Source organism: Panthera pardus, unplaced genomic scaffold, assembly GCF_024362965.1.
Source record: "Panthera pardus isolate Hobbes unplaced genomic scaffold, ASM2436296v1 HiC_scaffold_24, whole genome shotgun sequence".
Taxonomy (NCBI): Eukaryota; Metazoa; Chordata; class Mammalia; order Carnivora; family Felidae; genus Panthera; species Panthera pardus.
Window position 1 is genome coordinate 140,575,512 of NW_026526810.1, and position 72,089 is coordinate 140,647,600.

Sequence of the window (72,089 nt, forward strand, 5' to 3'; positions counted from 1 at the left end):
CCCGCCCCTTTCTCATGTGGGAGGGGTTCCAGGTCCAGGATTGGGGTCCCCTGGCGGAGCTTGCACTCCCGCCTCTCGGGACTTGCGGGTCCCTTCAGCCTCCGCGCGGGGCGGGGTGTCCCTCCCGAGTCTGCGACGGCCCCGGATCTGCAGATCACTCCGGGCAGGACAGACGTGCTCACAGGGTCGGTTCCTCTTCATCCAGGAGCACAGAGTAGCTTTCCGCCCCCGTGCGTCTTCCTCCGTTTCTGTCCCCAGTGCCCTGTCCTGGGACAGCAGGCCTGCCACCTCCTTGCTTAGATTTCCTCTGGGGCACGTGGTTCCTTCTGCTGTGGTTGTAAATGGCACCCTCTCTTACTTTCTCTTTCCGACGGGTCCTCAGGAGCGTGCAGACGTGCACGTGGTGTTTGTGTGCTGATCTCCTATCCTGCGAGTGTCCTTGTTTTTTCCTCCGTTTCCCTTGGAAATAACGCCACCAGTTATGTTACCAGGAAACGTGGGTTTATTCAGGAGTAGCGGAGAATTGCCATCCGGGCCCAGAAAGCTGTGGCAAAACCACGGCCGGGTGGGGAGCACACGGAGAGGAACGCTGTTTCGCGGAGAAGAGGAAGTTGGGAGGGTGGTTTTGAAGTGAAGTCCGCAGGAGGAAAGCGGGGCTGCAGGGCGAGCAGGCGCCTCCCGGGCCCAGCTGCAGGGGCGGTGGGTTTCCTGCAGGGGCCGCAGGGCACAGCTTCCCCTGGTGGGGCCTGAGCCTGGGGCTTCTCTCTTGGAGGGTTCTAATCTTGGGCCTGTAGCCGTGGGTTGTTCCCAAGCCTGACCCTGGGTGGTGGGCTCCGCCTTCCAGCCTCCCCTCCCCGCCTCCCGAGTCCACTTCCGTGAGATGTCCCTTCATTGGTTTTCACAGTTCTAACAGCTTCTTAGTGGCGTCTTGTGGACAACCGGAATTCCAAATCCCACTGCTTCCACTGCACCCAAAAAACGTGGAGAGGATATAACCCTCCCACATGCCTGTGGTTCATGTGCTGCCTACTGCAGAGCACGTGGCCTCTCCACCAAGGGTGAGCAGGTTCTGGGCAAAGACCTTAATTACAGCCTTTGAGTACTGTCTTGCTACAGGTGTTAGGGGGCTAGGAGTTAGGGGTTATGGGATAGAGTTGGGCATATGAGTTAACACTAAAGCGGGCTCAAGGTCTGGGATAGGGGTTTAGGGTTTAGGGGTCAAAAATCAAGGTTTAGATGAGGGTTAGAGTGAGGGTTAGGGTTAGGATTAGGGTTAGGATTAGGGTTTAAGGTTAGGGTTAGGGTTAGGGTTTGGGTTAGGGTTAGGGTTAGGGTTAGTGTTTAAGCTTAGGGTTAGTGTTAGCGTCAGGGTCAGTGTTAGGTTAGGGTTAGGGCTTATGGCTTAGAGTTAGGGGTTAGTGGTTAGGGTTTAGAGTTTATCGTTAGGGCCAGGTTCCAGGAGTCTCTCATCCCTGAACCCACAGCAGCGATGTTTTCTCCCCACATGACTGAGTGGTGTACACAATGTAAGATGGCGATCAGACGTATTATTTAGTTTCCAAGGGCAGACAAATATATGGTCACTCTTCCTGTTCGCCTCACGAATTCTCTTGTGCATCGCAGTCCTGATTTGGAAATGACATGTGTATATTCCTAGTTCCATGGCGAGTATTTGTGCACCAATTTTCGAACCTGTGAGTCTTCTTTGTCAGACTTTGGAATTGAGTCCCCATGTGGAGGGAGTCATAGCTAGGTTTCGGGGTCGTTCCAGTGACGTTAGTGCCGAAACAACACCAGTGTTATGAATTTCATGGAGGGCTCTCGTGAAGGTACCTCCTTTGCTGTGGGTCTGCTGTAGACATAGTGAGATAGATAGGGTTAGGTTCAGGGTGAGATTTATGTTTATGGTTACCATTAGTGTTAGCGTTACGTCTCAGAAGGCTGCAGGCACTGACCCCACAGCAATGGAGTTGTCTCCCCGAAGGTCTCAGTGGCGTACACAAGGGAGGGTGCCTGTCAGGAGTAGTCTTGGGTTCCAAGGCCAGCCAAATATATGGACACTGGTCGGGTAGGCATCAGGAATCCTCTCGTGCAGCTGAAGTTGCACTTTGGAAATGACATCGTGGTTTTCCACATTCCATGCCAAATATTTCTGCACCGATTTTGGATCCCATGTTCATGCTGTTGGCCAAATATTTCTGCACTGATTTTGGATCCCATGTTCATGCTGTTGTCAGACTTTGGTATTGGGTCCCCATGGGGGAGAGCCTCAGCTAGGGTTCAGGTTCGGTCCAAGGGTGTCACCAGGACAGAAGCGACACCTTCCCGTGAATTCCATGGAGGGCTAAAATGTGGGCTCATGGGCGGGTGTGGGTCTGATGTAGAGTTTGTATGAGAGATAATGTTATGTTTAGGTTTAGGCTTAGGATTATGGTTCTGTTTAGTGTCAGATTAGTTCCCAGGAGGTTCCAGGTCCTGAACCTACAGCAGTACAGTTGTCTCACCGAAGGGCTGACTGGAGTCAGAAGGGAGGGTACCGGTCAGCATTAGTCTTTGCGTTCCAAGGCCAGACATCTATATCCACACTCTTGAGTAGGCCTCAGGAATCCACCTGTGCATCAGAAGCCGTGTTTTGGAAATGATATGGTGATGTTCCACGTTTCACATAGAATTATCCTGCACCGCTTCTCAACCCATTGTGCGTGCTGTTGTCAGACTGTGGAATTTGGTCCCCATGTAGAGAAAGCCTTAGCTATCATTAGGGTTTGGGCCAGGAAAATCTCCAGGGCTGACGTGACATCAGTCCTGTGATCTCCCTGTATGGATGATGTGAGGGCACATGCATGGTACGAGTCAGGTCTAGGGTGAGTGTTAAATATGAGGTGAGGTTTAGGTTCACATGTATACTGTGGGTCACCATTAAGATTAAGGCTTGGTCACAGGAGGCTCCTGGCGCTACATCCCCAGTAGGGCCATTGTCTCCCCGCAGGGCTGAGCAGAGGTGTCTAAGGCGGGTCCCAGTCAGGCTGAGTTTTGGGTGCCAGGGCCACTCCTCGGTTAGACCTCAAGAAGTCCCCTGTGATGCTCCTTCTGGTGTTTGGAAATGACATGGTGATATTCCAGGTTCCATGCTGAGTAATCCTCCTCTGTTTCTGGGGCCCATGTCCATCATCTCCTCAGACTTAGGAATTGGGTCCCCATTAGAAGAAAGCTTTAGCCAAGGTTAAGGTTCGGTCCAGGGACGTTGCCAGGGCCGAAGCGACACTGGTGCCGTGTCACCCTGGAGGGCTGAATGTGGGTCCATGTGCGGGTGCTGGTCATGTGTAGGGTTAGGTTTAGAGTTGAGGTGAGGTTTAGTTTGAGCGGTATGTGAGTGTCACAGTTAAGGTTAGGGTTAGGTCCCAGGAAGCTCCAAGTGCTGAACCTCCAGCAGGGTAGTGGTCTCCCCAGAGGATTGAGTGTAGGCCTCATCGGAGCGGACTGTTCAGGCTTAGTCTTTGTGGGCCAAGGCCAGCCTTGTGTGTGTGCCCTCTTCATCTTGGCCTCATCAACCCCTTTGTGCAGTTCCATGGGGGCATTGGAAATGTCATTATGATGTTCCATGTTCCATGCCAAGTAATCCTGCACCGCTTTGGGCCCTTTGTGGTGTTCTCAGAGATAGGAATTGGGTCCCCATCCAGAGAGATCCTTAAATAAGGTTAATGTTCTGTCCAGGGGCTTCACCAGTGCCGATGTGACACCATTCCTGTGTGTCGTGTGCGTTGGGTTAAGGTTGGTATTGGGTTTGGTGTTGGGGGTTAGAGTTACAGTTAGGGTTGGTGTTAGGGGTTAGTGTTAGGGGCTAGAGTTAAGTTTATGCATTAGGGTTGGGTTTAGGGTTATCGTTAGTGTTTAGGGTTATGGTTAGGGGTTATGGTTTGGAGTTAGAGTTAGGTTTTGGCTTGGGTTAGGCTTAGGTTTAGGGTTATGGTTTGGGTTTGAGAGTTAGGGTTTATGGTTAGATGGTAGAGTTAGTGTTAGATGTTAGTGTTAGTGTTGGGGTTTGCATTAGGTTTAGGGATAAGGTGAGGTCTAGGTCTAGGACTTGGGTTCGGGTATTGGTTATGGGATTCGATTAGGGGTTAGCGTTATGGTTAGTGTTAGAATTTTATGGTTAGGGTTAGTTTTAGTTTTAGGGTTTATAATTTTAGCGTTAGCAGGTAGAGTTAGAGCATTAGGGTTATGGTTTTAGGATTAGAGTAAGAGGGTTAGGTTTAAATCAGGTTATGTTTACTTTTACAGTTCTGTAGGGTTGGGGTTGGGTTTAGATCTAGGGTTAGGGGCAGGGTTTAGTTTTAGTGCTATGGTTAGGGTTAGCTGTTAGGTTTAGGTGTTGGGATTTGGGTAGTGTTACGGTTAGGGTTTCGGCAAGAAGTAGGTCATGTTTTCACACCCACTTGGAATGGGAGGATGTTCATGTGCGGACCCTGTCCTCCTACTGGAAGGAATGTGTTTATTTTATAGCCCCTGTCTCCCTGCACTGGAGATTGTTCTCACCTCGCCCCATTCTAGCTTGGTTGTGGAGTGTTTCACACTGTCACCCTACCGTCTCTCACTGTAGTAGGATTTCACGTGTTCCCTCATCCATTTTTGGTACATGGGGTGCCTAGTTAATATTTATATCATTTATTTCTCCTCTTATTTTACTTATTTTCCTCATTCTGCTGTTTGGGTGTTTTGTTTGTTGTCCTTTGTCTGGCCTTGATATTTATAAGGTTTACTTCAGGGTTTTGTTTTTCTTGCAGGCATACCTGTATTGCTATAAACTTCCCTGTTAGAACCAGTTTTCCTGCTTTATTGAAGTTTGGATTGCTGTGTTTCCATTTTCATTTATTTCCATGTCATTTTGGATTTTGTCTTTCATTTCTTGGTTGATCCATTGATTGTTTAGTAGCATGTTATTTAACTTTCATGTTTTTGTGCCTTTTCCAGATTTTTTTTTCTTGTTGCAGGCTTCTACTTTCATAGCATTGTGGTCTGAAAAGACACATCGTATGACATTGATCGGTTTGATTTTGTTTTGGCTTGTTTTATGACCTAATATTTTATCGAGTGTGGGAATGTTCCATGTGCACGCGAAACGTATGTGTATTGTGCTCTTTTAGGGTGGAATGTCTAAAGTATATCGATTAAGTCCATCTGGTCTACTCTATCATTCAAAGTCTCTACTTCTTGTTGATTTTCTGATGGAATGATCTCTCCATTGATGTCATTGGGGTGTTAAAGTGCCCTACTATGATTGTATGACTATCAATTCTTTACTTTAGTTTTGAACTGCTTTGTGTATTTGGATGCTCTCAGGTTGAACGCATATATGTTTACAATTGTTCTATCTTTTTGTTGGATGGTACCTTTTATTACAATAGTGTCCTTCTGGGGCGCCTGGGTGGCTCAGTCGGTTGAGTGTCTGACTTCGGCCCAGGTCATGATCTCGCAGTCCATGGGTTCGAGCCCTGCATCGGGCTCTGTGCTGACAGCTCGGATCCCGGAGCCTGTTTCAGATTCTGTGTCTCCCTCTCTCTCTGACCCTCCCCTGTTCATGCTCTGTCTCTCTCTGTCTCAAAAATAAAAGAATATTTGACAATAAGGTCCATATCTTCCCCTGGGACTAGCGGTGTGCATCCAAATCGTGGGTTGCTATCCTCCTGTCCACAACCAATCTGAGGATTCCAGAAGGTAGGTGAACCCTTTAAAACACCATAGTCTTCTCTTACATCAAAATCAAAGACATTTTCTTGTCCCAGCTTTCTTTTAATCCTGAAGAGATGGCAATTAATAATTGAAGGCATAATGGTCCTATAGGAAATTCACCTATATGACTGATGGATATTATTTCATCCATCCATATCCCTAAAGCACATTCATTGAAAATATTAGCCAAGGATACATACTGTAAATTCCCAACAGATGTGTAGATCCATGTAAGTTGCATTATGACCTTGTCACATATGTGTCATCAAAGATATTATTAGTGACTTTTCAGATAAGCTTTCAACATCAAGAAGGTGATATTAGAGAATCTGGTATAAATGGAATTCCACAGATTCTAAATGAGGAATTATTTCTCATTTTTAATGTTTCTTTTTTTGAGAGAACCAGAGCTGGGGAGGGGGAGAGAGTGGGAGACCACTGAATCTGAGGCAGGCTCCAGGCTCTGAGCTCTCAGGACAGAGTATGAAGGGGGGCTCAAACTCATGGACTGCAAAATCATGACTTGAGTCAAAGCCAGACGCTTAACCAACTAAGCCACCCAAGCGCCCCTGGAATGATAGTTTATTGGCAAAGAAGGAGAAAATAAAGATAGTGTAAAGGATGTCTATTTTTAATTTTAATATTGTTCACACATTTGTTGTGTTAGTTTTAGGCATACCATGTAGTCATTCCATATGTCTATACATTATGTTGTACTTAACCACAAGTGTAGCTATCATGTGAGAGCATGAAACCGTATTATTACAGGATTGACTCCATTCCATTGGCTGTCCCTTGTATCTCTAGGACTCATTCATTCCATAGCTGGACACAGGTATCTCTCTCTCTCAGAGGTGTCCACTCTTTAACCTAAGTATTTTGGTGGCAAATAAAGTTACCTCTTGTTCAGCATGTGGAAATTGGCAGTCTATTTTTCGGTGAACATTGCTTAAAACATTACAAATGATGTCATTACGTTAATAAATTCAGTTTCATTCTTCACTCACAAGAAAGGAGGAGGAAAAGATTTTGTGTCCCTGGCCCTGTCACTAAAACCCTTCCCAATGCGGAGAACAGGCTTAGTTGCCCAGAGCACCTTCGGTCTCTCAGGTGAGCAACCAGAGCCTTCAACATTGAAGGAATTCCCATGGTGGCCAACAGAGAGAGCTCGAGGACCACAGGCCATGAGGGGCGGGTTCCTCTGCTGGGCAGTGATAGCCAGCAGAGGGCGCACCATCGGCTTTTCTGACCCAGGGCACTTCAGAGCAGGAAGGGCTTCTATTGCTCCCAGAGGACTCAGGGCCTCTGCTGCTTCCTCAGGACAGAGAGCAGAGCTGCATTTCCAGCAGGTTCTGCCACCCACCCCAGGGGAGACCTTGGGAGCTTAGCAGCAACTTGGCATGTCCTGAGTCATCAGAGAGAAGCTGCCTTGTTGTACTGAGTGCTGAGGAGTGGGCGCTGGGTGGCTTCCCTGGGCAAGCCGGTTGCTGAGCTGCACAGACCTTTGCATTTTCTAGGCTGGTCTTGTGTTTCATTCCTCCCCTTCCCGGACAGTATTTGAACAAGATGTATTTTACTAAAGGACTCATGGATTGCCGGGTCCCAGGACATCATCTCATAGATGCAGTCAATGGTTTGTTCCAGATTCAGGCTTGTTTCTGGGAAGAAAACCTGACAGAAATTCAGAAGAACGGGAGCTGCATTCAGTTAGGATGTGGATACATGAAATGCTCGTCTCAGGACCTTCTAGAAGAATGAGTTGGGACCCACTGTTCAAGTCCTGCTGGAACCAGAGGCCGAGGTAAGGCACAAACTGTCTCCCACATCATACATGCTTTAAAAAAAAATCATGGTTATTTTTCCAACCTAGTGAAGTGATTGAAAACTACAGAAAACCTAATAGGTAGATGTCATTAACCTTATGTTATCTTTTAATTTAAATTCCAGTGAGTAAAGATACAGTGTAATATTAGTTTCAGGTGTACAATATAGAGCAACACACTTCCACACATCACCCGGGGCTCATCCCAGGTGCACTTCTTAATCCCCATCAGCTGTTTCACCCATTCCCCCACCTCACTGTGGAACTTCTCAGTTTGATTCCTAGTTAAGAGTCTGTTTGTTTGTCACTGTCTCCTTTCCCCCCACTTTGTTTTGTTTTATTGCCATGTGTTAGTGAAATCATTGGGTATTTGTCTTTCTCTGACAGGCTTATTTCACCCAGCATAACATTCTCTCTCTCCATGCAGCTCGTGGCAAATAACAAGATTTCATGATTTTATGGCTAAATAATATTACATTCCATATACTACATCTCAATTTATTCATCAGTTGATGGATGCTTGGGCAGTGTCTGTAATTTGGCTGTTGTAGAAAATGCTTCTGTAAACATCAGGGTGCATGTATCCCTTTGAAGAATTATTTTTGTATTCTTTGTGTAAATACCTCATAATGAAATTGCTGGATCGTAAGGTAGTTCTATTTCCAGGGTTTTTTTTTTTTTCTTTTGACGAATCTCCATGATGTTTTCAGAAAGGCTGCACCAGTTTGAATCCCTACCCACAGTGCAACAGGGTTTCTCTTTCCCCACATCCTTGGAAACACCTGCTGTTTCATCCTTCATTGATTTTAGTCATTCTGACATGTGATATGTTATCTCATTGTACTTTTGAATTTAATTTCCCTGAAGACCAGTATTGTTGAGCATCTTTTCATGTGTCTCTTGGCCACGAGTATGTCTTCCTTGGGAAAATGTCTATTCGTGTCTTCTACCCATTTTTAGTTGGATTTCTCATTTTTTGTGTGCTGTATAACTTTATATGTTTTGGACACTAACCCTTTATCAGATGTTGTTTGCAAATATCATTCTATAGGTGTTTTAGTTTTGTTGATTATTTCCTTGGTGACGGAAGCTTTTTATTTTTACTATGTCTCATTATTTTTGCTTGTGTTTCCCTTACCTCAGGAGATATATCTACAAAGACGTTTGTACATACAATGTCAAATAAGATACTACCCTTGTTATCCTCTGGGATTTTTATGTTTTCAGGTTTCACACATAGGTCTTTATCCATGTTGGATTTATTTTTGTGTATGTTGTAAGAAAGTGGTCCGTTGTTTTGTTTTGTTTTGCAGGTTGCTGTCCAGTTTTTCCAAAACCGTATGTTGAGGAGACTTTAAGTTTATGTATTTATTTTGAAAGACAGAGAGAGCATGCAAAAGAGGGGCAGAGAGAAATGGAGAGAGAGAATCCCACGCACATTCTGCAGTGCCCTGAGATCATGACCTGAGCTGAATTCACAATCACATGCTTTGGTGACTGTGACAACCATGTGTCCCAAGACTATGTTTTTTTTTTCCCCCATTGGATATTCTTTCCCGCTTTGTTGAGAATTAATTGACCATATATGTGTGAGTTCATTTCTGGGTTTCCATTCTATTCATCTATGCCTCTGTGTTTTCTTGTTGTTGTTGCTGTTGCTGTTGTTGTTGTTGTGGTGGTGGTGGTGGTGGTGGTGGTGGTGGTTGTGGTGGTGGTTTTGCCAGTACCATACTGTTCTGATCAGTACAGCTTTGTAATATAACCTGAAGTCTGGAATTGTGATGTCTCCAGCTTTGCTTTTCTTCTTCAAGTTTGTTTTGGCTGTTTGGGTACTTTTGTCATTCCATACAAGTTTTGAGATTATTTGTTCTAGTTCTGTGACAAATGTTTTTGTTTGTGTGATAGGGATTTCATTACATGTGTAGATTGTTTTGAGGAGTGTAAACAATTTAACAGGATTTTTTGCTTCTCATCCATGAACATGAAATGTATTTCCATTTCTTTGTGCCCTGTTCCATTTCTTTCATCAGTGTTTCATACCCTTTAGAGTACAGGTCTTTCACCTCTTTGGTTAGGTATATTCCTGGTATCCTGTGGTATTTGTGAACCTGTCAATGGGATTGATCCCTTACTTTCTCTCTGTGTTAATTCATGATTTGTGTATAGAAATACATTTATGTACATCGATTTCTGTATATTGTGACTTGTCGAATTCATATATCAATTCTAGCAATTTTTAAGGGAGTCCTTCATATTTTTTATAGAGCACATCATGTCAGTTCCAAATAGCAAAAGTGCTACTTCTTCCTTGCCGATTTGGATGCCTATTTCTTTTTGTTGTCTGATTGCTTTGGCTAGGATTTCCTGTACCATGTGAATAACAGTGGTGAGAGGGATCATCCCTGTCTTGTCCCTGACTTTGGAGGAAAATTTTTCAATTTTTCCCCATTGAGGATGAGATTAGCTGTGGGTTTTTCATAGATGACCTTTATTATGTGCAGGTAGGTTGAGTCTCAATGTACTTTGCTGAGGGTTTTTATCATGAATGGATGTGACATTTTGTCAAATGGTTTTCCTGCATCTGTTAAAAGCATCATATTGTTCTCATCCTTTCTTCTATTACTGTGGTGCATCATGTTGATTGATCTGTGAACCACCCTTACAGCCCAGGGATATATCCCACTTGATTATGGTAAATAATTCTATTAATGTATTGTTGACTTTAATTTGAAGGTATTTTAATGAGAATTTCGGCATACATAGTCATCAGGCTATTGGTCTGCAGTTTTATTTAAAAAATTTTAAACATTTTGTGAAATTTTTATTTCTTTACTTAGAAAGAGTACGTAACAGTGAGGGAGGGTCAGAGAGACAGGGATAGAGAGAATCCTGGCCATGCCCCACACTGTCATGACAGGGTCCAACATGGGACTCCAACCCACACACCGCAAGATAATGTCCTAATCCGAAATTAAGAGTTGGACAGTAAACCGACCAAGCCACACAGGCGCCGCTACAGTTTTCGGTTTTAGTGGAGGCTTTATCTGGTTTTGTTATCAGGGTAATGATGGCCTCATAAGATGAATTTGTAAGTTTTCCTTCTTTTGTATTTTTTGTAATAATTCGAGGAGAATACATATTACCTCTTCCTTAAATGTATGGTAGATTCATCAATGAAGCCATCTGGCCCTGAACTCTTGTGTTGGGGGGAGATTTTTTTTAATTACTGATATGGTTTCTTTCTATTTTCAGATTTTAGATATCTTCCTGTTTCAGGTTTGGTAGTTTGTGTGTTTCTAGGAATTTGTTCGTTTTTCTCAGAGTGTCCAATTTGTTGCATATAGTTTTTCATATTATCTTCTAACTGTATTTTTGTGGTGTTGACTGTTATTTCTCCTTTATTATTTGTGATGTTATTTATTTGAGTCCTTTCTCTCTTCTTTGTTAAAAGTCTGCCTACGAGGTTTTCAAGTTGATTACTGCTTTCAAAGAACCAGCCTCTGGTTTCATTGATTTGGTTTAGTGTCTTTTTGGTTTCTATATTCCTTATTTCTGCCTTAATCTCTATTATTTCCTTCCTTCTTCTGTTCTTCTTCTCATTCCTTTATTTGTAAGTTAGGATTGCTTGAGATTTTTCTTGCTTTTTAAGGTAGGCTTGTATTGCTATATACTTCCATCATAGACTGCTTTTGCTGCATTCCAAAGGTTTTTACCAGTGTATTTTCATTTTCATTTGTTTCAATGTATTTTCTCATTTATTTCTTGTTTAACCCATTCATTTAGTAGCATGTTATTTAATCTCCATTTATTTGTGGCCTTCCCCCTCGCCCCCCCCCCCGCCCTTTTTTTGCGGTTGACTTCAAGTTTCCTAGCTTTGTGGTCAGAAAAGATGCTTGGTCTGATCTCTGTCTTTGGGTACCTGTTGAGGCCTGATTTGTGACCTAGAATGTGATCAATTCTGGAGAATGCCCCATGTGCGCTTGAAAAGAATGTGTACTCTGTCATTTTAGTATGGAGTGTTCTGAATATGTCTGTTAAACCCATCTGGTTTAACCATTCAAAGCCATTGTTCTGTATATGTCTGTTCTGAATATGTATATGAGTGTTCTGAATATGTCTGTTAAACCCATCTGGTACCATTCAAAGCCATTGTTTCCTTGTTGATTTTCTGTTTATAGATTCTGTCCATTGATGTGAATGATGTGTTAAAGCCCTCTATTATCATTGTGTTATTATAAATGAATTCCTTTATGGTTGTTGCTAAATGTTTTATATACTTGGTGATCCCATGTTGGGTGCATCAAAATTTACAATCATTGGATATTCTTGTTTGGCTGTCCCCTTTAGTATGAAATTGTGTCTGTCCTCATCTCTTGTTATAGCTTTATTTATTTATTTATTTATTTATTTATTTATTTATTTATTTATTTATTTATTTAAATTTAAGTCTTAGTTGACATACAGTGCATTCTCAGATTCCGGAGTAGAATTTGGTGATTCATCCCTTACATACAACACCCAGTGCTCATCACAACAAGTGCTCTCCTTAATACTCGTCCTCTGTTTAGCCCAGCGCTGACACATCTCCCTCCATCAACCTTAAGGTTTTTTTTTCTTTAACATTAAGAGACTCATGTGGTTTTTTACCACTCTTCTCTTTTCCTGCCCCCTTCCCTAGTTTTCATGTGTTTTGTTTCCTAAATTACACATGAGTGAAATCTTATATTTGTCTTTCTCTGATTGACATATTTCACTTAGCATAACACATTCTAGCTCCATCCACATCGTTGCCAATGGAAAGATTTCATTCTTCTTGAAGCTGAGTTATATTTCATTGTATATACGTATGTATGTGTATATGAACATACACATATGTACATATGCGTATACATATGTACACACACACAGACACACACACACCAGAACTTCTTTATACCTTCATCAGTTGATGGATACTTGGGCTTTATCCACAGTTTGGCTACGGTTGATAATTCTATAAATGTTGGGTGCATGCAACGTCACTATTAGGTATTTACCCAAAGGGTACCAAAATAGAGTCTCGGTTTTAAAGTTTATTTTGCCTGATATAAATATTGCTACTGGATTTCTTTGACATTATTGGCATGATAAATGTTTCTTCATTACTTCACTTTAAATCTGCAAGTGACTTAAGTCAAAATAAGGCTTTGTAGGCAGCATCTATATAGGTCTTGTTTCTGTTTGTTTGTTTGTTTGTTTTGTCCATTCTGACGCCCTATCCTATGTCTTTTGATTGGAGCACTTATTCCATTTATATTCAGGTTGATTATTGATAGGTATATATTTAGTCCCATTCTACTAGTTGTTTTGTCATTGTTTCTTGATGTTTTCTCTGATCCTTTCTTGTCTGTAATACTTTTAGTCTTTCATTTCCACTCAAAGAGCCCAATTTAAATATTCTTTTCTTTTGACTGGTAGTACATTTCTTTACTTATTTTTAATATTTCTTCTTTTTTTAAATATAAGCCCAAGTTAGTTACCTTATAGAGGAATACAGTTTCAGCAGTAGAATTTAGTGATCCATCAAGTACAAAATATACCCAATACTCATCCCAGGTGCCACCCCTATTGCCCATTACCCATTTAGCTCATACCCCTATTCAGTAACCCTCCAGGAATCCTGAGCTTCTTCCCTCTATTTAACAGTCTTTTATCATTTGACTCCCTCTCTGTTTGTATCTTATTTTTTCTTTCCTTTCACTATGTTCATCAGTTTTATTAAATTCGACAGATGAGAGAAATCATAGGATGTGTGTCTTTCTCTGACATATTTTGCTTAGCATAATAAAGTCCGGTTCCATCCACGTTGTTGCAAAGAGCAAGATTTCATTCTTTTTGATCACCGAGTAATAGTCCATTGTATGAATATACATATCTTCTTTATCCATTCATCCGTCAATGGCCATTTGGGCTCTTTCCATAATTTAGCTATTGTTGATAGTGCTGCTTTAAACATTGGAGTACATGTGCCACTTCGAGTCAGCGTTATGTATCCTTTGGATAAATACCTAGTAGTGCAATTGCTGGGTCCTAGTGTAGTTCTATTTTTTGTTTTTGTGACGAATCTCCATACTATTTTCCAGAGTGGCTACACCATTTTGCAGTCCCACCAGCATTGCAAAAACGGTTCCCTTTCCCTGCATCCTTGCCAACATCTGTCATTTCCTGAAATGTTAATTTTAGCCATTCTGATAGGTGTTAGGGGATATCTCATTGTGGTTTCGATTTGTATTTCAGTGATGATGAGTGAAATTGAGCATCTTTTCATGTGTGACCAATCTGGATGTCATCTTTGTTAAAGTGTCTCTTCATGTCTTTGCCCATTTCTTCATTGGATTATTTGGTTTTTGGGTGTTGAGTGTGATAAGTCTTTATAGATTTTGGATACTAACCCTTTATCTGATTAGTCACCTGCAAATATCTTCTCCCATTTCATTCCGTTGCCTTTGAGTTTTCCTGATTGTGTCCCCTGCGGTGCAGAAGCTTTTAATATTCAGGTCCCAATAGTTCATTTTGGTTTTTATTGCCCTTGTTTCTGGAGACATGACAAGCGAGAAGTTGCTGCAGCAAGGATCAAGGAGGTAGATTGCCTGTTATCTCCTCTAGGATTTTGATGGTCCCTGACTTACATTTAGATCTTTCATCTATTTTGAGGTGTGTGTGTGTGTGTGTGTGTGTGTGTGTGTGTGTGTGTCCTTTAAGAAGAGTGCCCAGGTTCATTCTTCTCACTGTCCAGTTTTCCCATTACCATTTGAAGAGACACTTTTTTTTTTCCATTGAATATTCTTTCCTGCATTATCAAAGATTACTCAGCCATATGTTTGAGGGTATATTTCTGGGTTCCCTATTCTGTTCCATTGATGTCTGTCTCCGTTTCTGTGCCCATACTGTACTGTCTTGATGATTGTGGCTTTCTAATACACCATAAATCCAAAGTTGTTATGTCTCCAGCTTTGTTTTCTTTTTCAATATGACTTTGGCTATTTGGTGTCTTTTCTGGCTCCTTACAAATTTTAGGGTTGTTTGTTCTAGCTCTGTGAAGAAAGCTTGTGTTATTTTAATAGGGATTACATTGAATGTGTCCATTGCTTTGGATAGTATTGACATCTTAACAATGTTTGTTCTTCTAATCCATGACCATGGAATTTTTTCCATTTCTTTGGGTTTCTTAAATTTTTCTCATAGATGATTTATGGTTTGTTCCTTGGGTCTCCATTGGAAGAGAGTCTGAGCTAGGATTAGGGTTTGGTCCAGGACATCACCAGGGCCAAAGCGACTCCAGTCTTGTGATCTCCCTCGAGGGCTGAAGTGAGGGACAAGGCAACGGTGAGGCTCAAGTGTTTGACTAGGTTTCGAGATCAGGTTAGGTTTTGGTTGAGGGTTCTGGTTAGGGGTAGGGTTAGGGTTAGGTCCCAGGAGGCTCCAGGCGCTGAACCCACAGCATTGCATTTGTCTCCCTGGTAGGCTCAGTTGAGGGCACAAGGGTGGATGCTGGTCAGGATTAGTCTTTGGCTTCCAAGGCCACACAACTCTATGGGCCACTATTCGGGTAGACCTCTGGAATCCTCCTGGAAAGTGCAGCCAGGCCTGGGAAAAGACATGCTGATGTTCCAGGTTGCATGCCCAGTATTTCTGTTCTGATTCTCCAACCCATGTGCATGCTGTTGTCAGACTTTGGAATTGGGTCCCCATGGGGTCAGAGCCTTAGCTAGGGTTAGGTTTAGGGTGCGGTCCAGGGAACTGGTCAGGGCCAATGCGACTCCAGATTCCTGATCTCCCTCAAGGGCTGATTTGAGGGTCCATGCGAGGGGGCAGGTCAAGTGTATATTTAGGGTTCGAGTTAGGATTAGGTGTAGTTTGTGGGTTATGGATAGGGTTAGGGTTAGTGTTAGTTCCCATGAGCCTCCTGGCACGGACCCCACAGCAGAGCAGTTATCTCCCTGAAGGGCTCATTCTAGTCCACAACTGAGGGTGCCAGAGAGGATTAGACTTTGTGTTCCAAGGCCAGACAAATGTATGGGCTACCCTTCTTGAGGGCCTCAGGAATCCTCTCGTGCAGCTGCAGTCGTGCTTTGGAAATGACATGGTGATGTTTCAGCTTCTATGCCGAGTATCTCTGTACCATTTCTTGGACCTGTGCGCATGCTGTTGTCAGACATTGGAATTCAGTACCCAAGGTGAGAGAGCCTTAGCTAGGGTTAAGGTTCCATCCAGGGACATCGCCAGGGCCGTAGTGACGCAGTTTCATGATCTCCCTCGAGGGCTGAATTGAGGGCCCATGCGAGGGTGCAGGTCAAATGTAGGGTTAGGGTTAGAGATACAGTCAGGTGTACGTTGTGAGTTATGCTTAGGGTTACGGTTAGGGTTAGTGTTAGGTCCCAGGAGGCTCCAGGCCCTTCCCCCAAAACAGAGCAATTGTCTCCACGAAAGGCTGAGTGGAGTACATCAGGGAGGGTGCTGGTCAAGAGTATTCTTTGGGTTCAAAGTTCAGACAAATATATGGGCCACCCTTTGGGTAGGCCTCAGGTACCCTCTTGGGCAGCTACAGTCACACTTTGGAAATAACATGGTGATGTTCCAGGTTGCATGCCGAGTATTTCTGCACCGATTCTCCAAACTGTGCCTGCTGTTGTCAGACTTTGGAATTGGTTCCCCATGAGGATAGAGCCTTAGTTAGGGTTAGGGAATGGTCCTGGGATGTCGCCAGGGCTGATGCGACTCCAGTTTCATAATCTCCCTCAAGGGCTGATTTGAGGGTCCATGCAAGGACAGGGTGCAGATCAAGTGTAGGGTTAGGGTTCGAGTTAGAGTTAGGTGTAGGTTGAGGGTTATGGATAGGGTTAGGGTTATTTCCCACGAGGCTCAAGGCACGGACCCCACAGCAGAGCAGTTGTCTCCCTAAGGGCTCACTCTAGTCCACAAGAGAAGGTGCAGGAGAGGATTAGTCTTTGGGTTGCAAGGCCAGACAATTGTATGGGCCACCCTTCTGGTAGGCCTCAGGAGTCCTCTCGTGCAGCTGTAGTCGTGCTTTGGAAATGACATGGTGATGTTCCAAGTTCCATGCTGAGTATTTCTGCATGGATTTTCGATCCCGTGTGCATGCCATTGTCAGACTTTGGAATTGGGTCCCCATGGGGAATGAACCTTAGCTAGGGTGAGGGATTGGTCCAGGGACGTCTCCAGGGCCAAAGCGACTTCAGTTTCATAATTTCCCTCGAGGGATGAATTGAGGGCCCATGGAGGGTGAAGGTCAATTGTAGGGTTGAGGTTAGAGACAGGATTAGGTGTAGGTTTTGGGATATGATTAGGGTTACAATTAGGGTATGGTTAGGTCCCAGGAGGCTGCACACACTGAATCCACCAAAGAGCAGATCTCTCCATGAAAGAATGAGTTGAGTACACAAGGGAGGGTTTCAGTCAGGAATAGTCATTGGGTTCCAAGTCCAGATAAATGTGTGAGCCACCCTTTGGGAGACCTCAGTAATACTCTCCTGTAGCTGCAGCCGTGCTTTGGAAATGACATGGTGATATTCCAGTTTCCATATTGAGTATCTCTGCACCGATTCTAGAACTTTAGTGCGTGCTGTTGTCAGTCTTTGGAATTGGGTCCCCATGGACAGAGAGCCATAGGTTGAGTTAGGTTTCGTTCCAGGGACGTCACCTGCACCAAAGCGAAACCAATGCTATGAATTCCATGGTAGGCTGAAGTGAGGGCACATGTGTGGCTGTGGTCTGATGTAGACTTAGTGAGATAGATAGGTTAGGTATAGATTGAGGGTTATAGGTTAGGTTTGTGGTTAGGGTTAGGGTTAGGTCCTGGGAGGCCCCAGGTGCTGAACCCACAGCAGTGCAGTTCTCTCCCTGAAGGGCTGAGTGAAGTACACAAGGGAGGATGCCGGTCAGGATTAGTCTTTTGGTTCTAACACAAGACAAATGTATGGGTCACCCTTTCTGTAAGCCTCAGGAATCCTTTCATGCAGCTGCAGTGGTGATTTGGAAAGGACATGGTGATGTTCCATGTTCCATGCCCAGTATTTCTGCACCGATTCTCCAACCTGTGTGCGTGTTGTTGTCACACTGTGGAATTGGGTCCCCATGGGAGAGAGACTTAGCTAGGGATAGGGTTCGATCTAGGGAAGTTGCCAGTGCCGAAGCGACACCAGTGTTGTGAATTCCATGGAGGGCTGAAGTGAGGACACATGCGTGGCTGTGGGTCTGGTGTAGACATAGTGAGATAGACAGGGTTAGGTGTAGATTGAAGGTTATATGTTAGGGTTATTGTTAAGGTTAATGTTAGGTCCCAGGAGGCTCCAGACACTGACCACACAACCGGGCAGTGGTCTCCCCGAAGGGCTGAGTGGAGTACACATGGGAGGGTGCCTGTCAGGATTAGTCTTTGGGTTCCAAGGAACGAAAATATATGGGCCACCCTTCGTTTAGGCCTCAGAAATCCTCTAGTGCAGCTGCAGTCATGCTTTGCAAATGACATGGTGATGTACCAGGTTCCATGCTGAGTATTTCTGCACCGAGTATCAAATCCATGTGCGTGCTATTGTCACACTTTGAAATCGGGTCTTTATTGGGAGAGAGCCTTCTCTAGGATAAGGGTTCGGTCCAAAGACATCTTCAGGGCTGAAGCCACACCAGTGTTGTAAATTCCATGGAGGGCTTAAGTGAGGGCATATGGGCGACTGTGGGTCTGGTGTAGACTCAGTGAGATAGATAAGGTTAGGTGTAGGTTGAGGGATATAGATAGGGTTATGGTTAGGGTTAGGGTTATGTCTCAGGTGACTCCAGACACTGACCCCACAGCCGAGCAGTTGTCTCCCTGAAGGGATGAGTGGAGTACACAAGGGAGGATTCTGGTCAGGATTAGTCTTTGGGTTCCAAGGCCAGATAATTTTATGGGCCACACTTCGGGTAGGTCTCAGGAATCCTCTCCAGCATCTGCAGTCGCCCTGTGGAAATGACATTGTGATGTTCCACCTTTTATGCCAAGTATTTCTGCACTGATTCTTGAACCCACGGCCATGCTGTTGTCACACTTTGGAATTGGGTATCCATGGAAAGAGAGGCTTCGCTAGGGTTAGGGATCAGTCCATGGTAGTTGCCAGGGTCGACGCAGCACGAGTGTTGTGAATTCCATGAAGGGCTGAAGTGAGGGCACATGGGTGGCTGTGGGTCTGGTATAGACTTAGTGAGATAGATAGGGTTATGTGTAGTTTGAAGGTTATGGTTAGGGTTACAGTTAGCATTAGGGTTAGGTCCCAGGTGGCTCCAGGCACTGACCCCACAGAAGAGCAGTTGTCTCCGTGAAGGGCTGAGTGGAGTACACAAGTGAGGGTGTCGGTCAGGAGTAGTGTTTGTGTTCCAAGCCCAGACAAATGTGTGGGCCACCCTTCGGGTAGGCCTCAGGAATCTCTCATGCAGCTGCAGTTGCATTTGGGAAATGACATGGTGAATGTTCCAGGTTTCATGCCTAGTATCTTTGCACTGATTCTCGACTCCGTGTGCATGCTATTGTCAGTCTTTGGAATTGGGTCCCCATGGATAGAGAGCCATAGCTCGGGTTAGGGTTCGGTCCAGGGATGTCGCCTGGGCCAAAGGGAAACCAATGTTATGAATTCCATGGAGGGCGAAGTGAGGACACATGCCTGGCTGTGGTCTGGTGTATACTTAGTTTGATAGGTATGTTAGGTGTAGATTGAGCGTTATAGGTTTAGTGTTAGGGTTTGATCCCAGGAGGCTCCAGGCTCTGAACCCACAGCAGTGCAATTGTCTCCCCAAGGGCTGAGTGGAGTACACAAGGGAGGGTGCCGGGCAGGGTTAGTCTTTGTGTTCCAAAGCCAGACAAACGTGTAGGTCTCCTTTCGGTTAGGCCTCAGGAATTTTCTCTTGCAACTAACTGCAGTCGTGCCTTGGAAATGACATGGTGATGTTGCAGCTTCCATGCCGAGTGTCTCTGCACCGATTCTCAAACCCGTGTGCATGCTGTTGTCAGACTGGAATTGGGTCCCCAAGGTGACAGAGCCTCAGCTAGGGTTAAGCTTCCGTCCAGAGATGTTGCCAGGGTTGCAACGACTCTGGTTTCATGAGATCTCTCAAGGCCTGAGGTTTGGGCCCATGAGAGGGTGAAGGTCAAATGTAGGTTTAGGGTTACAGATACAGTTAGGTGTACATTGAGGTTTATGGCCAGGGTTATGGCTAGGGTTAGGGTTAGGTCCCAGAAGGCTCCAGGAACTGAACCCACAACAGTGCAGTTCTCTCCCTGAAAGGCTGAGTGAAGTACACAAGGGAGGGTGCTGGTCAGGATTAGTCTTTGGTTTCTAACACAAGACAAATGTATGGGTCACCCTTCGTGTAGGCCTCAGGTATCCTGTCATGCAGCTGCAGTTGCGCTTTGAAAATGACTTGGTGATGTTCCAGATTGCATGCCGAGTATTTCTGCACGGATTTTCGTCCCATATGCGTGTTGTTGTCACACTCTGGAATTGGGTCCCCATGGGGAGACAGCCTTTGCTAGGGATAGGGTTCAGTCCAGGGAAGTTGCCAGTGCTGAAGCGACTCCAGTGTTGTGAATTCCATGGAGGGCTGAAGTGAGGACACATGCGTGGCTGTGTGTCTGGTGTAGACTTAGTGAGATAGATAGGGTTCGGTGTAGGTTGAGGCTTATATGTTAGGGTTATGGTTAGGATTAAGGTTAGGTCCCAGGAGACTCCAGGCCCTGACCCCACAGCTGAGCAGTGGTCTCCCCAAGGGATGAGTGAATACACATGGGAGGGTGCCGGTCAGGATTAGTCTTTGGGTTTCCAGGCCTGACAAATGTATGGTCCACCCTTCATTTAGGCTTCAGGAATCCTCTAGTGCAGCTGCAGTCGCACTTTGCAAATGACATGGTGATTTTCCAGGTTCCATGCTGAGTATTTCTGCACCGATTCTTGAACCCATGTGCGTGCTATTGTCACACTTTGAAATTGGGTCTTCATTAGGAAAGAGCCTTCGCTAGGATAAGGGTTCGGTCCAAAGACGTCTTCAGGGCTGAAGCCACACCAGTGTTGTAAATTCCATGGAGGGCTTAAATGTGGGCATATGGGCAGCTGTGGGTCTATTGTGGACTCAGTCAGATAGATACTGTTAGGTGTAGGTTGAGGGATATAGATAGGGTTACGGTTAGGGTTAGGTCCCAGGTGACTCCAGACACTGACCCCACAGCCGAGCAGTTGTCTCCCTGAAGGGATGAGTGGAGTACACAAGGGAGGGTTCTGATCAGGATTATTCTTTGGGTTCAAAGGCCAGAGAAATTTATGGGCCACACTTCAGGTAGGTCTCAGGAATCCTCTCTGGCATCTGCAGTCGCCCTGTGGAAATGACATGGTGATGTTCTAGCTTCTATGTTTAGTATTTCTGCACCAATTCTCGAACCCGCGGCCATGCTTTTTTGACCCTTTGGAATTGGGTGTCCATGGGGAGAGAGGCTTAGCTAGGGTAAGGGATCAGTCTAGGGAAGTTGCCAGGGTCAAAGCAACACGACTGTTGTGAATTCCATGAAGGGCTGAAGTGAGGGAATATGCGTGGCTGTGGGTCTGGTGTAGATTTAGTGAGAAAGATAGGGTTACGTGTAGTTTGAGGGTTATGGTTAGGGTTAAGGTTAGCATTAGAGTTAGGTCCCAGGAGGCTCTAGGCACTGACCCCACAGAAGAGCAGGTGTCTCTGTGAAGGTCTGAGTGGAGTACACAAATGAGGGTGCCGTTCAGGAGTAGTGTTTGTGTTCCAAGGCCAGAAAAATATGTGGGCGACCCTCGGGTAGGCCTAGGAATCCTCCCGTGCAGCTGCAGTCACACTTTGGCAATGACATGGTGATGTTCTAGGTTCCATGCCAAGTATTTCTGCACCGATTCTCCAACCCGTGTGCATGCTGTGATCAGACTTTGGAATTGGGTGCCCATGGGGAGAGAGCCTTACCTAGTGTTAGCATTCGGTCCAGGGATGTTGCCAGGGCCAACGTGACTCTTGTCATGATCTCCCTCGAGGGCTGAATTGAGGGCCCATGAGAGGGTGCATGGTCAAGTGTAGGGTCATGGTTGAGTTATGGTAAGGTGTACATTAGGGTAATGTACAAAAGGGTTAAGTTCAGGGTTAGGTTTAGGTCCCAGCAGGCTCCAGGACCTGAACTCACACCAGTGCTGTTGTCTCCACAAAGGGCTGAATGGAGTGCATAATGGAGGGTGCCATTCAGGATTAGTCCTTGGGTTCCAAGCCAGACAACTGTATGGTATTCTCTTTGATTAAGCCTCAGAAATCCTCTCTTTTAGCTGCAGTCGCACTTTGGAAATGACATGGTGATATTCCATGTTCCATGCCGATATTTCTGCAAGGATTCTCGAACTCGTGTGTGTGCTGTTGTTAGACTTTGGGATTTGGTCCCCATTGGGAGAGCGCCTTAGCTAGGGTTTGGGTCGGTCCAGGGACTTCACCAGTGCCTATGGGACACCAGTGTTGTGAATTCCATGGAGGGCTTAAGATTGGGCACATGCACCGCTGTGGGTCTGGTGTAGAGTTAATGTGATAGATAGGGCTAGGTGTAGGGTGAGGGTTATGGTTAGGGTTATGGGTACAGTTAGGATTAGGTCCCAGGAGGCTCCAGGCACTGACCCCACAGCAGAGCATTTGTCTCCCCGAAGGGCTCATTGGAGTACACAAAGGAGGGTGCCAGTCAGGATTAGACTCTGGGTTCCAAGGCCAGACACTCTATGGCCACTCTTCAGGTCAGCCTCAGAAATCCTCTCCTGTAGCTGCAATTGCACTTTGGAAATGACATGGTAATATTTCAATTTCCTTGCCGAGTATTTCTGCACTGATTCTCGAACGGATGTTCCTGCTGTTGTCAGACTTTGGAATTGGGTCCTCAACATGAGAGAGCATTAGCTAGGGTTTGGGTCAGTGCAGGGAAGTCACCTGGGCTGACACAACTCCAGTCTCGTGATCTCCCTCGAAGGCTCTATTGAGGACCCACGCGAGGGTGAGAGTCAAGTGTAGGGTTAGATTTAGAGATAGGGTTATGTGTAGGTTCAGGGTTATGGTTACAGTTACAGTTAGGGTTATGGTTTCGTCCCAGGAGGCTCCAGGCACTGAACTCACAGCAATTCATTTGTCTCCACGAATGGATGAGTGGAGTGCACAAGGGAGGGTTCCGGTCAGGATTGGTCCTTGGGTTCCAAGCCAGACAAGTCTATGGGATGCTCTTCGTTTAGGCCTCAGAAATCCTCTCTTGTAGCTGCAGTCAAGCTTTGGAAATGAAATGATGATGTTCCATCTTCCATGCCGAGTATTTCTGCAATGAGTTTCGAACGCTTGTGCTTGCTGTTGTCAGACTTTGGAATTGGGTTGACATGAGGAGAGGGCCTTAGCTAGATTTATGGTTCGGTCCAGAGACGTTGCCAGGGTCAAAGCAACACCAGTGTTGTGAATTGCATGGAAGTCTGAAGTGAGGGCACATGCTCGGATGTGGATCTGTTGTAGAGTTAGTTTTATATATAGGGTTACATGTAGGGTGAGGGTTCTGGTTAGGGTTACCGTTAGATTTAGGGTAGGTCCCTGGAGGCTCCAGGCAGTTACCCCACAACAGATCAGTTGTCTCCCCAAAGGGCTGAATGGAGTACACTAGGGTCTGTGCCAATCAGGATTATTCTCTGGCTCCAAGGCTGGACGAATATATGTGCCACCCTTCGGGTAGGCTTTAGGAATCATCTCGTGCAGCTGCAATCGTGCTTTGGAAATGACATGGTAATATTCCACGTTCCATGTCAAGTATTTCTTCACCGATTCTCGAACCCATGTGCATATGTTGTTAGAAAATATACAAATGTACATTTTCTAATGGAATGATATCTCCTTTGATGTCATTGGGGTGTTAAAGTGCCCTACTATATTTGTATGAGTATCAATTCTTTACTCTAGGTTTTTACTGTTTTGTGTATTGGATGCTCTCAGGTTGAGCACATATATGTTTACAATTGTTCTCTCTTTTTGTTGGATTATACCTTTTATTATTATAGTGTCCTTCTTTGTCTCTTGTTATGGTTTTATTTTGAAATCTATTTGTCTGATATAGGTATGGATACTGAAGTTTTCGTTTGATACTTTAGTTCTATAATTAGTCTCTTGTAGGTAGAAGATAGATGGGTCATATATTTCATTAATTCTGTCACCCAGTGCCTTTATTATGAGGACAGAGAGAGAAGGCACGGGAGGGCGGGTTGGGAGGAATGGGGGAAGTTAGAAAGAGAGAATGAGAATGAGGATGTATCTTAGGCAAGTTCCATGCTCAGTGCAGAGCCCAACTGGGGCTCGATCCTGTGATCCTGGCATCATAGCCTGAGCTGAAATCAAGAGTGGAAATCTCAAGCGATTGAGCCATTCATGTGCCCCTGTCACCCAGTGCTTTTGGTTCGAACATTTATTCTGTTTCCTTTCAAAGAATTGATATACATGTACTTGTCCTTTTATTACTTGATGATGGTTGTTTCTGAATCTTTCTGATCCTTTCTTCTCTTTCTCTTTTTTATGGTTTGCTGGGTTTCTTTAGTAGCACAGTTGAAATTGGTTGTCTTTATAGTCTGCATATGTATTAGTGGTGTTTGATTTGTGGTTATTATTAGGTTTGTACCTAAACACTTGTGAATATAGAAGTCTATATTAAGTTGACAGTTGTTTAAGTTTGAACCAGTTCTTTACTCCTCTCCTCCCTGTGTTGTAGATATGCGGTGTCATATTTTAAAACCTTTCATATCGTGAATACTTTGGCTGATGTTTTACAGATATACTTATTTTTATTGCTTTTCCGTTTCGCACTTTAATACTGTCACTTTAGGTGTTTCTTTTCCACTTAAAGCGTCCCATTTAACATTTCTTGCAGGGGTGGTTTGTTGGTTGTGAGCTTACTTAGTATTTATCTGGGAACCTCTTGATTTCTTCTTCCATCTGAATGATAGTGTTCTTGATAGACTCTCTTTGACTGCAGATGTTTTCCATTCAGCACCTTTACCATACCATACTGCTCACTTACGGTTTCAAAGTTTCTTCTGAAAAACATGCAGTGATAACTTTATGGGGATTTCCTTACAGGTAACTGTCATCTTTTGTTTTCCTGTTGTTAAAATTTTTATCATGACATTTTGCGTTTTAATTACTATATGACTTTGTGTGGATCTGCTTCTGTTGAATATATTGGGGGTTCTTTGTGCATCCTGCTTCTGGATCTGTTTCCTTCCCCGCATTAGGGAAGTTTTCATCTATTGTGTCTTCAAATAAATTTTCTGGTTCCATTTCTCAGAGTTCTGAGAATGAGAAATAGGACAGGAAAGACCTATTGAAGGTTCTCTGATGAGTCACTAGATTTGCATGCATGGAAGGTAGATTTGGTACTCAATTGAACAACCTACCTTTAACTTAAAAGAACTAGAAAAAAAGTAATCTACGTCGAATGTTCTCAAAAGGGATAAAGTAATACATATGAGAGTGGAAACCAATGAAACTGAAACCATGAAATCAATAGGAAATATGAAGAAGACCAAAAGTGGGTTTTCAGAAGAGTGAAACAAAATTGTCAAGATTATACATAGACTATGCGAAGACAGAGATAGGACCCAATTCAAAATAATTATATATAAAAGAGTAGAAATTGCTGATACCAAAGAAACATAAAGGCGACAAACAGGCAACTATGGCCAAATTAGATGCCAGCAAACCGCCTACCTAGAAGAAATGGATAGGTTCTTAGAAACACACAACCTACCAAGACTGTATCAGGAAGATATAGAAGGTTTGCACGGACCCATTAAAGGAAGGCTGTATCAATACAAGAAGATAACCAATGTAAGTAAATTGAATCAGTAATCGAAATTCTCTCAGGGAAGAATAGCCCAGGACCAGGTGGATTCACTGGAGAATGTGACCAAACATTTGTAGAAGAAACTAACAGCAGTCGTCTCACTGACTCAGAAGGAATGAATACCACCAAACTCATTTCATGACACTGGAATTACCCTGGTAGGAAGCCAGAGAAGGATACTACCTGAACAGAAAACTATAAGCCAGTATCCCCGTGATGAATATGGATGAATAATTCCCAGTAATATACAGGCAAACCAAATTCAGCATCACATTAAAAGGATCATTGGCCCTGATGAAGGGTTTTTTCCCTGTAAAGGAAGGATGTTTCAGAAATGCAAATCAATCAATGTGACCCCTCACATAATTGAATGAAAGAAAAATCAACCAGAAATCAGACTCTTAACTATAAATAGCAAACGGAAGGTTACTAGAAGGGAGGTGGGCAGGGGGATGAGTTAAATGGGTGATGGGCTAAGGAGGGCACTAGTAGTGAGCAACACTGGGTGTTGTATGTAAGTGATGGATGACTACATTCTATACCTGAAACTAACATTACACTGTATGTTAACCAACTGGAATTTAAATAAAAACTTGAAAAATACTAAAGAAATACATAAATAAATTTAAACTAAAATAAATGAATACTATTTTTTAAAAATTTTTTAATGTTTATTTATTTTTGACAGAGAGAGAAAGAGAGACAGCGCCTGAGCAGGGGAGGGGCAGAGAGAGAGTGAGACACAGAATCCAAAGCAGGCTCTAGGCTCTGAGCTGTAAGCACAGAGCCCGATGTGGGGCTCGTACCCACAGACCGTGAGATCCTGACCTGAATCCAAGTCGGACGCTCAAGCAACTGAGCCACCTAGGCGCCCCATACATTTTAAAAATTAAAAAGAGGGGTGCCTGGGTGGCTTGGTCGGTTAAGCATCCGACTTTGGCTCAGGTCATGATCTCACTCACCGTCCGTGGGTTCAAGCCCCGTGTCAGGCTCTGTGCTGACAGCTCAGAGCCTGGAGCCTGTTTCAGATTCTGTGTCTCCCTCTCTCTCTGCTCCTCCCTTGCTCATGCTCTGTCTCTCTCTGTCTCAAAAATAAATAAACGTTAAAAAAATTTAAAAAAATAAAAAGAAAACTCATGTGATGATGTCAATAGACACAGCAAAGAGTTCTGAGAAAATTCCGTATCCATTTGTGCTAAAAAACTCTAAAAATTCCGTGTAGAAGTAACATATCTCAAGATAAGAAAGGCCATGTATGTGAAGCCCACAGCTAACAACATACTCAATAGTGAAATTGTGAAAGACTTTCCTCTATGATCAGGCACAAGACAAGGATGCCCTTGATATGTGAAGGGGATTGGGTCATGCAGGCTTCTGGTTATGGAATGAACAAATCACAAATAGAAGATATAGCATAGGGAACATAGAGAGTGGTACTCTAATAGTGATGCATGGTGACAGATGATAGCTACACATGTGTTAGCGTAGCAAAATGTATACACTTGTCCAATCACTATGTTGTTCATCTGAAACTAATGTAACAGTGTAACAGCTATTCCCAAATAACATGATTTTTTTAATAAGGTAAAAGAATGAAATAAAACTAATATAAATATATAATAATTTACTAATGTAAATATATAATCAAGAAATGCAGTAAGTTCCAAACTAGAAAGTCACCATATCAAATTCTGTTGCGTTCCTATACGCTAACCAAATTATCTAAGAAGGAAAGAAAACAATCCCATTTACAGTAGCATCAAAAACAATAAACTTTATAGTAATAAATTTAGCCAAGGAAGTGAAAGATCTCTCTACAGAAAACTATAAAACCTGTGTGCAGAAATGGAAGAAATTCAATTTGGAAGAAAGAAACAGCAGAACACACAAGTCAGTGAAAAGCCATCCCACATCCATCTTTCGGAGGAATTAATATACATACAATGTCCATATTATCCAAAACCCTCTAGAGATTCAGTTCAATCTCTTTCAAGACTCTGATGCAATTTTTATGCAATTAGAAACACATATCCTAAAATGTATTTGGAACCACAAAAAAGACCCCAAGTAGCCAATGCAATAAAGAACAAAACAGGAGGCATCACACTTCTTGATTTCAAGCTCATTCTAACACAAAGAAATCAGTTATGTCACTGGCATAAGCACACACACAAGACAATGGAACAGAAATTGAGAGCCAAAACTAAACCCATACATGCACAGTCAACTAGTATTTGACAAGGGCGTCAAGAATACACAGTGGAGAAGGGTAGTCTCTTGAATAACTGGTGCTGGGAAAAATGGATATTCACATGTGTAAGAATAAAGCTTAGCACCTTGTTATACCACTCCAAGAATTAACTTGAAATGGATTAAAGATGTAAATGAATGGTATGGAAACAAAATTCTTCCTCATCATTTCAGCTCTTATTATGCCAAGACGGAGCTGTTGAGGTGGTGAGGGCTGGGTGGAGAGTAGTCCTGGAAATAAAAGACTGTGTGTGGAACAGACTTTCTTTAGTAGTCTGGAATTATCCCTCTGATCCTTTGAGACTATCCACTTCCTTCCCTACATTTGCAGACACAGCTAGTACCCTGCATGCTGCCAGCAATGCACTGCTTTGTCTCCTCCAACTCCTAGAATTTCTAGGTGGGACCCAGTGGGAAGGGTGGACTTTAGTGGCACTGATGCCGCCCTGTTGAGACCAGGTGGAAGGGAAGGAGACAGGTACCATTCCGGCTTCACTGGGGTTCGGGTATGTTGGTGTTGGTGTTGGATTTTTCACCTTTTACCCTACCAAATCTCAAAAGTTTAATTTCTGTCCTGCAGGTCCACATTGTTTCCAGGATATTTCCTCCTTTCCCAGAAGTGCCCTCCATGTCATACCCCATGGGCTGCCCTTTATCACTATCTGTGGGCATTGGGCCACCCCCACCTTCTCCAAACTGGAGTCCTCTGGGACTTCACCTTTCTCCTCCACCATGTAGAAGATGATATGACAGTATGAGTTGACTTATAAAACACGTTTTGTCTTTTATTTGTCATGTGTTTGGAGAAGATGCAGTGATGGCACCACAGGGCTTTCAGGTCAGCCTGAGTGAGGACATTGTAATGTTCTTCAAGTTGTTCAGGAAATGCATAAAATGGGCAGTCGTTTCCCCATAGTGAGCTGGGCAACACATGTCTCTGATAGAGAAGGAAGGAGGCCTTATACATGCTGACAGACATAGCACTCCCTAGGATGTAGCTTGTACAGAGACCATGTGCTGGGCTCTCTGAGGGATGAGACACACCCCTAACTTATTTTCTAGCGAGTTGAGACCTGAGCTGTTCACAGCTACTTGATTAGTTATAAAAACACCCAAAACAAGGCCCTGTAAACCTTCCTCAAGAGACAGGATCAGATCTCCCTCTTGTCCTCAAGGGTCACCCGAGGCACATGAAATACCCTCTGCCCCTGGTAAGGGACCCAAGAGTGTGAATGAGTTGAATATAATGAAACATGTGGTGGATGGTTTGTTTTTCTTCCACACACTCTATGCAAGTCAGAATCAACCTCCATCCACCTCCATCTGTTATGAGACCTAGAACGTGGTGCAGCTCCCATGGGGAATATCAGTCGTGTCTCTACCAAGGATGCAGAGAAAGACAAGGTAAATTATCTTGCCCGTTTCAGTTGCAATGCTTTCTGAAAAACTTTTATCTGGCCTTGTCTGGTTTTCTATGTCCTCTGGTGTCTTTACTATTTGATTTATGTCCTCTCAAGCCTCCAGGCTTCTCCAGTTTAACATCATCATGTTAGCTAGTGCCTCTGGATGCCACAAGTGCATGGAGGCTGAGGACCATGTGACTCTCACTTTGTGTTCGTGGAAATAACTTCAGGAGGATGACACTTCACTGCACCCTCAAGTCTTCTGGAGCTTCTGACTCCTTCCACACCTTCTTTACATAGGATTATCCTTATTATTTTCATTTTTTTCCTATTTCAGTGTAGGCCATGAATTTTTTCAGAATGTATGCTATGAGCCTTGTGACTGGAATAGATAAAAAACTCTTTCCAACATTATATTGTGTGCTTTGTGCTGAGGGTTCTTAGAAAAATTTCAGAATTCATTACTGGTCCTTCTGTGTTGGTAAATGTATGATAGAGAATTTCTCCAGTCGTCTCCTAGGTGGAAATACTCTGAATTTTCAGAAGCGGCACGTGTAATCAAAAATGTACATGGAACTGCAGTCATGAAGGGAGAGAATCAGTGATTACCTGCAGGGCCAATACCTCACAGAGTTCTTCAGTTGTGTTTATATGAGCAGGTTCTCTTGTGTCCCGGGAGCAGTTGTAACTGGTACTTTGTCTCATGATACCTTACAGGAATTTTACACCTGAAATTGAGACATGTTTCTGTTCATTCTTTTATGTAGAATTTCTACCTCTCTTTTACAATGGGGCAAAATGGCTATGCAACTCATATTGCATTTAAAAGCCAAATTACCTATGAATTAAGATAAATATACTTGAGAACAATGAATGTGCACAGGTAACGTGTTTCTCTCAGAAAACATATTTCCAGGCCTCCTGCAGGACTCCAGGAATCCCCATCTCCTCAGATGTCTCCCTGGCCTTGCACAGAAGATTTCTTTGTCAGGGAGGGAAGCAGAGTGAGGACAGGTATGGGATGGCAGGTTGAGCTTTGACCTTGGGGTGGCCCTGAATCTCTGTGTGGTGCTGGGCTTTTCTTTCATTCCTTCATTTTCTGTCTGTTCTCAATGTGAAAATAAAAGTCTGCAGATCTGGTGGAAGTGGACACCAGAGGGGTCCTCGACACAGAGTCCTGCCTCTCTGGAATACGCTCCTTTATTAGATTGGCATTACTGCCATCAATCTTCTAGAATAGAATTCCCTGGCTTTCTGCATTGGTAAACATGGGCAGTGACGTGTGGCGACAGTAGTTTTTCCTTGTGCCATCTGGTACCTTAAGGCTGTAAGTGGGACTTCGTGGGAGGGTAGAGTTTTCTGGCACTGATGCTCTGTTTTACTAGAACCCATGAACGAACAAGGGGCCACGTGCCGACACCTGCTTCATTGTTTTTCAGCTCCTGTGGGTGTTCTGCTTCTGTCTATCATACCAACATACCTGTCACTTCTGTTCTGTAGGTCCCTATCGATTCAAGAGGCCTCCTCCTTTCCTAGGTGCACCCCCTACAGATATCCTTTATCACTGCTCATGGGCTCTATGAGCCATCTCGAATTCCTTGGTGTTCTCAGGGACGGGACCCGCCACCTCCACCTCGACTATTTGTGAAATGATCTGAACAGTATGAGCTGACATGATCAGCATGTTCAGCTTCTGTGTTGTTGAGTCTTTGAGAAGATGTAGAGATGGCCTCTCAGGCTTTGTAATGCAAATGTGCTGCTGGATGAGGACACTGTCAAGATTCCTCAAGTTTCTCAGGACATACATATGTTGGGCTGTGTCATTTCCATTACTGAGCTGGGCTGCATATGTCTCTTGTGGAGAAGGAAAGAGCCTTTTAATAGAAAAGCAGGCATATAAGTTCTGCAGATGTGCCTTGTACACAGTCCATGTCCCTGGCTCTGTGAGAGATGAGGCAAACCCTTACCATGAGGGACTTCAACTGTCCTAATGGGCAGAGAGTCACATGCATTAAATTACATGGAGCTTCTGATCTACAATAGTGGCAGCTCCAGTAATGGGTCCTTAAGTACAAGAGACAGAGACATGAATCTCATGGGAATGAATTGGAGGCTGTGCATGAGAAGGGATAGCTGAGATGGTGGAGAGGGGAGGGTTTTGGACTCAGTGAGAGGCAGTTGGAAGCCATATCTTGCAGGGCCCACAACTTAGACAGGGAGAGTGGGCACAACGTGAAGTCCACACAGAGCTGCTGCATGGGTTCAAGGACAGTTCACGCAGGTATCATCTCTGAAATATCATTGTGGCCAAAGTGCACCTAGTTTATTATCTAAATAAAGATTGTTGTTTCCCTTGGTTTTCTGAAGGTTCTGGATCCGTGTGAAAGAATGACCTGGAGATTTGTAGTTTAGCTTGATTCTTATGGGATGCTTGTCTGCCTAAGTTTGTGTGCCTCTGTGAGACTAAATGTGATGAAATGTTCTAGATTAGCTGTGTAGCTTCCTTGGCCTTCAGCCTGAGTCAGACTCTTAGCAGGGAATTCAGGGATGACCAGGAAATGCCCCTGCTGGACTCTTGACACCACCCCCTTGAATCTACTGTCACTACCCTGCATGAAGGTTTGTATCTCTGAAACTTCCCTCACAATTTCCTGAGGCACTGCCTGTGATCCCGCTGTCTCAGCCCTAATGCCAGCTCTCAGTGGGGCCATCTCAGAGCCTCAGCTTTGTAATCTGAGAAGCAGGGACAATGTTGGTCTCTGAGGTCAGTGCGATGAAGAGGTGGTTAAGCACATAAGGAATTTGTAAAATGTATGGGATGAGTGAGCATTCACCCTTCTCTGGGTGGAAATGAATGTATCTGCACACAGAAGATCATCAACAGATGTTCATTCAATTTCATGAAACTGAGGGTATAATGCCTGAGGCTGGGAGATTGGCATTTCCTGTTTCAAAAGATAGGCCTGTTTCAAAACAAAGACCCCTGTGTTTTTTTCTATTAAAATTCAGGTCCTACTTTACAAAGAAGGAAAAGATAAGTATGAGAATGTGTACATTCAGGGATCTACATCTAAGATCTGAGGTAGACACACAAATGCAGCCACACAAATATGTGCTCATCCAAGGACACAGATGTATTGTAGAAGACAAAATGCATAGAGGAGAACAGAAGATCCCTTTGCAATAACTCAAAATCACTTTGACATAGAGGGAAATCAGTTTGGAATTTCAATAAGACACTGAACCATTACAAACCAGCTATGGTTATTATATATTTAGAGATGGTGTCTAATCTGCCTCTTGGTCTGAATGCTTTCCCTGCCCACCCTGTCCCCTCCATTTTGTCCTTCCTAATGTCCCCTAATACACTGGTCACAGTTGTGTTTCTGTGTTAGCGTCTGCTTCCAGTAAATCGACACTCATTCCCCATCAAGTGTACACTTTGGGGTTCCTGTATATGCTGTTAACCTACACATAATATGTACAGTATTGGTGGAAGAAGATAGATCATTCTTTAGGATTGTATTGCCTGGAAGGGACCTATAGTTCCATCTGAGGAGTTGGATACATCCTTTTGGGAGCTCTGGTGGTGGTTGTTTATTCTGTAGATAGATACTCATGAACACACAGCGCACTTGCTAGTTGATGGGGTTTGTGCTGATGAGAAGGGCAGGTCTCTGTCTCCAGGAAAGGGTCTCTTCTGATGGTGAGGAATGGTTTCAGGAGGCCAGAAAGGAGGCCCTGCATTAGCTCACCTCTTGTGCCCTTGTGCACCTTACCAGCTGCCCCCAATAGCACCAATCCAGGTGGCCTCCAAGGAGGCAAATGGCGCAAATTCTGTGGTGAGTCACATGTCCCACAAAGCTTCCCCTGTTGCCTTATTGAGGGATGGGGAGGGCAGAGGTCTATGGTCTGAGATAGGTTCCTTCGACACCACCCAGGAGAGTTGTGTGTAAGCATATGGCTCCTTCTACATTGGCCAATCCAACCCACTTTTCCCCAGGGCCCTGAACCCTGTGAGCCCCTTTTTGTCCCAGCTTAGGGAAGCAGCCATCCCTCAGCAGCTTTTGGGTCATGGCTGGGCCACCAAGGGTAAATGTCTGGCTGTCCACATGCTGCCAGCATTGTTCTAGCAAATGTCAACATGAGCAGCTGCTGTACAGGGAATTCTCCTCCATTGTGATCAGGGCCTGGGACAAAACATGACAGGAGAAAGGAAGATACAGGAGAGCCCTGCGCTCCTGAACAGGGCTGCATGCACAGAGCAGATAGCCTGAAGCCTGGGGAGAGTTGGAGAAAGAGACAGGCAGGAGAGAGGCACTGAATGAGTGATAGGGGAATTGGGCAAGTCCTAGAGAGTGAAAGGAAGAAGCAGTGAGACATGTGGTTAAGGAGAAACAGAGACAAAGAGGAAGTAAGGGGAGGAAAGTAGAGACCTTGTCCAGGAACGTGGACGGGGTGAGATGGGCCGGGGGAGAGGGGATGTATGAAGTGTCTCTGAGTGCTGGGGCAGAAAGGGCTGGTATCATGGGCATCAGAGTTCTGTGACTCTAAGACTCCAACATCCCTGGGGCCAAGCTTTGCAGAGGACATTGCATTTTAAAAGATGGGTATCCCTCATTTCTCCTAGAATTGTGGGGGCACAGCCTCATGTTCTGTCATGGAGAGGGATATCTTGAGGGAGAGTGTGCTGCTCTTTGGCGGGTAAACTCCAGAGCATGCCCTGTGGGGAAGTCACCTGGAGCCATCTCCCTCACTGCCCCAGTACCTGTTGGATTTCTCCCCTGCCCCCACAAGCTGGCCTTCCTCAAGTTCTGAACGCAGGCATCAGGCATTGTGTTGCCCCCAGGTCCAGCAGTCTGGACCTGGCAGAGGTGGACTAGTAATATTGATAAAAAGTATTTTACAATAAAGTCCATATTCTCCTTCTGGAACCAGCGGTCTTCATCAAGACTGTGGGTTGCTATCCTCCTGTCCACTGCCAAACTGAGGATGCCAGATGGTAGGTGAACCCTTTAAAACACCATAGTCTTCTCTTACATCAAATTCAAGACATTTTCTTGTCACAGCTTTCTTTTAATTTTTAAGAGATGGCAATTGCTAATTAAAGGCATAATGGTGTTATAGGAATTTGACCTATATGACTTATGGACATTATTTCATTCATCTGTATCCCTAAAGCACATTTTATTGGAAATATTAGTGAAGGATACATACAGTAAGTTCATAACAGATGTATAGCTCCCTGTAAGTTGCATTCTGACCTTGTCACATATGTGTCATCAAAGATATTATTAGCGACTATTCAGATAACTCTCAACATCAAGATGGTCATGTTAGAGAATCTAGTATAAATGGAATTTCACAGATTCTAAATTGGAAAGATTTTTTTAAATTTATAATGTTTCTGTTTTTCTTTTTTGGTGAGAGCCTGAGGGAGGAAGTGGGGGAGAGAGCAGGAGACACCGAATCTGAGGCAGGCTCCAGGCTTTGAGCTGTCAGGACATAGCCTGACACAGGGATCAAACTCATGGACTGCAAGATCATGACTTGAGTCAAAATTGGAGGCTTAACTGACTAAGCCACCCAAGCACCCCAGGAATGATACTTTATTGGCAAAGAAGGAGAAATTAAAGATAATGTAGAGGATGTCTATTTTTAATTTAAATATTGTTCACACATTTGTTGTATTAGTTTTAGGTATACATTGTAGTCCTTCCATATGTCTATAAATTATGTTGTACTTCAGCATAAGTGTAGCTATCCTGTGAAAGCATGCAATAGTATTATTACAGGATTGACTCTATTCCATTGGCTGTCCTTTGTATCCCTAGGACTCATTCATTCCATACCTGGAAGCCAGTATCTCTCTCTCAAAGGTGTCAATTATTTATCTAACCTAAATACAATTGTAGTAAACACAATTACCTCATCTTCAGCATGTGTAAATTGGCGGTCTATTTTTCTGTGAACATTGCTTAAAACATTACAAATGATGTCATTACGTTAATAAATTTGGTTTCATTCTTCACTCACAAGAAAGGAGAAGGAAAAGATTTCTTTGTGTCCCAGGCCCTGTCACTAAAACCCTTCCCAGTGTGGAGAACAGGCTTAGTTGCCCAGAGCACCTTTGGCCTCTCAGCTGAGCAACCAGGGACTTCCACATTGAAGGAATACCCATGGTGGCCAGCAGAGAGAGCTCAAGCACCACAGACCCGGAGGGGTGGGTTCTTCTGCCTGGGCAGTGATGACCAGCAGAGGACACACCATTGGCTTTTCTGACCCAGGGAACATCAGAGCAGGAAGGGCTGCTGTTGCTCCCAGAGGATGCAGAGCCTCTGCTGCTGCCTCAGGACAGAGAGCAGAGCTGCCTTTCCAGCGCGTTATGCTGTCCACACACAGGGGAGACCTTGGGAGCTTTGCAGCAACTTGGCATCTCCTGAGTCTCCAGAGAGAAGCTGTTTTGTTGTACTGAGTGCTGAGGAGGGGGCGCAGTGTGGCTTCCCTGGGCAAGGTGGTTGCTGAGCAGCACAGGCCCTTGCATTTTCTGGGTTGTTCCCGTGTTTCATTCCTCCCTTTCCTGAACAGTTTTTGAACAAGATGTATTTTACTAAAGGGCGCGTGGATTGCGGGGTCCCATGACATCACCTCATAGATGCAGTCGATGGTTTGTTCCAGATTCAGGCTTGTTTCCGGGAAGAAACCCTGACAGAAATTCAGAAGAATTGGAGCTGCATTCCGTTAGGACATGAATGCATGAAATGCTCATCTCAGGACTTTCTAGAAGAATGAGCTGGGACCCACTTTTCGAGTCCTGCTGGAACCAGAGACCGAGGTAAGGGCACAAACTGTCCCCCACATCATACATACTTTTTAAAAAAAAAAAAACATTCACGGCTATTTTTCCAACCTAGTGAAGTGATTGAAAACTACAGAAAACCTGGAGGTACCTGTCATTAACCTTATGTTATCTTTTAATTTAAATTCCAGTGAGTGAAGATACAGTGTAATATTAGTTTCAGGTGTGCAATATAGAGCAACATTCCACACATCACCCAGTGCCCATCCCAGGTGCACTTCTTAGTCCCCATCAGCTGTTTCACCCATTCCCCCACCTCACTGTGGAACTCCTCAGTTTGTTTCCTAGTTAAAAGTCTGTTTGTTTGTCACTGTCTCCTTCCCCCGCCCCTTGTTTTGTTTCATTTCCATGTGTTAGTGAAATCATCTGGTTTTGTCTTTTTCTGAGAGTGTTATTTCACCCAGCATAACATTTTCTCTCTCCATGCAGCTCGTGGCAAATGACAAGATTTCATGTTTTTACGGCTAAATAATATTACATTGCATAAACTACATCTCAGTTTATTCATCAGTTGATATATGCTTGGGCAGTTTCTTTAATTTGGCTGTTGTAGAAAATGTTGCTGTAAACATCAGGATGTATGTATCCCTTTGAAGAATTATTTTTGTATTCCTTCTGTAAATACCTCGTAGTGAAATTGCTGGATCGTAACATAGTTCTATTTCCATTTTTTTTTTTTGATGAATCTCCATGTTGTTTTCCAGAGTGGCTGCACCAGTTTGTATTCCTTCCCACAATGCAAGAGGGTTTCTATTTCCCACATCCTTGTCAACACCTGCTGTTTCATCATTCATTGATTTTAGTCATTCTTACAGATGTGACGTGTTCTCTCATTGTACTTTTGAATTGTATTTCCCTGAAGATGAGTAATATGGAGCATCTTTTCATGAATCTCTTGGCTATGTGTATTTCTTCCTTGGGAAAATGTCCATTCATATCGTCTGCCCATATTTAATCGGATTTCTCATTTTTTGGGTGCTGTATAATTTTATATATTTTTGACACTAAACCTTTGTCAGATGTCGTTTACAAATATTATCCTGTAGGTGTTTTAGTTTTGTTGATTATTTCCTTGGTGACAGAAGCTTTTTATTTTTATGAAGTCCCATTATTTTTGCTTATGTTTCCCTTACCTCAGGAGATATATCTACAAAGATGTTTGTACAGCCAATGTCAAATAAGATACTGCCTTTGTTAGTTAGCCTCTGGGATTTTTATGGTTTCAGGTTTCACACATAGGTCTTTATCCATGTTGGATTTATTTTTGTGTATGTTGTAAGAAAGTGGTCCATTGTTGTTTTTGTTTTGTTTTGCAGGTTTCTGTCTAGTTTTTCCAAAACCATATGTTGAGGAGACTTTTTTTAAGTTTATGTATTTATTTTTGAGAGAGAGTATATGCAGAAGAGGGGCAGAGAAAAATGGAGAGAGAGAATCCCACGCATGCTCTGCACTGCCTTGAGATCATGATCTGAGCGGAAACCCCAATAACACGCTTTGGAGCCACCTGTGTGTCCCAAGACTATCTTTTTTTTCCCCCAATGGATATCCTTTCCTGCTTTGTTGAGAATTAGTTGACCATATAGGTTTGAGTTCATTTCTGGGTTTCCATTCTATTTATCTCTGCATCTGTGTTTTTGTTGTTGTTGGTTGCCAGTAACATAATGCTCTGTTCAGTACAGCTTTGTCATATAACCTAAAGTCTGGAATTGTGATGTCTCCAGCTTTAGTTTTTGTCTTCAATTTTGTTTTGGCTCTTTGGGGTCTTTGTCGTCCCATACAAATTTTGGGATTATTTGATCGAGTCTGTGACAAATGTTTTTGTTAGTGTGATAGGGATTTCATTACATATGTAGATTGTTTTGAGGAGTATAGACATTTTAACAGTATTTTGTTCTTCCTATCCATGAATACGAAGTATATTTCCTTTTCTTTGTGTCCTCTTCCATTTCTTTCATCAGTGTTTTATAGCCTTTAGAGTGCAGGTCTTTCACCTCCTTGGTTAGGTTTATTCCAGGTATCTTGGGGTATTTGGTGCACCTGTCAATGGGATTGGTCACTTACTTTCTCTTTCTTTTAATTCATTATTCATCTACAGAAATGCAATAGATTTATGTACATTGATTTCTGTATATTTTTATTTCTAGAATTCGTATATCAATTCTAGCAATTTTTATGGGAGTCTTTCGTGTTTATTATAGAGAGCATCATGTCAGTTCCAAACAACAAAAGTTCTACTTCTTCCTTGTCGATTTGGATGCCTCTCATTTCTTTTTGTTGTCTGATTGCTGTGGCTAGGACTTCTAGTACTATGTGGAATAACAGTGGTGAGAGGGATCATCCCTGTCTTGTCCCTGACCTTGGAGGAAAAATTTTCAATTTTTCCCCATTGAGGATGAGATTAGCTATGGATTTTTCATAGATGACCTTTATTATATGCAGGTAGGTTGAGTCCAAATCTACTTTGCTGAGGGTTTTTATCATGAATGGATGTGACATTTTGTCAAATGGTTTTCCTGCATCTGTTGAAAGCATCATATTGTTCTCATCCTTTCTTCTATTACTGTGGTGCATCATGTTGATTGATCTGTGTATGTGGAACCACCCTTGCAGCCCAGGAATATATCCCACTTGATTATGATAAATGAATTTATTAATGTATTGTTGACTTTAATTTGAAGGTATTTTAATGAGAACTTCTGCATACATACTCATCAGGCTATTGGTCCGCAGTTTTATTTAAAAATTTTTTAACATATTTAAAATATTTATTTACTTAGAGACATAGAGTACATAAAATTGATGGAGGGTCAGAGAGACAGGAAGAGAGAGAATCCTGGCCATGCTCCACACTGTCAATGCAGGGTCCAATGTGGGCCTCGAACCCACGCAACACAAGATAGTGTCCTAATCCTAAATTAAGAGTTGGACAGAAATCAAACGAGCCACACAGGTGCCGCTGCAGTTTTTGGTTTTAGTGGAGGCTTCATCTGGTTTTGGTATCAGGGTAATGATGGCCTCATAAGATGAATTTGTAAGTTTTCCTTCTTTTGTATTTTTTGTAATAATTCGAGGAGAATACATATTACCTCTTCCTTAAATGTATGGTAGAATTCATCAGTGAAGCCATCTGACCCTGAACTCTTGTGTTGGGGGGAGATTTTTTTTATTACTGATTTGATTTCTTTCTGTTTTCAGATTTTATGAATCTTCCCGTTTCAGTTTTTGTAGTTTGTGTGTTTCTAGGAATTTGTCCATTTTTCTCAGAGTGTCCAATTCATTGCATATAGGTTTTCATATTATCTTTTAACTGTATTTTTGTGGTGTTGACTTATTTCTCCTTTCTTTTTGTGATTTTATTTACTTGAGTCTTTTCTCTCTTCTTTGTGAAAAGTCTGCCTAGGAGGCTTTCATGTTGATTACTGTTTTCAAAGAACCAGCCCCTGGTTTCATTGATTTGGTCTAGTGTCTTTTTGGTTTCTATATTCCTTATTTCTGCCTTAATCTCTAGTATGTCCTTCCTTCTGCTGTTCTTCTTCTCATTCCTTTAGTTGTAAGTTAGGATTGTTTGAGATTTTTCTTGCTTTTTAAGGTAGGCTTGTATTGCTATATACTTCCATCATAGACTGCTTTTGCTGCATTCCAAAGGTTTTTACCAGTGTATTTTCATTTTAATTTGTTTCAATGTATTTTCTCATTGATTTCCTGTTTCACCCATTCATTTAGTAGCATGTCTTTGAACCTCCCTTAATTTGTGGACTTCCCCCTTTGCGTGTGTGTGTGTGTGTGTGTGTGTGTGTGTGTGTGTGTGTGTGTGTGTGTTTAACTTCAAGTTTCCTAGCTTTGTGGTCAGAAAAGGTGCTTGGTCTGATCTCTGTCTTTGGGTACCTCTTGAGACCTGATTTGTGACCTAGAATGTGACCAATTCTGGAGAATGCCCCATGTGCGCTTGAAAAGAATGTGTACTCTGCCATTTTAGTATGGAGTGTTCAGAATATACCTGTTAAACCCATCTGGTCCAGTGTGTGATTCAAAGCCATTGTTTCCTTGTTGATTTTCTGTTTACAGGTTCTGTCCATTGATGTGAGTGATATGTTAAAGTCCTGTGCTATCGTCATATTATTATAAATGAGTTCCTTTATGGTTGTCGTTAAATGTTTTATATGCTTGGTGATTGCATGTTGGGTGCATCAAAATTTATAATCATTGGATCTTGTTGTTTGGTTGTCCCCTTTAGTATGAGATAGTGTCTATATTCATCTCTTGTTACAGCTTTATTTATTTTTTTTTAATTTAAGTCTTAGTTGACATACAGTGCATTCTCGGATTTGGGAGTAGAATTCAGTGATTTATCCCTTACATACAACACCCAGTGCTGATCACAACAAGTGCTCTCCTTAATACTCGTCCCCAATCAGGCCAGTGCTGACCCATCTCCCTCCATCAACTTTCACTTTTTTTTCTCTATCATTAAGAGACTCATATGGCTTGTTACCACTCTTCTCTTTTCCTGCCCCCTTCCCATGTTTTCATCTGTATTGTTTCTTAAATTCCACATGAGTGAGATCGTATATTTGTCTTTCTCTGATTGACATATTTCACTTAGCATAATACATTCTAGCTGCATCCACATCGTTGCAAGTGGCACGATTTCATTCTTTTTCAATGAGTTATATTTCATTGTATATACATATGTATGCATGTATGTATGTATGTATATATGAACATACACATAGGTACGTATGCGTATACATGCATACACACACACACACACACATACACACACCCCACAACATCTTTATACCTTCATCAGTTGATGGATACTTGGGCTTTCTCCATAATTTGGCTATTGGTGATAATGCTGCTCTAAATATCTGGTGCATGCAATTTTACTACTAGATTGACCCAAAGGGTACCAAACTACAGTCTCGGTTTTAAAGTTTATTTTGCCTGGTAGAAGTATTGCTACTGGCTTCCTTTTTACATTGTTGGCATGATAAATGTTTTTTAATTCCCTCAATTTAAAACTGTAGGTGACTTAAGTCCAAATAAGGCTTTGTAGGCAGCATCTATATAGGCCTTGTTTTGTTTGTTTGTTTGTTTTTTCTTTTCTTTTTTGTCCATTCTGACACCCTATCCAATGTCTTCTGATTGGAGAATTTAGTCAATTATATTCAGAGTAATTATTGATAGATATATGTTTAGTTCCATTCTACTAGTTATTTTGCCATTGTTTCTTAACGTTTTCTCTGATCCTTTCTTGTCTGTAATGATCCTTTCTTGTCTGTAACACTTTTGGTCTTTCATTTCCACTGAAAGAGTCTGATTGAAATATTATTTTCTTTTGACTGGTAGTACATTCTTTAATTTTTTAAAATCTTTCTTCTTTTCTAAAATTTAAGCCCAAGTTAGTTACCTTATAGTTGAATACAGTTTCAGGATTAGAATTTAGTGATCCATCAATTACAATATATAACCAGTACTCATCCCAGTTGTCCTCCCCAATGCTCATCACCCATTTAGCCCATACCCCTATTCAGTAACCCTCCAGGAACCCTGAGCTTCTTCCCTCTATTTAACAGTCTCTTATTGTTTGACTCCCTCTCTGTATTTTATTTTTGCTTTCCTTTCACTACGTTCATCACTAGCATTAAATTCCACAAATGAGAGAAATCATAGGATGTGTGTCTTTCTCTGACATATTTTGTTTAGCATAATAAAGTCCGGTTCCACCCACTTTGTTGCAAATGGCAACATTTCACTCCTTTTGACCGCCAAGTAATATTTCATTGTACGACTATACCACATCTTTATCCATTCATCTGCCAATGGTCATTTGGGCTCTTTGCGTAATTTAGCTATTGTTGATAATGCCGCTATAAACATTGGAGTGCATGTCCCACTTTGAGTCAGAGTTAGTGTATCCTTTGGGTAAATACCGAGTTGTGCAATTGCTGGGTCCTAGTGTAGTTCTATTTTTGGTTTGTAATGAATCTCCATACTATTTTCCAGAGTAGCTACACCACTTTGCATTCCCACCAGCATTGCAAAAGGGTTCCCTTTCTCTGCATCCTTGCCAACATCTTTCATTTCCTGAGATGTTAATTTTAGCCATTCTGATAGGTGTAAGGGGATATCTCATTGTGGTTTTGATTTGTATTTCACTTATGATGAGTGAGGTTGAGCATCTTTTCATGTGTGACCAATATGGGTGTCATCTTTCTTACAGTGTCCCTTCATGTCTTTTGCCCATTTATTCACTGGATTATTTGGTTTTTGGGTGGTGAATGTGATAAGTTCTTTATAGATTTTGGATACTAACCCTTTATCTGATATGTCACCTGCAAATATCTTCCCCCATTCCATTCAGTTGCCTTTTAGTTTTGCTGATTGTGTCCTCTTCTGTGCAGAAGTTTTTATCTTGAGGTCCCAATAGTTTATTTTGGTTTTTATTGCCCTTGCTTCTGGAGACATGACAAGCAAGAAGAAACTGCCGTCAGGATCAAAGAAGTAGGTTGCCTGTTTTTCCCTCTAGGATTTAGATGGTTTCCTGTCTTACATTTAGATCTTTCACCCATTTTGAGGTGTGTGTGTGTGTGTGTGTGTGTGTGTGTGTGTGTGTGTGTGTGATAGAGAGAGAAGTTTAAGAACATATTCCAGGTTCATTCTTCTCACTGTCTAGTTTCCCCAGTACAATTTGCTGAAGAGACTCTTTTTTTCCTCTGGATATTCTTTCCTGCTTTGTCAAATATTACTCAGCCATATGTTTGAGGGTCGATTTCTGCATTCCCTATTCTGTTCCTTTGTTCTATGGTCCGTTTTTATGCCTGTACCATACTGTCTTGATGATTGAGGCTTTCTGAAGCACCATAAAGTCCACAATTATAATGTCTCCAGCTTTGCTTTTCTTTTTCAACATTACTTTGGCTCCTTGGGGTCTTTTCTGTTCCATACAAATTTTAGGATTCTAGCTCTGTGAAGAATGCTGGTGTTATTTTGATAGGAATTGCATTGAATATGTCGATTGCTTTGGGTAGTATTGACATTTTAACAATATTTGTTCTTGTAATCCATGATCATGGGATGTTTTTCCACTTCTTTGTGTCGTCTTCAACTTCTTTTATAGACGTTGTATGGTTTGTTCTTTTAATTTTTCTAATGTTTATTTATTTTTGAGAGCGAGAGTGAGTGAGCAAGCGACAGTGCATGAGCAGGGGAGGAGCAGAGAGAGAGAGGGAGACACAGACTCTAAAGCAGGCTCCAGACTCCAAGCTGTCAGCACAGAGCTCGTCGTGGGACTCCATCCCACAAATGCATGATCATGTCCTGAACTGAAGTCGGCACTTAACTGACTGAGCCACCCAGGTGCCCCTCTATTGTTTTAAGTGTACTGATCTTTTACCTCTTTGGTTACGTTTATCCCTGGGTATTTTATGGTTTTCAGTGCAGTTTAAATGAGATAAATTCCTTGATTTCTCTTTCTGTTGATTCATTATTGGTGTATAGAAATGCAATCAATTTCTGTATATTGATTTTATATTCTGAGACTTTCCTGAATTCCTGTATCAGTCCTAGAAGTTTCTTGCGGGAGTCATTTGGATTTTCCACGGAGAGTATCATGTCTGTGAGGAGGAAAAGTTTGACCCCTCCTTGCCAACTTGGACACTTTGTATTTCTTTTTGTTGTCTGATTTCTGAGGCTAGGACTTCCAACCGTACAGTGAATAACAGTGCTGAGAGTGGACATCCCTGTCGTGTTCCTGACCTCAGGGAGAAAACTCTCAGTTTTTCCCCATTGAATATGATATTAGCTGTGGGAATTTCATATCTGGACATTCGCATGTTGAGGCACGATACTTCTATCCCTCCTTTCATGAGGTTTTTTTTTTTTCATCAAGAAACGATGATGCTGAATTTTGTCAAACGTTTATTCTGCATCTATTGAGAGGATCATGTGGTTGTTATCCTTTCTTTTATCAATGTGATGTGTCATATCAGTTGATTTGCAGATATTGAATCTGTTGTGCATCCCAGGAATAAATTCCACCTCACTGTGCTGAATAATTATTTTTATGTATTGTTGCATCCGGTTTGCTACTTTTTGTTGTGAATTTTTGCATCCAGGTCATCAGGGAAATTGGTCTGTAGTTTTCCTTTTTAGTGGGGTCTTTGTCCAGTTTGGACTCAAGTCCATGCTGGCCGCATAGAATGAGTTTGGAAGTGTTCCTTCCATTTCTCTTCCCATGACCTTATCTTGTTCTTTCATTTGGATGCATTCCTCTTGCCTTGTCATTTTGGCTGAGTATTTGCCTTCTCTGTGTTGCCAAAGCTCATATGTTACCTGCCTGTAAGATGAATGGTTTTATGTAGAGGAGGTCATCCAATGTCCAGGGCCTGGCAAATCAGGGAGGGTTTGTGGTGTGTGTTGCATGCACTGTTTTGTGTACTGGCTGCTCTATCCTTCAGGCCAGTTGTATGGGAAAAGTATGGTCCTTGGCCAGAATGTGGTGATTCTTATCTTGGTATGCTCCAGTCTGCTTGTTAAATGAGACTTGAAATGACTGCCACTCGAAATGAAGCCCTGCAGAACTGTCTGGTCAAGAGAGGTGGTATAGTCATGGGGTTCTTCTGGTCTTCTTGGGAAGGGGCCAGCTCCATTGGTACTGAAGCAAGCTTGAATGACCTAGAATGTCAGTCTCACCAGAGCACAGGAAGGTGGGGTTGGTGAAAGCAGCTTGAGCAGCCAGTGTGGGAATTGCCTTGTTTCCAGCAGACGGCTCTGTGTTTATGCTGGGGGGGGGGGGTCAGAGTGGGGAAATGGCACCACACAGCTCCTCGGTCCTAGCTCTTTGTCCCCTCATTGTGAACACTGCTCTCAGGGATGCTCTCCACGATGAGTGTATAATCTCCCCACTATGTGTACCAGGCGTTGTACAGATCACTGTTTCCATGCCATCTGCCTGCAAGTTGTTGCCTGCCTTCTCTGCAGGAGTAGGCCAGTCCCCCCTGGGGCTGTATCCCAGCAAGCCTGCTAACCTTTAAAATCTCACAATCTCGGGGTGCCTGGATGGTTTGGTTAAGTGTCTGACTCTTGATCCTGGCTCAGATCATGACCTCATGGTCGTGGGATTCTCTCTTTCCCTCTCGTCCTGCCCCTCCCTTGCATGTGCTCTGTTTCTCTCCCTCTAAAAATAAATAAACTTTAAAAAAAATAGTGTCATGGAATACCTTATTTAGGCAAGATTGCCTCCGTGAGGGGAATGGCAGGGATCTACCAGTTAAATTTCCAGCACTGACTAGGAAATTCTTTGTTTACTGGCTAAAGGTTACATTCCTGCAGGAATGAAATTAGTTTAGTGACATGGGGCCCTAATGTAAGTAACATTGGGCCTGTGATTTGTCTTAAAATTCCAAACCCAAATTTTACACATACTTTTTTTTATTAAATGTATAGCCCTAAATAATATTTTAGCCATCTACTGTCGGCCCAATGATCATGTCCTGTGAAACTGTGGCCATTTTCTAATCATAGGTGAAGATCCACTCTGTGGCTCTAAGATCTTTGTGGCTCTAAGTTACATTGATCTATGTTACTAAGATCTTTGTGAGTCTAGGTCACTGCTGGATTTTGAAGTCTTTGACCCAGAGAGCCCCTGCCAGATTGCTGAGACATCACTTAGTCACACAAGCACCTTTTCCAAGTCACCTCTTCCTAAAGCATTGTCTTTCCCTCTTGTAATTCTGGGTCTTACCCTTTAGCAAGTCACATATCCTCATGCAAACATGTCAGAGTGGCCCAGAGAAAGCTGCTTGCATGTGACTCCCCATTCATGGTCACATGTCTTCCTTCTGAAACCCCTTGAACTCCCTATTGTTCTTCTAGTCTTTGAATATCTCTTTGATTTGGAAATATTTGATTCTCTTTTATTCCTGCTAAAAATATGCTTGAAAATATTAAAGCGAGAATTCTTTACAATAAGTGAGCCAGTCACAATGATTCATCTGGCCGTGTGTATATTTTTATTTTTTACAATGTTCAGGCATGATGTGAAGTACATCCTGTAAAATCTGAGTATCATTCATTATCTAGGATAATCACCTTTATGGAAAGCCATTCAATGACATGCTCATTTAAGATCAGAAAAACACTAATTTACATACCACATAATACAGTGGTATATACATATATTATTATCTTAAAATATGTGAAGTAGATGTTCTATGAATTGTATGTCGTGCATTCAGTTTTCTGTAACATGAATGCTATTATTTAAATTAAACAATAGTAAGAACAACAAGAATAGGTACATGTCCATCACTAGTAACTAATATTAGAACTAGTCATATAATATTATGTGTTGAAAACATAAAACCATGATTACTAATAATCTTTTCACTTGTGATGGGTTTCTAGTTTCCAAAAAAATTGGGAAGGTATTATTGAGTCTCCACATACATCAGACTGTTTTCTGACTATTGATGTCATATGAGTTGGTACATGATCACAATCAATATCCCAAAGAGATATGGTAGTATGAAGTAAAGTTTATATTTGTATTCAGATTGCTTCGGTTTTAACCTCTTCTATCCCAGACTCATCCCAGCTGGCACATTACAGTCATCCTGTCTCCTTAGGCTGCACTTGGCCATGACGAGTTTTAGATTTTTTCCATGGTTTTCATAATCTGCAAACTTTTGAGGGTAGGTTTGTAGAATGTATTTTGTAGAATGATCCCTGGTTGGGATATGTCTAATGTTTGTTCAAATGCTTAGGCCAGAGTTACTGTGTTTTGGAGCAGAAGATCCAGAGGCAAAATGTCATCCATAATTATCACTTCACATAAAGGTTGTTTACTCTGAAGATTGGGGTCTTTTTTCGTTCCATACAAATTATAGGACTGTTCTTCTTCTGTGAAAACTGCTGTTGGTATTTTGATGAAAATTGCATTAATTGTGTCAATTGCTTTGGGAAGTATAGACATTTTCACTACATTTGTACTTCCGATCCATAAGTATGGAATGTCCTTCCATTTCTTTGTGTCATCTTGAATTTATTTCATCACTGTTTTATACTTTTCAGAGTATAGGTCGGTCACCACTTTGGTTAGATTTATTCATAGATACCTTATTATTTGGTGTGCAACTATAAATGGGACTGTTTTCTTAATTTCTCTTTCTACTGCTTCAGTATTGTCTACAAATGCGACAGATTTCTGTACAATGATTTTGTATCCTGTGACATTGCTGAATTCATTTATCAGTTCTAGCAGTTATTGGGTGGACTCTTTAGGGTTTTCTATATAGTGTCATGTAATCTGCAAAGTGTGAAAGTTTCACTTCTTCCAGATTTGGAATTGTTTTTATTTTATGTTATGTCATGTTATGTTATGTTATGTTATGTTATGTTATGTTATGTTATTCTATTTTATGTTATGTTATGTTATGTTATGTTATGTTATGTTATGTTATGTTATTATTTTATTTTATTTTGTTTTGTTTCATTTGTCTGCTGGCTGTGGCTAGCAGTTCCAATTACTTCCAGTAATTTATTAAAAGTGGGGTAGGAGTAAACATCCTTGCCTTCTTCCTGACCTTACAGGAAAAGCTCTCAGATTTTCCCCATTAAGGTTGATTATAACTGCAGGGTTTTCATAGATAACCTTTATTAGGTTGATGTATGTTCCCTGTAAACCTACTTTAGGGGGTTACAATCATGAATGGATGTTGTACTTTGTCAAATGCTCCTTTCTGCATGTATTGGAATGACTGTATGGTTCTTTTCTTTTAACGTTTATTAATTTTGAGAGAGAGAGAGAGCATGAGCAGGTGAGGGGCAGAGAGAGAGGGAGACACAGATTTCGAAGGAGGCTCTTGGCTCTTAGCTCTGAGGTTTCAACATAGAGTCTGACGCGGGACTTGAACTCACAAATCATGAAGTCATAACCTGAGCTGATGTCAGACTGTTAAAGGATTTAGCCACTCAGATGCCCCGATCATCTGGTTCTTATCCTTTCTCCTCTTGATACATTGTATCACATTGATTGATTTGTGAATATTGAACCACCTTTGTAGCTTGGGAATAAATCCCACTTAATTGTGGGATATATTTACAGTTGGTTTATCTTCTTTTTGGATTTTGGTTCTTTTTGGAACCCTTTACTGTTATATAGTTTCCTCCTCTGTCTCTTGTTATATACTTTTTTAAGTGTATTTTTTCTGATACAAGTATTGCTACTACAGCTTTCTTTTGACATTCATTTGTGTGATGTTTCTCTATCCTCTATCATTATTGAGGTGTAAAGTGGGTCACTTGTAGGCATCTAAATCTGTTTTGTTTTTTCATCCATTCTTACACCCTACGTCTCTATATTGGAGCATTCACTCCATTTACATTCAAAGTAATGATTGATATGTATATATGTATTGTCATTTTATTGCCTGTTTTGTTGTGGTTTCTAATGATTTTCTCTGATCCTTTCTTGCCTTTCTTTCATGTTTTGCTTATTATCTTTAATGATATATTTTGATTTCTTTTCTCTATTCTAGCATATTTATGACGGGTTTTAGTATATAGTTACTGTTAGGTGTTTATATAACCTCTTCTGCATTAAGTAGTTTGTATTAAGCTAATGGTCATTTATCTTTGCACACATTTTCTCCTCCCTAGGTTCTTGGTAGATGTTATTATATTTCAAATCCATTTCTCTGAGTTCCTTAACTGTTTTTTACAGAAATATTCATGTTTTACTTAATTTGTGTCTTCTACCTCTATACTGTTACTGTTGGTCTCTCCTTTCCACTCAGAGAATCCCTCTTAATATTTCTTGCAGGACTGGTTCAGTGGTACAAACTCCTTTAGTTTTTGTTTGGGAAAGTCTGTGTCTCCTTCCATTCTGAATGATAGCCTTGCTGGATAGAGTGTTCTTGGCTGCTGATTTTTCCATTCAGCACTTTGAATATATGACATCACTTGCTTCTGGCTTGCCAAGTTTCTGTTCAGAAATATGTAGCTAGGCTTATGGGTCTTCCGTTCTAAGTTAAGGACTGTTTTGCTGCTTTTAAGAGTTTTTCTTTATTGTCACTGTAATTTGCAAGTTTGCTTACAATATGTTTGTGTGTTGGCCTGATTTTGTTGATTTGGATGGGTGTTCTCTAGTCTCCTGGATGTGGATGTTTTTTTCCCTCCCCCAGTTAGGGACGTTTTCAGCTATTAGTCCCTCAAATAAAATTTCTACCCCATTTTCTCTTCCTTCTGGGACTCCTACAATATGAATGCTATTATCTTTCCCGTAGTCACTGAGTTCCCTTAATCTCATCTCACGTTGCACAGTTCTGTTCTCTCTCTTTCGTTCAGTGTGATTAATTTCCATTACTTAGTCTTCGAGGTCACTAGTTTGTTCTGCTGCTTCTTCCATCCCTCTGTTCATTTCAGCAAGCGTGTTTCTCCTTTATTGTGTCCTCAATGTCTACTGTGTTATTTCTTATCTCTATGTCAGGGGTCTCACTCTTCTACTCATTTCACAACTCTAATGAGTATCCTTATGATCATTGCTTTAAATTCTGTATCAGGTATGTTACTTATATCTCTTTGGCTTAGATCTCTGGCTGTGGCTTTGACTAGGTCTTTCATTGTGGATACACATCTCTGTTTGTCCATTTTATCTGTCTCTCTGGCTCTATTTCTCTGTGTTAAGAAAGTCAGCTGTGCCTTCTGATCTTGAAATTAATGACGTTATGAAGAAGTAGTCCTGAAGACCTCAATAGTGCTCGTCTCCATTTATAGAACCTGGACCTTCAGGAGGATATCGTATGGGTATTGCTCACTCCCTGCTGTTGTGTCTGGGTTACTTTTCCTTTCAGTTCAGGTGTCTGCACTGATTGCGTGCCTGTTGTGGGCTATGCCTGCTCTCAGTGGTGTTAGTGGGACCCAGGCAGGCCAGCTGTGGGTGTTATGCCCGCTGGGTAACTTGGGAGCAGGGAAGGAGTGTTAGCAAAATTGCACAGGGCTACTAGTCCTATGCTAGGTTTCCCAATATCCTTTGGGGGCTGGGGCTGTGGACCAGTGGTGGAAGGTAGGGGCTTGAGGATATGCACAGAGCATGTCTGTGCCTCGGGACATGTGGCTGGGTGAGACAGATGAGGGTGCCTGGCTATGCACATCTGGGTGAGGGGCAGATGTGCACAGCGTGCTGTGGCAGCTATGCATGCAGCTTGTCAGACAGGGTGCCCTTGTGGTTTTAAGAATGTTTGCCCCGAGACCAGCAGGCTTGTTGTTATGAGTCCCCCAGTGAACCCTTCAGACTGGGGCACTGCTAATGGGTTAGGTAACAAGTGTCTGTGCAGCCTCACCCTCTTGTGGGTGCTTCTGTGCTTATTCTGGGAGGCTGGGGGAGAAGAATGGTGCCTGTGAGTGCCCTCATTGTTGGAGAAGTCCTCCAACACACTCAGGAATCAGCATGAATACATCTGTTTCCTGTTGCTTCTGCATTGTGTAAAATGCCATATTTATGTTGCCTCTCTACACAGGCAGGGACCTGGCTATCAGTCATCCTCCTGGATCACCCAGTGCTGGGTCAGCTGACCTCCAAAGCTCCAGGATGTAAATTCAAGGGAATTCAGCCCCTCTGGGTTTTAATGCCCAATGTTATGGAGATTAGTCTTCCCTGGTGTGAGGGCTCACTTTTTCTGCCAATTCTGCAGGCAGCCAGACTCCACCTTTCTGATGCAGCTTCTATTTAGGTGTGGAGTTTGTTCTTCCAGTCTTTGGATCACTCTCTGGTTCATGGAGTTGGATGTGGATGTTATGTACTTGAACACATGGAACAGGGTGAGCTCAGCGTCTGCTTACTCTGCTATTAATTTTTTAAGTGTCTTATTATTTTGGATTTTTGAGACATGGGCAGACAGACTCCTGAGTTATAATTTACATATAACAAATAGCCTCAAGTTAAATTTGATGAGACTTGATCTCATGGGTATAGCACCATGAAGTCATATGCTTTCTCTCTAAACCTTAAATCATGATCCCTTTGTGTCTAGCACCAATGTTGCTCTTGAAGTAAGGACTACATTTTTTTTTTTACATTTTCAGATATTTCCCAGGTGTCTGAATGACTGCACTGGGGTACCTACCTCCTTTTTTGATAGACTGTATTCCCGTAAGTATTGCAGTTGGTCTACCTTTGGACTTTATCCTGTGTTGTATCTTTCAGTCCATTAACTTAACTTTGTTGCGGTACTTTAATGCTGAGGGATTCATAATTGGATTTTCACTAAATGGTATGAGCTGCAGTTCCAATCATGACAGAAAGCACGTGCTTCCTGTGTTAGGTACTCAAGAACAAGGCAGATACCCTGGGCACTTGAGCTGAGAATGTCACTCTTTTTGCCAGCCCTCTTCCCTTCCCTGGGAGATAAGTATGTCCTTTTGGTCACACAGAAATGTAGGTGAAGTCAGCAGAGAAGGGTCCCTTCTCTTCTCTTCCCTTTGTCTCTCAAACTCCCTGTTGCTACCTTCTGCTTGTCCCTTTCCCTGACTCAATCCCCCAGGCCCACTGCTCCACTCTAGCCATGATCAGGGTGTCCTCCAGCTGCTGTCCTTCTGCTCTGGCCATCGCTCAGTGAGGAAACTGCAGGATGATTATGTAGTTCATGGGTCTGATCAGGAAATCTCTGCTCCTCAGAGTCCTCCTACACGTGGTGCTGTCTGTGGAGACCTGGCATCCTGGGCATGGGTCTGACCCTCACTCCTCTACCACAGTCACTGCTGGTCCCTCATCCTTCTCCACCATTAGAACTCAGCCATTCCCTAAGGACAGATACCTGTCTGTCTGACCGCAAGGCACCATGGAGTCAGGGAATATTTCCAAAATAAATGAGCATAAGCACCCCATCAATCTAGATATAGGAAGTTCCCATCACCCCAGAAAACTCCCTCCACCATTTCTGCCAGTTTGTTACCTGTGTGTACAGGAACCCCACTGTGCTCACCAAAGGGGAGTGAGAGTAGATGGTTCTAGAAGCAGATGCTGACACAGAGACATAACGATGAAAGGTGGATTAGGGGACAGTAGGAAGGACAAAGTGGAGGGGACAGGATGGTCATTGAAAGCATTCAGGTAGATCTGACACTTTCTTAAAATGTATATACAAACATGATAGTCTGTCACCATGCACAGTCCTCTTCAAATTTCAAAAGAGTTGTCCGATAAGGCAAAGAGATTTTGGTTTATTTCCCTGTGATCTTATGTTTTCCTACATGCATTCTGTCTTCTGTAGTTTATCTGTGGCCTCAGATGAACACTTTAGTGTGTGGCTGCATCTGTGAGATTATGTGTAATAGAAAATGATTGTCTTCAGATCTAGGTCTCTGAATGTACACATTCTCATAATTATCTTTTCTTTCATTGTGTGGCAGGGCCCGAATTGTAACAGAAAAATGAGGGACATTGTCTTATATTTTAAAACAGTGACTCCCACTCCCTGGGCTGAGTTGTTAACAGTCTTAGCTTAATGAACTCCCGTGACCATCTTTTTTGGAGGATCATTGTGTTGAGATAATTTAATTGAAACTGTGAGAAGCGTGCAGGGACACTTCCCAGAGATTTTGCAGATGCTTTATGTATTTAATGTCTTCTTTTTATAGTGTTCTTAGAAACATATATTACCCCTGTTTTCACAGATAACACAACTGAGGCTCTCTGTAGGTCCCACTGAGAACTGTATTAGGGCTGAGACAGCAGGAACACAGGCAAAGCCTCAGAATATTGTGAGAGAAGTTTGAGGAGATGCAAAGCTGTAGTCAGGGTGATGGCAGGGGTGGCATCTGGCCAGCCCTGAATTGTAGGTTGACCCAGGCTGAATGCCAATGCAGGCACTCAGCTGATCTAGATCCTGTCTCCACTTTTAGTCTCACTGAGGGATATGAACTTGGGCATACAGCATTTTCATAAGACCAAGTTAAATTCCCCATATCTCCAGGGCTTTTCTCCCCCACAAATATCATGAACATTCAGGAAAATCCAGGGAGACAGCAATCTTTTTAGATGATTACCTGCGTGCACTTTGGCAACACACTGACATATTGGATCCCACATAGCAGCTCCATGTGGGCCTCACACTCTCTGCTCAGGCTGTGGCCAGGAATGACCTCCAACTGCGTTTCACTGACCCCAACACCCTCCCCTCTTCACCTCCTCAAACTCTGCTTACTGTGCTCAACTTCCCTTCTATTCCTGTATGATTCAAGGTTCCCCTGTTTTTGCACTGGATCCTTCACTGGTGTTTCCATCATGGTGATCACAAAGTCTGCATCATTTAATGAATGTCCCTCTTTCACACAGGACACCTGATGCTCTAAAAGTTAGGGGTGCACCTCATTCTTTACAGAACCCAAAACATTGTGTCTCCAAAATACGCACCAGTACTGCTGATATGTCTGCTTCTGTGTAAAAAATCCTCTTTCATTTGACAAGAGAAACGTATAGCTCACTGTATTACAGGGACATGATACTGCCCATTGAGTGTATGTCCTGAGAAACTTGAGATACGCTACAGTGTCCTCAGGCAGTTGTAGTTGGATTGCCAAGACTCACAACCATCTCTACATCATTGCCACAAAGTCAATCATGAAGAAGATGAACATACTTTACCAGCCACTCGTCCAGTTCAGGTCATCTTAACAAATAGAGTAGGTGGAGGAGCTGGTGGAGGAGGGGGAGTTGGCCCATATCCCATGACTGGTGGTGAAAGGTGGTGCATGGGGTACAGCCTGCAAGGCGATCCTGGGAAGGACCAGTCCCTCTTGAATACAAAATAGCCTGTGGAAAAGAAATGAGAGGTATGTTCATAGGACAGAACAGAGCGCCAACACCAGCAAAAAGCGGAAACCCAAAGAAGCAGTGCTCATATCCTACTAGCTTCCCCACCACCAGGTTCCAAGAGAGCAGTATCAGCACCAAAACCTCTACCCATACTTTGGGCTCCACTTAAAGCTTTGGGGTGGGGAATGGATGTGATTGGGATAGTGTCTCCACGTGTCTGGAAATGTAGAAACAGCAAGGGCCCTTTTTCTACAAATTTAAAAAGTAGCATATTCCAGATAGGAAGACATCTGTGTCCAGGATCACCCTCCACCCTTCATCCCCCTCCACCACAAGGGCTGTTTATTGTGTATATGAAGAACTACAGAATGAGAAGGAATGACAATACCAGTGTCCACACATGGAATCATAGCCCTCATGGCTCAAAGCTCTGACTCTAAGCCCCTGCCTGTGCCAAAACTACTTCTGTCCCGACAATGGGGTCTCCTCCTCTCTGGAAGTGCTATCCATGGGCACAGAGACACATGGGGCGATGGGGACCTGCAGAGGACCTGGGAAAGTGTGCTCCTAGAGTAACAGGTAACCTATACATGTTAGTTGGGTTCAGCTAATTTATTTTACTTCGGAGGTACTTCTCAGCTTAAGTGCAGTACACTTTACAGGGTAATTGTGTTCTCTGGAAAAATGAGCTGAAATTCTAAAAGACAAAATTAACACAAATGCACTTTGATGTCTGGTGTAAGTTTCCATGTTTTAGCTGTACCTGTGACACAGGACACGAGAGAACGTGCTCATGTGAACACAAGTGAAGGACACCGTGGGGACTTGCCACACAGGTAATTTTGGATTTTTTCTCTTCACAACTTAAGTTTCAGTGCATGTTTTCTATGACAAATATGCCACCTCTTATAGTTCAGATATTTGTGCCCAGGGCACACCTGAAGGGACTCTGGACAGGATGTTTACCAAAATGCTGATGGGTATGAAATTTACTTTGTCTAAGACCATTGTAAATGACACATACAAAAATATAAGTTGGAGTGAAGGCAGTTCGCATTTTCAAATTGTAAGGATACCCACAGATTTTTCTGAGCACATTAAAACCCTCAATAGAAGGAAACAGGAGAGGAAGAAACAGCAAGAGCAATGATTCCACATTGAGGAGATCCACAAAGAATGAGGCAAGGTAGGAGACTTTCAAGTGGAGTGTGGTGTCATCTTCCTTGATTTATTCCAGGAACACATTGGAAAAGCCCTATGGTTCTCACCCTTAAGCACGCTTAGCTTCTAAAGTTATCACAAATGATGCCAGATGGAAAACAGGGAAGCCTGTAGACTCGGGGGTAAAGATTTTGCATTTGGGGAAAAAAACAAACAAACAGCAGACATACCATACAACACGCAAACCAGAGACAATGGCAGGAGAGTATCCTGTACAGAAAGATGTGGCTGTCTGTAAAGACTTAGAACTGAAAATGGGCACAGCATTTACCTTGTGCTTCTCAGCAGTTTTGGCACAGCCAGTGTCAATGTCACTGTTGGGTGTGACACCTGCTCCTGGACCTGCAAAAAGCCCTAGAAGAGATGGAGGTTTAGTCTGATTTGAGTAGACTGTTTGGAGATCAAAAAGAAAAACAAAAACCGCTCCCCTCATTCTTCCAACAACTATCCCAAACCACATGCACAGGGTGTCCCACGTGCCTCAGATGATCCCCAAGAAGAACTTGAAGAACCATCCCTTATAACTTGATGAAGACTCCCAAAAGCCCTGATTCAGTTGTATTCATCACTCATCGAACAACTATGGATGACTGTGGGCACAACTAGATGGACATACGTTACGTTGTGCCTCATGCCTCACAGATCCCAGCACATGAACTGTGTACAGGGCATTTCTGCTGAAGCGCTGTCTGCTTTTCTGCATACGGTCCCATTCCTTCTCCACAAGAGACACCTGTAACAACACATGGTGGGGGAAATGATAAAGATGAGATCCTGAGACATGAGGAATGTGGTAACGGCAGCAGACACATTCCCCTTGCATCACAATGGTCTTTGGTACCGCCTCTGCACCTTGGCCAAAGACCTAACAGCAACAAAAATAAGGTATGTTTTACAAGTCAAGTCCTAGTGCTCAGATCATCTTACCAAGTGTTGCAGGTGGAGGGGTTTCGGGTGGCCCCAGGGCCACCAAGGTTCAGGAGGTGGATGTGCCTAATAGTCCATGGGAGTGGGGCGTGTCTAGGGTAGGGCATGCAGAATCATCCAGTTAACGGAGGAGGTCCCCAGGATCCAGACTGCCCTGCAGAACAGAAGTGACAGCTACATCCATATGCCAGACAAAAGAACCAATACCAAAAGCAGGTGTAACCCAGAGAAGAAGGTGTCAGCACCTGCCACCTTCTCTGCCACCAGGATCCAAGAGAGTAGCATCAGTACCTGAAAACTCTGTCCTTGCCACTGGATACCACCTACACATTGGGGTAGTAGATGCAAGAGGTTAACCTACTGCCACCACACATCACTGCCCATGTCTACGGAAGTAAAATGGCAAGGGTCCTGTCCTAGAGGGTTAACATAAGTAATTACAGACTAATGAAGTAGCATTCTCCAGACAGGCACCATCCATTTCCAGGTTCACCCTGCATCCCTCCTCTACGGCGACTCCAGATGCTCTGCTTTTGGTATATTAAGAACACAAAAGAATGAGTGGGAATAAATGGCTCATATTTTGCTCATGGAATCACAGCCACTCCTGGCAAAAAGTTCTGCAGCTGGACCCTCACTGTGAGTCCTCTGCTCCTCTCCCTGAGAAAGGAGTCTTCCCTCTTGGCGTGGAGGATGCCTGGAATCTTGCAGGGGAATGAGAGTCTTTTGTGAGGAACAAGTTACTTGTGGTGAATGTCTACAAAGCTTAGATGTGTTCATCTTAATTCATAGGGAATTCTGACTTTAAGCATATTACAGGACACAGAGTCATTATGTGCAACAGAAGAAAAGAGGGAGAAAATCACACAACAGATTTCATGCAAGTGTTTTGGTATAAAACTCCTGGTATGTGTCACGAGACTGTCATGAGTCACTAACAGTGACTGGGGACACAACCAGAAACTGCTCATATAAACACAATTGAAGGACACAGTGTTCAAACTATTTTTACCTAAGGTATAGCTGGAAGGATTCCAGACAAGTCATTTACCAATGAAGATGGGAAGGTGATGAGAGATGACATTGACTTCATCTAGGACCACTCTAAATGGCACAGGGCACACAATATCGTTTTGTACTTTTGAATTTTAAACAATATGGAAGACTTTCTAACAGGTTAATCTCCTAGCCAGAATCAAGAAAGGAAGACACAGCAGCCACACTCTTCCCACAGAGGTCAGGTCTGGAAGGGGTCACCCAGGCCAGGAGACTTCTGTTTGGAGTGCGGGGTCATCCTCCTCTCATTATTTCCTGAAACTCATGGAAAAACCTTAAGGTACTCAGTGTCTAAGCACTTTTGGCTTCTAAACTTACCACAGAAAGGTAGACTAAAAATTGAGAAGCCTGTGGGCTCCTGGGTTATGAGTGTGCGTTTGGAAAACAAAGAACAAACAGACATATCACACAACACGCAAAAAAAGACAAGGCCAGGAGAGCGTGCTGTACATAAAGATGAGGATTTCCCCAAAGAGTTACAACTGAGAATGGTCCCAGCATTTACCTTGTCTGTATTCTTGGTACAGTCATAGATGCTGTAACTCACAGAGGTTTCAGCAGTTTCTCGATCTACTAAAGACCTTAGAAGGGACAGAGGTTTATTCTGCTTTTAGAGGACTGTGCAGAATGAAAACAATCCCTCATCTCATTCCTCAAATATCTTAAACTTTTCCCTACACTCGGGTCCCTGACCTGAGGCAGAGGGTATACCACATGCCTCAGGTGACCCTGAAGGATAAGGGGAAGAACAATTCCCTCACCTTGATAAAGACCTCATGGTGCCTTAGTTCATGTTGTTTTGTAATCAAATAACTGTAGACAGGTCAGGCACAACTAGCAATTTAGAATTCATCAGTAAAACAGAGGTTTCTCAGTATACATCATGGGAAATCACGATTTCATTACAGATCAAGAATAAATATGAGGATGCTTGGATCCAGCATCTGACTCTTGATTTTGGCTCAGGTCACGATCTCACAGCTTGTGAATTCAAGCCCAGCGTTGAATTCCTCACTGACAGTGTGGAGCCTGCTTGGCATTTTGTCTCTGCCTCTCTCAAAAGAAATAAACTTTAAAAAAAAAAGAATAAAATTGAGAATACTGGTTTGGTGTATATCCTCAATGAATCCTCAAGAAGGGTGCATTACTTCAGGCAAATTGACAGTCTCTCAGCTTATCTACAAGCTGCCTTCCACATGAGAGCAGTTATTATATAACAAAAGACTAATTTTACACTATTGAGAAAAGGAAAACTATGAGAAGTTAGCAGTGAAGCTGCAGAGTTGCACTGATACCATCAGAGGACTAAGCTAAGCTCTATGGAATTTGAAATGAGGGATGTAGGGCTATAGTTCCCAAAAACAAACAAAAATAAAGACCGTTAAAACTAGTGAATAAATGACCTTCTCCTCAAATAAACTAAAGTCTTCACATTGAGTCCTGGTGGGAAGAAGGATGAGGCCCATGTCCTGTCATCCTTTCCAGGCTCTTCAGACAGGGGGATGCTAGAGGAGGTGAGAGGGTCACCGTCAGAGGAGGGGCATAAGCTCCACCAGTCACAGGGACAAGTGCCTCACTGCTTGCGGCACCAGAGGAGAACACCCTTCTGTCACCCCTTCAGACCACCTGCTGTCCTTTGTGCTTGTGACTCTTTCCAGACCACACAATGATCACCCACAGGAACAGGCTGCACAGCAGAAATTAGACTGAGGCACATCACAACGTGCTCCTTACCTCTCCTCAGAGGGTTCTGCATCTCTGGTCTTGCAGCCATTGGTTTCTGCCTCGTGTATCCCTCAGGCAGCCTCTTTGCTTCCATCCTGTCCAGTCTTGGATACAGAAAAATAATGGACTTCTATAAGAGTTGCAACACCACGTCGTCTACTAGACAACAAACAGTGCAGGGGTCATCCCTGAAAACACCCATAAAAACGCAACTCAAATGACCACACCTGTATTTCAAGTAAGCGACCTCCCTGCCCTGCTCCACCATCTCCCTGTCCCAGATCTGAGTCTTGATCTGGGGGAGAAAAAAACACATCCACCTTCAGTCAGAAGGTGGTGCCAGACTGTGCACCAAAGAAAGATGAGGAAACAAGAAAACACTTACTTAGCTGTCCTGAGCATTCTTCTCATGAACAAGCCAACAAAGAAAAGCCTGTGTTTAGGGATTCCAAGGGCCACTAGACTCCCCCTCATGAGGTGCTAAGGGTTCAGTATGTCAGGCAGAACTCAGGTTACCTGGTATCTAAAGATGAGTTCTGCCTGCTGCAGCTGTTCCCGTGTTTGTTCAATTTGTTGCCTGTGAGTTACAATTGCTCTTGTCAGATAAAGCCCAATATTGGGTATGATTTTAAATAATCTTCCCACGTTCCCAACAACCTCATATCTGTCCCAGGATACAATTTATTTTTACACATGAAACACTTTTCACATGATTATCAATGTACAGTAGGATCAAAGCTATTGTTACATCCTTTCCTTACTCATTATTCCAGGCCCGTAGGGTTCAGAGTTCATAGAATTCCTTCCCATTTTCAATCTTTCCCTAACTCATCATGTGAAAAGTGTCTTTTGGCATAAAGCTCTATTCTTCTATAACTTATATCCTCACCATGTTTCCCAAGCTTGCAAAGATGAGGGCCATTAAATGGCACTACCATGTTTATGGGTATGATTCATTGTACGACACACTGCTTTCCTACAGATTATGACAATTGACACCACGTCCGAGGAATGTTAGCATGGAAAGGGCTTCCACACAGTCTGGCCACTAGTTGAGATCCGCAAATGTTTAGAAACTTAATTGTTTTGTTCTTTCTAAAATTTAACTTTTTAATCTGTTAATACTCCATGCATATGTTGACTTTAAACATTGCAAAAAGATTAAAAACAAAAAAATGAACAGAGGTTTCATGAGCTGCTGGTAATTAGTAGCTGAACTCACTTGTACTTGTTTATTTCTTTGTAGCTATTTTCTTTTTTTTAATGTTTGTTTTTTAATGTTTGTTTATTTTTGAGACAGAGAGAGAGTGAGCACACACATGAGTGGAGGAGGGACAGAGATAGACGTAACAGAATCCGAAACAGGCTCCAGGCTCTGACCTGTCAGCACAGAGCCTGATGCAGAGCTCGAACTCACAGACTGTAAAATTATGACCTGAGCTGAAGTTGGATGCTTAAACGACTGAGCCAACCAGGCGCCCCTTCTGTAGCTATTTTCAAATTTTACCTGCAGCTTCCAGCTGATTCTTCTTTGCTGCCAGTTCACAGTGTCATTTTCAGCTTCCTAAGTTTGGAAAGATATATACACAGTCAAGACCAAGATCCAGAAGTTCCCCTTTTTTTTACCTCCCAGAACTCTTGAAGGCCTATTCAAATATCCCTTCCCCCACCTCTCCCATAAATGCACAGACTGACAACACAATCCGAGAAATGAAATGAACATCCCATTTAAGTTAAAGAAAATTCAACTTCTGTCTGCTGTAATGTCTCTGCTATTGGAACTTTCTTTCTAGTTCTCTGTTTCCTCTCCTTTATCACAAAGTCATCAAATAACATTGCACTTTCTGCCTTCCCAGAGTTGGTCTTTTGTTTGAGATGGTGAAGACTCATTTCATCAGTGAGTGAAAAACCATGTCTGACCAACTGTACCCATTAGGATGAAACAAAGGATCATCACTAGTCTTACACCTCCATGGGGAGCCCTGGTTCTCAGTCCAAAAGTTTTACCATGACACAAGCAATCACCTGAAAGACGACCTTCAAGAATATGGTTGCCCTAACATTGCAGCTCACTCACAGACATCACTAGAGTTCAGGACTGCAACCCCTGCCTCCACCTTCAAAAGGCCAATCTTAGAACAACAACATCTCCTGGAGTACAACCTGATATGAACTGTCACACAGTCTGGGTTTACTTCCAGGAAACATATTTCAGATAGAAAACTCTCAACTTCATGGAGCCAAATCTACTTTAACAAGACTGGTTCCATTGATAGTGAAGGCAGAAAAGGGCAATGCTTGGCAAGGCTGGGTTGCTGTGTTGCACTCAGACTATTTTCTTTGTGGTGTTGATTGAGATGGTTTCAACTTGACACTTGATGTACTCAAGAATCACATGCAAAATTGAAAATCTCTTAGAAAATGACACAAAAGCAGTAGGCAGAGAAAGGCACATGGATTTCCTTCTGGTCTCTCATGCAGTCCTTCAGCAAATGCTTTCTGGAGTGGTTGTAATGCAATGGCTCTGTTGTAAGGGGAAGATAGAGAGGTGGTCAGGGTTCTGTACCTACTCACAGAAAGAGCTTATGAATTAACAAAAACAAGATGCCAGTGAGAGCAAGCCCTAACCCCAGCTGTGGGAAGGACTAACATAAAGGTGAGTCTCCAGGGAAGAGAAGGAAGACTTCACTTTACAACATGAGTGAGGGACTCTAAAGTCTCCCATCTCTTCCTGAGAACAAAAGGAAATACTGTACAAAGGAAGAAGCATGTGACTGAATGCACCAAATATCTAACAACCCCATGAAGACATATAAGACCAAGATGGAGAAGAAGGAAGCCCGGGACAAAGCCAGCCTGGAAGTTGGACCCAAACTCCCTAGGACTCATCATTGATGTGGGGGGGCATACATTTGAACAGCAAAGAAGCTGAACAACTTTACGGGCACAGACTTAGAAGTAAACAAGTGTAGTTCAGGGGCGTCCAACAAATATGAGCTGGTGAAGCTGCAGGCTTTGGTCAAGACTCAGAAGAGTTACACTTAAAAATCAGGGGACAGGAAACAAATTGACTTTCTTAGGGATTGAGCCTGCAGTGAACAATCTCACTGGCAGAATGGATGCAGGGATCCAGTACTTCTGGTACCCCTACCCACTTTCCAGAAAGCAACTTCCATTGTTTCTGCAGCAAGAGAATTCAATTTTTTTTCCCCACACATTTTTGACCCATGTCTGGTCCTGAACAAAAATGACCTAATTGCTGGGTGACAAAACAGTGTGATGCGATTGAAACCTATAGGACAGTGTAGGTGGATCCATAGTGGATCCAGATATTAACGTTATTAATGATGGTACCTTCCCTCTTCCACCCCAAATACATGACACAATGTGTGACAAGCACTTAAGTCAGAAAGGAAAATGAAGGTTACATTATAGAAAGCAAGGTAGGAAGGGAAAGCACAATTCTACTGAATGCATTGGGCAAAAATACTCTGGACCCAGTTCCAATACAAATATAAGTATCTCTACTGGTTGCCACATTCTCCCATAAAATGCAGTCCTTGTGACAGTTCTCACATAAACATCTTATTTTTCTAAAAAATTTTGACGTTTCTTCATTTTTTGATAGAGACAGAGTGCAAGTTGGGGAAGGGCAGAGGGAGATATAGAATCCAAAGCAAGTCCAGGCTCTAAACTGTCAGCACAGAGCCCGACGTGGGGCTCGAACTCATGGACCATGAGATCATGACCTGAGCCGAAGTCAGACGTCCAACTGACTGAGCCACCCAGGCGTCCCCATCTTACTTTTTTTGTAGGAACTTTTCTTTGTTCATAGAATTCTTCCAGGTTATGTGCTTTGTCCTTCAGCTGTTTGACTTTTGCTTCCTTTGTGGTTTTTACAGACCTCAATGCATTACACTTGTCTTCCAGGGCCTTTTTAATTTCTGGAAAAAAAAAGGTGTTTTCTTGATAAACGTGCACATGACCTGAGTCTTGATTTTGGTGAGACAGAGAAAGGGCAAGAACCATGAAGACATGAAAATATTCTTTCCCTTACCAATGCAAAGTCATTGCCATCATATAGGGATTTCTCCCCAACAGAAAATATACCTTCTAGTTGATAGTTATTGGAACTCAAGTCTCTTAGCTCTACATCCTCGAATTCTTCATTTGCATCTTGTGGTTAAGGCAGGTATGAGTAAAGACTTTCACGGAAAACTGATCACACAACAATTTGTACCTCACACAGCAAGATCATGCATTGCAATGAGCAAACACCTTGAGGCATGTATATAACTAGAAGACAAAGATGGTGGAAAATAGTTCATGCCTAACAACTCATAAATGGCTTTCTTAGTGGTATACATATGTATGTATGTATGTAGGTATGTATGTACGTATGCATGTTTATCCCCCCATTCACGTTGAAAACTCACTATTCAGCTTTCAGAGAGAAAGAGACTAAATCATATGACTTCACTCATAGGAAGACTTTAAGAGACAAAACAGCACCACTCCAGGGACTATCCAAAATGACGAAACGGAAGAATTCCCCTCAGAAAAACGTCCAGGAAATAACAACAGCTAACAAACTGATCAAAAATGATTTAAACAATATAACAGAAAGTGAATTTAGAATAATAGTCATAAAATTAATCGCTGGGCTTGAAAACAGTATAAAGGACAGCAGAGAATCTCTTGCTACAGAGATCAAGGGACTAAGGAACAGCCAGGAGGAGCTAAAAAAAATGCTATCAATGAGCTGCAAAATAAAATGGAGACAACTATGGCTCGGATTGAAGAGGCAGAGGAGAGAATAGGTGAACTAGAAGATAAAATTATGGAAAAAGAAGAAACTGAGAAAAAGATTAAAAAATCCAGGAGTATGAGGGGAAAATTAGAGAACTAAGTGATGCACTAAAGAGAAATAATATACGCATAATTGGTATTCCAGAGGAGGAAGAGAGAGGGAAAGGTGCTGAAGGGGTACTTGAAGAAATAATAGCTGAGAACTTCCCAGATCTGAAGAAGGAAAAAGGCATTGAAATCCAAGAGGCACAGAGAACTCCCTTCAGATGTAACTTGAATCGATCTTCTACATAACATATCATAGTGAAACTGGCAAAATACAAGGATAAAGAGAAAATTCTGAAAGCTGCTAGAGATAAACGTGCTCTAACATATAAAGGGAGACCTATAAGATTCATGACCAATCTCTCTACTAAAACTTGGAAGGCCAGAAAGGAATGGCAGGAGATCTTCAACGTGATGAACAGAAAAAAAATATGCAGACGAGAATCCTTTATCCAGCAAGTCTGTCATTTAGAATAGAAAGAGAGGTAAAGGTCTTCCGAAACAAACAAAAACTGAAGGAATTCGTCACCACTAAACCAGCCCTACAAGAGATCCTAAAGGGGATCCTGTAAGACAAAGTTCCAGAGACATTGCTACAAGCATGAAACCTATGGACATCACAATGACTCTAAACCCATATCTCTATAATAAAACTGAATGTAAATGCACTAAATGTGCCAACCAAAAGACATAGGGTATCAGAATGGATAAAAAAAAAACAAGACCCATCTATTTGCTGTCTACAAGAGAATCATTTTAGACCTGAGGACACATTCAGATTGAGAGTGAGGGGATGGAGAACTATTTATATGCCACTGGAAGTCAAAAGAAAACTGGAGTAGCCATACTTATATCAGACAAACTAGACTTTAAATTAATGGCTGTAACAAGAGATGAATAAGGGCATTATATAATAATTACAGGATCTATCCATCAGGAAGAGCTAACAATTATAAATGTCTATGCGCCGAATACAGGAGCCCCCAAATATATAAAACAATTACTCACAAACATAAGCAACCTTCTTGATAAGAATGTGGTAATTGCAGGGGACTTTAACACTCCACTTACAGAAATGGATAGATCATCTAGACACATGGTCAATAAAGAAACAAGGGCCCTGAATGATACATTGGATCGGATGGACTTGACAGATATATTTAGAACTCTGCATCCCAAAGCAACAGAATATACTTTCTTCTCGAGTGTACATGGAACGTTCTCCAAGATAGATCACATACTGGATCACAAAACAGCCCTTCATAAGTATACAAGAATTGAAATCTTACCATGCACAGTTTCAGACCACAATGCTATGAAGCTTGAAATCAACCACAGGAAAAAAGTCTGGAAAACTTCCAAAAGCATGGAGGTTAAAGAACACCCTACTAAAGAATGAATGGGTCAACCAGGCAATTAGAGAAGAAATTTAAAAATATATGGAAACAAATGAAAAGGAAAATACAACAATCCAAACGCTTTGGGATGCAGTGAAGGCAGTCCTGAGAGAAAAATACATTGCAATCCAGGCCTATCTCAAGAAACAAGAAAAATCCCAAATACAAAATCTAACAGCACACCTAAAGGAAATAGAAGCAGAATAGCAAAGACAGCCTAAATCCAGCAGAAGAAAAGAAATAATAAAGATCAGAGCAGAAATAAACAATGTAGAATCTAAAAAAAAAACAAAAAACAAAAAACAAAAAACAAAACTGTAGAGCAGATCAACGAAACCAAGAGTTGTTTTTTTGAAAAAATAAACAAAATTGATAAACCTCTAGCCAGGCTTCTCAAAAAGAAAAGGGAGATGACCCAAATAGATAAAATCATGAATGAAAATGGAATGATTACAACCAATCCCTCAGAGATACAAGCAATTATCAGGGAATACTAGGAAAAATTATATGCCAACAAACTGGAATAAATGGACAAATTCCTAAACACCCACACGCTTCCAAAACTCAATCAGGAGGAAATAGAAAGCTTGAACAGACCCATAACCAGCAAAGAAATTGAATCAGTCATCAAAAATCTCCCAACAAATAAGAGTCCAGGACCCGATGGCTTCCCAGGGGAGTTCTACCAGACGTTTAAAGCAGAGATAATACCTATCCTTCTCAAGCTATTCGAAAAAATAGAAAGGGAAGGAAAACTTCCAGACCCATTCTATGAAGCCAGTATTACTTTGATTCCTAAACCAGACAGAGACCCAGTAAAAAAAGAGAACTACAAGCTAATATCCCTGATGAATATGGATGCAAAAATTCTCAATAAGATACTAGCAAATCGAATTCAACAGCATATAAAAAGAATTATTCACCATGATCAAGTGGGATTCATTCCTGGGATACAGGGCTGGGTCAACATTCACAAATCAATCAATGTGATACATCACATTAATAAAAGAAAAGATAAGAACCATATGATCCTGTCAATCGATGCAGAAAACGCCTTTGACAAAATTCAGCAACGCTTTTTAATAAAAACCCTCAAGAAAGTTGGGATAGAAGGAACATACTTAAAGATCATAAAAGCCATTTATGAAAAGCCCACAGCTAACATCATCCTCAATGGGGAAAACCGAGAGCTTTTTCCCTGAGATCAGGAACACGACAAGGGATGTCCACTCTCACAGATGTTGTTTAACATAGTGTTGAAAGTTCTAGCATCAGCAGACAACAAAAGGAAATCAAAAGCATCAAAATTGGCAAAGATGAAGTTAAGCTTTGACTTTTTGCAGATGACATGATATTATACATGGAAAATCCGATAGACTCCACCAGAAGTCTGCTAGAACTGATACATGAATTCAGCAAAGTTGCAGGATACAAAATCAATGTACAGAAATCAGTTGCATTCTTATATACTAATAATGAAGCAACAGAAAGACAAATAAAGAAACTGATCGCATTCACAATTGCACCAAGAAGCATAAAATACCTAGGGGTAAATCTAACCAAAGATGCAAAAGATCTGTATGCTGAAAACTATAGAAAGCTTATGAAGGAAATTGAAGAAGATATAAGGAAATGGAAAAACATTCCGTGCTCATGGATTGGAAGAAAAAATACTGTCAAAATGTCAATACTACCCAAAGCTATCTACACATTCATTGCAATCCCAATCAAAATTGCACCAGCATTCTTCTTGAAACTAGAACAAGCAATCCTAAAATTTGTATGGAACCGCAAAAGGCCCCGAATCGCCAAAGTAATTTTGAAGAAGAAGACCAAAGCGGGAGGCATCACAATCCCAGACTTTAGCCTCTACTACAAAGCTGTAATCATCAAGACAGCATGGTATTGGCACAAAAAGAGACACATAGACCAATGGAATAGAATAGAAACCCCAGAACTAGACCCACAAACGTATGGCCAACTCATCTTTGACAAAGCAGGAAAGAACATTCAATGGAAAAAAGACAGTCTCTTTAACAAATGGTGCTGGGAGAACTGGACAGCAATATGCAGAAGGTTGAAACTAGACCACTTTCTCACACCATTCACAAAAATAAATTCGAAGTGGATAAGGACCTGAATGTGAGACAGGAAACCATCAAAACCCTAGAGGAGAAAGCAGGAAAAGACCTCTCTGACCTCAGCCGTAGCAATCTCTTACACATCCCCAAAGGCAAGGGAATTAAAAGCAAAAATGAACTACTGGGACCTCATGACAATAAAAAGCTTCTGCACAGCAAAGGAAACAACCAACAAAACTAAAAGGCAACCAACGGAATGGGTAAAGATATTTGCTAATGACATATCACACAAAGGGCTAGTATCCAAAATCTATAAAGAGCTCACCAAACTCCACACCTGAAAAACAAATAACCCAGTGAAGAAATGGGCAGAAAACATGAATAGACACTTCTCTAAAGAAGACATCCGGATGGCCAACAGGCACATGAAAAGATGCTCAATGTCGCTCCTCATCAGGGAAATACAAATCAAAACCACACTCAGATATCACCTCACGCCAGTCAGAGTGGCCAAAATGAACAAATCAGGAGACTATAGATGCTGGAGAGGATGTGGAGAAACGGGAACCCTCTTTCACTGTTGGTGGGAATGAAAATTGGTGCAGCTACTCTGGAAAACAGTGTGGAGGTTCCTCAAAAAATTAAAAATAGACCTACCCTATGACCCAGCAATAGCACTGCTAAGAATTTACCCAATTCCTAGCATATGGAATACTGATGCATAGGGGCTGTTGCATAGGGGTACTGATGCATAGGGGCACTTGTACCCCAATGTTTATAGCAGCACTCTCAACAATAGCCAAATTATGGAACGAGCCTAAATGTCCATCAACTGATGAATGGATAAAGAAATTGTGGTTCATATACACAATGGAGTACTACGTGACAATGAGAAAGAATGAAATATGGCCCTTTGTAGCAACATGGATGGAACTGGAGAATGTTATGCTAAGTGAAATAAGCCATACAGAGAAAGACAGATACCATATGGTTTCACTCTTATGTGGATCATGAGAAACTTAACAGAAACCCATGCGGGAGGGGAAGGAAAAAAAAGAGGTTAGAGTGGAAGAGAGCCAAAGCATAAAAGACTCTTAAAAACTGAGAACAAACTGAGGGTTGATGGGGGGTGGGAGGGAGGGGAGGCTGGGTGATGGGTATTGAGGAGGGCACCTTTTGGGATGAGCACTGGGTGTTGTATGGAAACCAATTTGACAATAAACTTCATATATTGAAAAAAAGAGACAAAACAGATGAACATAATGGAAGGGAAACAAAAATAATATAAAAACATGGAGGGTACAAAACAGAAGCACACACAAATATGGAGAAGAAACAGAGGGTTACTGGAGGGTTTGTGGGAGGGGGGATGGGCTAAATGGGTAAGGGGCACTAAGGAATCTACTCATGAAATAACTATTGCACTATATGGTAACTGATTTGAATGTAAATTGTAAACAATAAAAACTAAAATTAAAAAAAAATGAATGGGTGAACCAAGAAGTTAAAGAGAAAATTAAAAAGTACTTGGAAGCCAATGAAATTGATACCACCACAGCCCCAAACCTCTGGGATGCAGCAAAGGTAATCATAAGAAGAAGTTTTTAGCAATTCAGGCCTTCCTAAAGAGGGAATAAAGGTCTCAGATACACAACCTAACCTTATACCTTAAAGAGGTGGAAAAAAGATCATCAAATAAATACCAAATCCAGCAGAAGACAAGAAATGATAAAGATTACAGCAAAAATCAATGCTATCGAAACTGAAAACAAAAACAAAAACAAACAACAATAACCCCTCACACACACACAAACACACAAAAACAGTAGAAGAGATCAATGTAACCAGAAGCTGGCTTTTTGAAATAATTAATAAAATTGTTAAACCACCAGCCAGTTGGATCAAAAAGAGTAAGGAAAGGACCCAAATAAATAAAATCAAGAATGAAAGAGGAGAGATCACAACCAACAAAGCATAAATGCAAACAATAATAAGAGAGTATTGTCAGCAATTATATGCCAATAAAATGGACAATCTGGAAGAAATGGACAAATTCCTAGAAATATATAAACTACGAAAACTGAAAGAGGGAAAAATAGAAAATTTGAACAGACCCATGACCAGTAAAGAATTGAATTAATAATCAAAAATCTCCCAAAAAACAAGAGCCCAGGGCCAGATGGCTCTCCAGGGGAATTCTACCAAACATTTAAGGAAGAGTTAACACCTATTCTCTTGAAGCTGTCCCAAAAATAGAAATGGAAGGAAAACTTCCAAACTTCTTATGAATCAGAATTACCTGGATTCCAAAACCAGACAAAGATCCACTAAAAAAGAGAAGTATAGACCAATTTTCATGATGAACATGGATGCAAAAATCTTCCATAAGATATTAGCCAACCAGATCCAACAATACATTGAAACTTTATTCACCACGACCAAGTGGGATTTATACCTGGAATGCAAGGCTGGATCCATATCCACAAAATAATCAATGGGATTCATCACATCAATAAAAGAAAGGACAAGAACCACATGATGCACTCAATAGATGCAGAGAAAGGATTTGACAAAATACAGCATCCTTTCCTGATAAAAAGATTCCAACAAAAAACTGCTAGAAATGATCCATGAATTCAGCAAAGTGGCAGGATATAAAATCAATGCACAGAAATTAGTTGCATTCTAGTACACAAACAATGAAGCAACAGAAAGAGAAATCAGGGAATCGATCCCGTTTACAATTGCACCAAAACCCATAAAATACCTAGGCATAAATCTAACCAAAGAGGTGAAAAATCTATACACTTAAATCTATAGAAAGATTATGAAATAAATTGAAGATGACAAACACACAAAAACGAAAAACATTCCATGCTCCTGGATAGGAAGAACAAATACTGTTAAAATGTCAATAGTACCCAAAGAAATCTACATAGTCAATGCAATACCTATCGAAATAACACTAACATTCTTCACAGAGCTACAACAAACAATCTTCCAATTTGTATGGAACCAGAAAAGACCCTGAATAGCCAAATCAATCTTGAAAAAGAAAACCTAAGTAGGAGGTATCACAATCCTGGACTTTAAGCTGTATTACAAAGCTGTAATCATCAAGACAGTACGGTACTGGCATAAGAACAGACACTCAGATCAATGGAAGAGAATGGGAACACAGAATTGGACCCACAGATGTATGGCCAACTAATCTTTGACAAAAATAAAGAATATCCAATGGAATAAAGACAGTCTCTTCAGCAAGTGAGCTGGGAAAACTGGACAGTGATATGCAGAAGAATGAGCCTGGACCACTTTCTCACACAAAAAGCACTCAAAACGGATGAAAGACCTAAATGTAAGATAGGAAGCCATCAAAATCCTCAAGGAGAAAACAGGCAAAAACCTCTTAATGTTGGCCTCCACAACTTATACAACACGTCTCCAGATGCAAGGGAAACAAAAGCAAAAATGAACTATTAGGACCTCATCAAAATAAAAAGTCTTCTGCACAGAGAAGGAAACAATCAGCAAAACTAAAGGGCAACTAACAGATTGGGAGAAGATATTTGCAAAAGACATATGAGATAAAGGATTAGTATTCAAAATCTATAAAGAATATATCAAACTCAACACCCAAAAAACAAGTAATCCAGTGAAGAAATGGGCAAAGACATGAGCAAACACTCCTCCAAGGAAGACATCCAGATGACCAACCGACACATGAAAAAATGCTCAACATTACTCATCATTAGGGAAATACAATCAAAACCACAATGAAACACCCCCTCACCCCTGTGAGAATGGCTAACGTTAACAACTCAGGCAACAACAGATGTTGGCAAGGAAATGAAGAGGAACTCTTGCACTGTTGGTGGGAATGCAAACTGGTGCAGCCACTCTGGAAAACAGTATGTAGGTTCCTCAAAAAATGAAAAAGAGGACTATCCTACAACCCAGAAGTTGCACTACTAGGTATTAATCCAAGGGAAACAGATATGCTATTTCGAAGGGACACGTGAACCCCAAAGTTTATGCCAGTACTATCAACAATAGCTAAAGTATGGAAAAAGCCCAAATATCCATTGATGGATGAATGGATAAAGATGTGGTACATACACATACATACATATATATATAAATATATACACACATATATATACATAAATATATACATAGTATATATATGTAGTATATATGTATTTCTATATATATAGTATATATACGTGTATGTATATATATATATATGTATATATGTATATGTGTATATAAATATATACACACACACACACACACATATGTATATATACATACACAATGGAGTATTACTCAGCCATCAAAAAGAATAAAATCTTGCCATTTGAAACTACGTGATTGGAGAGTCTCCTGGGACCTAACCGTCACCATAACCCTAACCATAACCCTCACCCTACACCTAACCCTATCTACCACACTAACTCTAAACCAGATCCACAGCTGCTCATGTGCCCTCACTTCAGCCCTACATGGAATTCACAACACTGGTGTTGCTTTGGCCTTGGTGACTTCCCTGTACCGAACCCTGACCCTAGCTAAGTGTCTATCCCCATGGGGAACCAATTCCAAAGTAACCCAACCATAAACCTCAACCTACACCTAACCCTATCTCTAACCTGAACACTACACTTGAACTGCACCCTCGCATGGGCACTCAATTCAGCCCTCCAGTGAGATCACAAGACTGGAGTCTTTACGGCCATGGCGACATCCCTGGAAGGAAGCCTAACGCTAGCTAAAGCTCTGTCCCCATTGGGACCCAATTCCAAAGTCTGACAACAGCTTGCACACGGGTTCAGGAATTAGTGCAGAAATAGTTGGCATGGAACGTGGAACATCACCATGTCATTTCCAAAGTGCGACTGCAGCTGCACGAGAGGGTTCCTGAGGCCTATCCAAAGGGTGGCCCATACATTTGTTTGGCCTTGGAACCCAACTACTGAGACTGACGGGCACCCTCCCTTGTGTACTACACTCAGCT

The 72,089-nt window shown here is 42.1% G+C and overlaps 1 long non-coding RNA gene across 1 annotated transcript; it reads left to right on the forward strand.

The window, feature by feature from the left end:
* The first annotated feature begins 28,925 nt into the window (after nucleotides 1–28,925).
* LOC128773101 (uncharacterized) lies at nucleotides 28,926–58,902 on the forward strand. Its single transcript, XR_008417393.1, has 6 exons — nucleotides 28,926–29,135; nucleotides 35,813–35,969; nucleotides 51,081–51,147; nucleotides 54,555–54,647; nucleotides 57,136–57,295; nucleotides 58,816–58,902. It is a non-coding gene; the product is annotated as an uncharacterized LOC128773101 (long non-coding RNA).
* Nucleotides 58,903–72,089: the final 13,187 nt, after the last annotated feature.